The 60948-nt window shown below is 37.6% G+C and overlaps 3 protein-coding genes across 4 annotated transcripts; all 3 read left to right on the forward strand.

The window, feature by feature from the left end:
* The first annotated feature begins 22136 nt into the window (after positions 1 to 22136).
* LOC104240934 (protein CHUP1, chloroplastic-like) lies at positions 22137 to 26874 on the forward strand. Its single transcript, XM_009795838.2, has 7 exons — positions 22137 to 23379; positions 23646 to 24533; positions 24757 to 24888; positions 25216 to 25397; positions 25517 to 25628; positions 26095 to 26238; positions 26499 to 26874. The coding sequence occupies exons 1-7, from the start codon at positions 22636 to 22638 to the stop codon at positions 26577 to 26579; spliced, it is 2283 nt and encodes a 760-aa protein (XP_009794140.1). The 5' UTR covers positions 22137 to 22635; the 3' UTR covers positions 26580 to 26874.
* Positions 26875 to 34498: 7624 nt separating this feature from the next.
* Positions 34499 to 40951, forward strand: LOC104240935 (uncharacterized). Its single transcript, XM_009795839.2, has 7 exons — positions 34499 to 34706; positions 35346 to 36000; positions 37814 to 37998; positions 38291 to 38371; positions 38448 to 38489; positions 38604 to 38648; positions 39091 to 40951. The coding sequence occupies exons 1-7, from the start codon at positions 34689 to 34691 to the stop codon at positions 39235 to 39237; spliced, it is 1173 nt and encodes a 390-aa protein (XP_009794141.1). The 5' UTR covers positions 34499 to 34688; the 3' UTR covers positions 39238 to 40951.
* Positions 40952 to 41891: 940 nt separating this feature from the next.
* LOC104214476 (uncharacterized) lies at positions 41892 to 44886 on the forward strand. Of its 2 annotated transcripts, none has more exons than XM_009764146.2 (6): positions 41892 to 41970; positions 42072 to 42338; positions 42979 to 43104; positions 43705 to 43769; positions 44134 to 44239; positions 44567 to 44886. In XM_009764146.2, exons 1-6 carry the CDS (start codon positions 41910 to 41912, stop codon positions 44662 to 44664), a joined length of 723 nt encoding a protein of 240 aa, XP_009762448.1. In that variant the 5' UTR covers positions 41892 to 41909; the 3' UTR covers positions 44665 to 44886. The 2 variants fall into 2 exon arrangements, with proteins under 2 accessions (XP_009762448.1, XP_070023511.1); XM_070167410.1 differs by having other exon boundaries at positions 42159 to 42338.
* The last annotated feature ends 16062 nt before the right edge of the window (positions 44887 to 60948 follow it).

The following is a 60948-nucleotide window of genomic DNA, read 5'->3' on the forward strand; positions in this document are numbered from 1 at the left end:
TTTTTAGTAGTTAGTGGTTAAGGGTGCCTCAAGCAAAGCTTCACTTGGGCCTAGCACATTTGCCTTTGATCTTATGGTAAAAAACAAATTGTTGTATTTAGGATGGTGAAAGTCGTGACTTTGAGACTCTTGTGTTGACCGATAATCATCAAGTGATTTTTCGGGACCATTGTGTGCTCAAATCTTATCTAAGGTCATTGTGGGCCCCCGACTCTGTGTCTTTAGCAATCCCATAGCTTGTATGGCGAGAAATTGCATTTCAAGTCCAAGTCTCGAGCCATTGGTCTTGAACTTGCCCTAAATGTTTGTTGAAACGAAATCCTAAGTGAATTTTGACTTGAAACGTGATTATAGGCTCTTCTTGGTCCAAATGATAGCTTGAACACTTTTATAACCTACCAATGATAAGATCCCTAGTCAACCCTGTTGAGCCTTAGACCTTTTTCCTTCAAGAACCATGATACAAGACTATACCCGTTCTAAAAGAGACCCTATCTTGGCACTCGATCTTCTTTTAGCACATGACAAAAGTATAAGTTTGGGGGGGAGAGGAGTATTGCAACAAAGTGGTAAAAAGGCACAAAAATGAAGAAAAGGAAAGGCAATGAAAAAGAAAGAAAAGCAAAAAGACAAAAAGAATGTTCAATGTGAAAAAGAATAAAAAGGGATTCAAGAAAAGCAAAGAATGAAAGGTGTGGAAAGTTGAAAAAGGAGAAAAGGCTTACAATGTATAAGAAATAGTGACAATGTGTCTCTCTAACCCCTTAGAAAGAAGTGAAATGACTCAAAGAGTCAAGGAAATGTGTGCCAAATGAAACAAAAGAAGTGCTTAAGGGAAGATGGAACCTACCTAGACCAAACATTACCTACCCTAAACCAAAAGCCTTCACTATGTCTCCGCAAAAGCCCTATATGATCTTGAGTTGAATGAAACTTACATTAGTGGTGACTCACATAAGGGACAAACATATGGTACTTAGAGCCGGACTCATGACTTTTTCTTGAGAGAGATGAGTGATTTTCCATTAACCTTGTTCTGAGTGCCACTATTCTAAAGGTGAGGTTTGCTTATGGAGAGTTGAGGATGTATGAGTTTGGGTTCCACAATAACCAAAGTAATAGAAAGAGTTCTTTGATGTGTTGAGTCAACTTTTGATGCTCTTGTGTCGCACTTAATCCATGGTGTTTCAAGGAGTAAATGTTGTTAATGATTCATTTGTATTGAGGCAATTGCTATTCCCAATTTGATGCTAGATGAGGTTACTTTAGAACAGCTGAATTTTCTGGGATTTTCACTTGAGGGGTGGGTCTTATTTTGTTGCTTGAGGACAAGAAAAAGTTTAAGTTTGAGGGAGTTGATAACTAGGGATTTTGCTACATTTTATACTCCTTCTTGCTTAAGTTTTGATTAGAAATGTGTACAAAATAGTCCCAAAGGCTCACAAGTTGTACTTGATTGCAGGTTTGATCAACAAAGTGACAAGATGTCAAAGATCAGCTCAAAAATGAGTGAAACTTGCACAAATATCAAGGAAAGACAAATCTTAGGCAAAACAAGGCCAGTGCCGTACACCATTCTGTGTGGTCCGCACAATTGAGGTTCAGAAAGTATGCAACTCAGGCAAATCGGGCAATGCGGCCGCATGGGATTTAATCCAGTCCGCACTAAAGTTACTGCGGCCGCACTCGATTTAGTGCGGTCCGCACAACCAAGGATCAGAGAGTTGCTATTTTCGGAGATTGAAGCCAATGCGGTCCAGGCTCCATTTCATGCGGACCGCACTAGAGGCCATCGTGGTGGCAGTCCATCCTGTACGGTCCGCATTCCCCAGTTCAGAGAGTTCGATTTTCAAGTCTAGAGCCTTAGTGCGGCCGCGCGTGATTTTGTGCGGTCTGCACTAGCCCCACAGGGGTATTTTGTCCAGATTTTTCAGCTTAGTATAAATAGCTTCTTTTCCCATTTTTAGGTCATCAGATAGTTTTAGCTGAGAGTTGTGCTCGTGGGTTTTAGCTATTTTGGGCAATTTTATCTACATTTCAACATTGAATCTTCTTGTTTATCTTAGTAATTAATTAATATGAGTTTTTCTTTATCTATTTCTTGCTTTTCTTCTTTAATTATGAGTAGCTAAACCCATAATCTAGGATTGTGGCTCAACCCTAGTGTGGGTAATTGATGAGTCTTGTGTTTTAGGGCTAGATTGACTATGGGTGTTTGATATTTGGGCTAATTTCATGTTTAATTGCTGAATTAGTGGTTGCAAATACTAGTTGTGTTTAGTTGACTTGAGCTCTTCTTGAGAAAGAGAGCTTGAGTCTCTGAAATTGGTCCAACAAGGAATTGGGGCGTACTCAAGAAATTGATAGCCCCAATTAAAGGGTTAAACCTCGAGAGAGTAATACCCGACTTGAACTTTGATTGCTGGTGCAAATTTGCATACCCAATTGGTCTTGAGAAAGTCAATTCGGTCAAAATCACTTGAACCACCGAGAGGTGTAGAGTGGGTAAAATCATGCAACGGTTATATCATACTCCCCAAATATGTCAATCATGCCTTAGACTCAAGTATCCATCAATTGACCACCTAGGCGAAAGTCACTACCCTAGTGCCTTTTAAACCATTTGAACAACCCGCAACATTTTACTCTTAGCTTATTCTAGATTAATTTACCATTGTAGTGTGATAAAAGTAGAAGTAAAATAAAAACCCAAAAATATTTAGAAGTGTAATTTGGCACACATACCCAACTCTAAATTAGATAGATACCCGACTCCAACTTCTAGCTCTTTGTGAAAATCGATCCCGACCCTAAATCGGGTAAAAACTGCTTCAACCTTCTCTCGCTACTCAATAGTAGTGTAGGGTAGGCTTTGATCAAGCTCTGTCCCCAAAACTCTACGCACGGCTAAGCATTGCCTTGTTATTAACTTTGGTATCATGTCTCTGCATTTCATAGGCTGATATATAGCCGACTTGTCCAAAGGCGTCATAGTCGAAGGCATTATCCTCATAGCCTAAAGACATCATATCATGGCCTGAGGATCACTCAATAATTTCATATCATTATTCAAAGGCGTCATGGTTTGGAGGCACCCATTTCATGGCCCGAGAACATCATTTCATGGCCTGCGAATCCTTTACCGCACAATTCATGGCCCGGGACATCATGGTCTAAGGACATCATCCTCAACCGTCCAAAGACAATTCTCATTGTCCGAAGAGAATTTGCATCATGTTTAAATTAACGTGAAATATATGCGTGTAGTGCGTCTTTCATTGCAGGTAACCCGACGAGCAACCGTTATCCCAACAAGAGCAATCCCGCTCCCTCATACTATTTCAAACCTAACCGCTCACCGTAACTATTTCATCTATTCGAAACCTTATGTTCGTTCTTGTGATAACTTTATCGTTATATTTCGCCGGTGAATCCAGAACTACACACGGCCTGATTTTTGTAAAATCAGGGATATGTAGGCAGCTTGAAAACCAGAGTACGGCCTATGTCTCTCAAATCGCCTTACTCAGTCAAAATTGGCCATCATATCTTTACCCGATAACTCTTTTAGAGGGGCAGCTGTTGTTACCCAATTTTTCCCTATATTATTTGCAAAAATGCATATACATCTTTAAAACAATGCATGAGCATCAATTGATATCTTTCCATAGTTTCTGCATTTTTCTAAGGAATATATTAATTTATCCCAGTATTTTATTATATAAATAACTACTAATTGCATCACAAATGGTTTTATAATAATTTTACTGCTTAATTTTTATCATTTATATTTATACTAAGCTTTAATTATTTCATGAATAGTCACATCTACATTTTTAGGGTTATAATTGCAATAGCTTTGCAATAATAGCCCATGTGTGCATAATTACTTTATTTCACCAGAAAATAGCTTTTTATATTTTATAATATTGAGTAATTATTTAAAATTATTTTATGCACCAATAACATTTTTTAATCATTTATTATCTATTTTTATAAATTATTTTATCAATTAATTAGGTATTTAACAAATAGCCCCTTTAAATTTATTTTAATTTCGGACCTAGCCTAAAACATTACCCCCGGCCCAATTAAAATACCCACAACCTAAATACCCTGACCCATTTTATAAAACCCGTCCATTTTTAGGTATTTAACAAATAGCCCCTTTAAATTTATTTTAATTTCGGACCTAGCCCAAAACATTACCCCCAGCCCAATTAAAATACCCACAACCTAAATACCCTGACCCATTTCATAATACCTATCCAACCCCCTAATCAAATCCTGGTCGTTGATCTTAGAGATCAACGGTCCAGGAAAGAGTTACCATTTTTAATTAATCTCCCACCCCCAAACCCTACCCATTTTCCCCATTCCGCCGCCTCTGTTTCCCTGTTCTCCTCTCTTCTCTCTCAATCTCTCCCCTAACCCTAGCCGCCATCACCGGAAAACACCCCGTTCCATGGGATTTCTCTATTATTTCAGGTCCCTACCGATCTCTTACCTCTTCTGTTTGTTCGATTTCTTCGTGGTTTGAAGGAATCTCAAAAGACTCAACTCAGAGTCGACCTAAACTCTTCATTTTTTATGAACCTGCCTTGTGTTCCTCGCTATGTTTGTGAGTATTGATATCTTTATGATTATGGCTTGAAACTCCAGTTCTTAACTGGATTTTTCTCATATCGCTCCATTTTTCAAAACCCTAATCCCTTTCTACTTGAGTCTGTTCAGATCCTTGTAGATCTGAGATGATCTTAAGTTTATCTGGTATTTTTTTTTGAAAAAACCTTTTGTTTTTCTTTATTATTAATCGATTTCAATGTTTTCTAAGACTAGGGTTTCCTCTTAAGTTCTCTGCAAAAAGGTTCTAAAGTTTCTAAGTGTTTGAATCTGATTATATTTACTAGTTCTACTGATTTTTCATGCCTATGTTCTAATCCCTTGTTTGTTTAATTATTTCACTATTCGCTTCAATATTTGCTCGTTAATCTTTGTCCTATCAATTAACAGAGGATAATTAATTTTATCCGCCTAATTAGGGTTTGGAATAATATCTTTCGGTTGAAATTAGTACTTTTCTGTTATTTTTACCCATTTTCCGTATTTATGACTCCTAAATTGTACTACTTGCCTTAATTAGTTTATTAGCCTGATTTCTAGGTTTTGATTTACTCTAACCGACTTATAAATGGCCTATGACTTATTTCCTACCTTATTTGAATCCCAAACTGGGCTGGTAATTGATTCCCCTTATTTTAAGGTGTCTTTTCTGGATTCTGTTTGTACTAATTAGTTGGGTTTAGCCCCAGTTAATTGACTAATTTTTATTTGTATACCTTATTTATGAACTCTATAATTATTTGCCTTATTTCTTTTACCTTACTAAGTGCTATATAAACCTCATTATGACTTCTTTCCAACACACGATTACACTCAGAAAGTCACACCCACACACAAACTCTTTCTCTTATTCACACATACTCTCTATTGCAAATCTTTCTGTTACTTGTGTTTGCTACACTGTCCAGCCGGCTGAAAGCCAAGGCGTGACTATTGGATTCTCCATACTTTCACCTTCCTGTTTGCTATCTCTTTACTGGTAGGCCTCCACTTCTGGTATCATCCGACATGCTATGAAGTTAAACTTATGTGCTTCCTGTTTATTGATCTTAATCAGCATGACTACTTCTGTGTAGCTAGACTTATGTCTTTCCTGTTTATTGCTCTTAATCAGCATGACTACTTCTATTATCATTCAATATGATATGTAATTAGACCTATGTTCTTCCTGTTTATTGCTCTTAATCAGCATGTCTATCTCTATTACTATGTCTTATTCAGTATGTTATATAATCTGTTTGTTGTAGATATCAACCTGCCTCTGCCTGCTTTATGTTTCTGTTAACTAGCATGCCTTAACTCTTGTGAATTTGTCTTGTCCAATATGTCAATATGGTTCATACACTTTAGCATGTTCCTGTTTGATCCAGGGTACTTGTATACTTGTTTCTCAACTAGCATGCTTTCCTTCTTGTCCTGTTTTATGTGTTTACCTTAACAAGTTCCTGATTAATAATTTCTATGCTCTCAACCCCTGCTGCCTTTTCTGTGTAATTATCTGATTAGGACTCCGATCCCAGCATGCTATTCCCTGTTTAATACATGTCCATATGCTCACCTAGTAATATCTAATGAACTAAGTCAATCCCAGACAATGTGGAACCTTATTTGAATTGATTGTGACTCTGTTTTGTCTGTTGTTTGATTGCTGGAATACATGTTTGAACTCAATCTGCTGAATATGGTCTTGTTTGTAGTTTTATTCTTGTAACATGTTTCTAGTCACTTTTAAAATCCAAACTATTTTCAACTCCTACTCTTAGATATCTAGGGTCCTGCCCCTCCAGTGTGAGCACTGCTAGGAGTCCATGGAACTCCTCCGAACTCTGACACACTGGGGCTGGCCTTTCTAAACTTGTATACAAAAACTACTTCTTTGAAAAGGTTCTGGTGTGAGCATTGCCCGGGGTCCCTGAGGCCCTTGGGAACTTTGACACACCAGAAGCCCATTTGGTGTATTATGGACTGCCTGTTGGACTCCAAATTTGATTGAAGGCCTGGCTTCCAGGTTTACTTTTGGGCCTATCAAAGCTCCCTTTAGTATAGTAATTTCATTATGTGATTCATTTGTTTTGGTCTGTAATAATAATTCTTGTAAAAACAGATATTGGGTTATTAGTAAAGTTAGGAGGGATTTTTATATATCCTTGTTGGGATCAGGTAGAAATCATGCCTATAGGTTTGTTGTGATTATTTATATGCATTAGAGATCATGCCTATAGGCCTTATCTTTATATATGTCCTGAATTTCCACTTTACATCCTAGAAATCATGTTATAGGACGTTTATCAATTTTGTATCAAAATTCATGTTCATGCATATTCTCAAGTTTCAATGTGCATTAGAAACCATGCCTATAGGATCTTTTTTGGGAATTATCAACTCGTATAACATTCTTCTCACTTAGATATCATGTCCATAGGAAATCATATTTAAAATCAGTTTTGACAACTTACATATCATGCATATAGGGAACGTGTATAAAATCAGTTTCTATGCCGTGAAATAACGCTTGTGATCAGTTTCAGCACCTAGAAAGCATGCCTATAGGGTCTAAAAAATAAAAATCCACTTGTTTAAATTAATCACTGGTTTATAATTGTGTGCTGATTAACCTTTAGATACCATGTCTATAGGATTCTGCCCGGTTATCACCTAGGCAAGCCTGTAGGACAATTAAAAATCTATTTGTTTGACTGTTTATAAATGGGACCAGCTTCAGTAAGTGATAACAATCAGTAGGCAAACTGATAAGTACTCACTGGTTGCCTTAATAAAACTGCTGCATATTCTGTGCTCATTTAGATATCCTGCCTATAGGACCCTAATCGTTTTGAAACTGCTTGTTTGAATAGCGTGCATTTGTTTGTCTATTTGTGGAGATAAATATGAGCCCCCTTAATGATCTTTTATGTGACAGTCCTACTTATTTTGTTTGTCACTTAGTTTTATCCTTTTAAGCACCATAGGTGAGTCTAGAACCACCTTAAATAGAGGTCCTAAACACCTCCAGGGCCACAGGTAAGGGACGGGTAGTGCACACATAGGATACGTATTTGATGATGTTAGAACGCTTAGGTAATAATTAAGGGGAGGGCAATCGGGTAGTAAAGGATATGATGACATGTGCACTAATGCTACACGTAACACCTCTATTTGAGAAAGGTCACCGAGTATTGCACAGAAGTGATCCTATAGGCTAATAAACCTAGGACCCTTTTTATTCCTGTTTTAAAATAATCTCTATTTGTTTAAATTGCTTTATGAAAAATTCACTTAAATTGAGTTTGGTCGGGACCCACCGTTGTGGACCTCGAGGGGTCCCTAACACCTTCCCCTCAAGGTAATTTTGACCCATTATGCAATCTCTGGTAATGTAAACTAGTTCATGAGTTAATTGTTCTAGGTTCCCTAACGCACCTTAATCCGTTAGGTGGCGACTCTTTAAATCTCATACCTAATTCCCAAAAGGAAAGGAGTTATCCCGAAATGTCAAAACTCGAACTCCGTGAGGAAAAAGGGGGCGCGACATTTGGCCCCTTTGAATCCTATATCAATTTAATTATAATAGTTGATACATGAATGAAAAAGCGAGGATCGGGTAGGATTTATAGGTCTGCCTCCCCACATTTCATTTTGAGTTAAAATTTCGTTAAAATCACCGCACATAAGCCAAGGGACCGTATATGTATCAGCTATAGTACGAAGTTTATTCCACATATTTATGCTAGTACTAAGGGAGGCACTGGTGTAAATAATGATAAGAAAGGGAGTATGATTTGGAGTTACCTGAAGCATGGCATGAATTTTCTGGTGAGAATTACTGATTTGGTTGATAGTGACTGTCACACCTCCTTTTTCACACACCCCCGGAAGGGTATAAGGATTTTTCCAATTTAAGTGACAATCAAAACGGGATTTATTTAAAGAATTCAGAGTCGCCACTTGGGATAGTTTATGGTGTCCTAAGTCACCGGTTTTAAATCCCGAATCGAGGAAAGATTGACTCTGTTTTACAGTCCGTGAATACAGGAATCCGGGTAAGGAATTCTGTTAACCCGAAAGAAGGTGTTAGGCATTCCTGAGTTCCGTGGTTCTAGCACGGTCGCAAAACTATTATTATTGGCCTTCTTATCTGATTTTAAAATATTTTGAAGCTATGTGCATTTTTAACTTCAAACACTTTCAATTATTTTAAGGAAGATTTCAACGTCATCTAAAATACGTCTTTGGACTGTGCCACATGAAATGCACCTGCAGTCCGAGACATGTTCTATTTAACGTTGTTAAGATTTGGATTTGGGTCACATGAAATGCACACCTGAGTTTAGGAAGGTAATTTTAATTACGCGCCTAAAGCAACTACGCGTTTTAGATTTGCGAGGGCCATGGAAAATTCGCTAAATGGCGCGCCTCGAATTCTAAGGATTAAAATACTAATTAAGCGAGGGCCACACATTTTAAGGTTTTTCTTGGCATGGCACGCCTTGATTTATTCTAACCAAATGGTTTCTAAACTAACTTATGAGGGCCATAAATTATAACTTGTCTAATATGGCTTGCCTCAAGTCTAAACCAAAGTTCAATTAACTAGCTAAGACTTAATGTGATTTGAATTTAAACTAAACAGACGTATAAGCTAGCCTTGAGAACCAGAAAAATAAAATGAAGCCAGTATTTGGCTATGCGAGAAACTCGATTGACCAGCAGGCCCAATTAGCATTATGCTCGCATGCTCGCTGAGAACCCAAAAGGGAGATAGGCTCGAGTGAAGCCTGTACTTGAAAGTCAAGAGAGAACGTTGTGCCAATGCTATGGGGCCCAACTGCATGTTCCGACATGATTAATTAAGCAAAACCACCCATTATGTATAGAGCTTAGAATTAAACAATTAGGGGCAGGCTTTTGCAAATGTAGACAAATACAAAGCATGTTTTGATATTCAAATCCCTCCGAGATGGAAGTATTCTTTAAGGTCATGAGAACCCAAACACATTCATTTAGAATCTAGCAAACAAACACGACGTCTCCTTCCAATCACTAAACCTTATTCCAAATAGCCTTAAACAAATGATTAATTTCAAGTGCATACATTCCTCCACACCTAACAATATTCAACCTCTGAGATTACTCAATTTTGAAAGTGTTTACAAAATAATATGCAATCTCTCACACCATGCCCCCTAAACTCTTCCCTTACGATAAAACAGACTTCAAAACTACAAGATTCAAACTCTCATTTCACAGGACATTAAACACTGAATTGATTCCTGCCCAAAACTTTAAAACAAGACAAATGGGTAAATTAAACTACTCTTAACATGGGTCTATATATCACAAGTCAGACCTTATTCTCCAGCAACACTTAACAAGCAAACCTTAGATTACATCACAATTCCCTTCAAATAGAAAATTACACTTGTCATTTTGCAAATTCCGTATGAAATCGTCACACTGACTCTCAACAAAATAAAAAAACTAGTAGCATAACTAGAACAAACCATCTGTTGCACTATCTGTAACAGCCCCAAATCAAACATAGGCATACAAACTCGACTACTTAAATCAGAGATTAAGCAGAAAACATAGTGAATCAAACTATTAAGACATCATACAAATGAGGAACTCTTAAAGGGCACATATTCATTTCTACAGTACGACAATTAGGCTAGCATGTATAATATAAGGTCTATTACAGATCATTTAAAGAAGTAGAAGAAGTGAATGAAGGAAAATCCAGAAAAAACAAAACAACTTTTATTCAGTCAAGCCTCAACTCGAAGTACATGTTCTTAGTCACTCGTTGACAATGATTTGAGGTAATACCTGGTAATGAATAGGGAAAACAAAAGAGGTGAAGAATTAGCAACATACATCAGCAGAAATTAAGTTAACCCAGCAATGAAACAGTAACGGAATCATCAAGTCAAGCCTCAGATTTTCAAACCCAAATTCTGATGTTCAGAAATCCAAATACACCATTTCTGTTGAACACTTTCAAATCTGACTTTTCACAAGGGAATTAAAACTTGAAATCAAGCAGAAAACTTAACAATTTCAGTATTTTATTTTGGAAAAGAAAAAGGACTTCAGCCGTTTTTAATTTTGCAAAATTTTCTCTCTTAAAGTCTGCCTTGAGCTTGAAGAAATGGATACCTTTATAGTCAAGGAACTAGGGGAGCCTAGAGAAATCAGATTTTTCATTTTGACCCTTTTGGAATTTTGGTTTTTGCTTAGAAATCCTTAGGTTAAAATTCAGAAGTTCATTTGAGTCCCTACCCCCACCTTCTAGGCAACTTCCTATTCAGTTACAAATATATTCCCTAGCCTAAATTTCTAGACTACCCCTTCAAACCCTGCTATTTACCCTTAAAACCACACGGGGTCAATTGACCAAAGACCCAATCCCAAAATTGGGCCAACGGACAAGCTTCCAAATTTGGACCTTCATTTAATGGGCTGGTACTGACAAACCCCAAACCCAATCCAAACCAAACTTAGAGTGATTTGAATTAACAAATTAACACTAAATTAATGACCAACAAAACTGACTTAGGTTACAGAAAAAGAGGAGGAGTTTATGACTAACAATTGAACTTAAGGAGAGAAAGAAAAAGGAACAAGAAAATACCAATAAAGCCCAATTAAACTTCAAAATCTTCAAGAACAAAGATGACTCGAACTCGAATGACGGCGAATCCAAAACTCGACCAAACGGTGAGAATTGTAACACGAATATTAGCCGAACTTTAGTTCATAGCTAATAATTTATGCAACAATCCTCACCATGTGCCAAGAAAGGAACGAGGCAGAAGCTTGAAGAAATTGGATCGTTCAAGGATAAGTGTCCGAAATCTGTCCAAAACCAAAGGATAGAGCATTCTTGACATCAAACAAACTCTTTTTGATGAAACACTGAGGACTTCAGGCAGGTTTTAACACGAATTGAGGATTTAATCCGAAAAATTTGGGCAAAAAGAAGAAAGTTTGAATTTTTATTTTTGGATCTACAATTCGGAGAAATTGAGTGACCTTTTGGGGAAATTAACGGTGTGATATGAACGAGGGAATGATGAGGACTGACTGGTTAAAGTTTGGAGGGGTTTGGAGGTGCTCCGCCGCCGTGAGGCAATTTCCGGGCGGCGGAGTTATGGCGGAGGTGGGCTGTGATTTCAGAGAAGAAGGGGATTTAGGTTTGATTTAATTTCAGATGAATTAAGTGAGAGACCAGGGGCGAGTTTGGTCATTTAATGATGGGGGAAGAGTGAAACGACGTAGTTTAGAATTGTAACTACGTCGTTTTGGCTAAGGCAAACCGAACCGGGTATGGGATGGGTTTGGGCTGGAATTGGGGCGGGTTTGACCGGATCTTAGGGGAAAACAACTTGGGCCTGAATGAATTACTTTCCTTTTCAAAATTAAAACAACTAAAATCTAAATTAATCCCCAAATCAAATTATCCTACCAATTTAAGCTAATTAACTCTAAATAATAATTAACACAACCAATCAAATACCAAATTGAAAGTAAACTACCAAAATTCGAAGCTAAAATAAAAAATAAAAAAATAAACTATTTTTGTGATTTTTCCATTTTTGCAAAGCAACTAAATTACTAATTAATTTTTTAAAAATGCAAAGTTAAATCATAAATGCAAATGCAACCCATTTTTGTATTTTTCATTAATTTAAACAAAATTAACATGCGCAGACAAATGCAAACAATTAACAAAAATGCTACAAAAATCTACGAATTTGCAAATAATGGGAAAATTTTATTTTCTTGAATTTATGGGAGTAATGCATATAGGGCAAAAATCACGTGCTCAGAGTGACTAGATTGTCAAACCAAAGAATTGCGATTCCGTCTGCATAGCCTGTGGCTGATACTTGAAATATATCAGAGAAATGAAATTCATCTCGGAGAGACGTATGGTCCGTCATCTTTGTTTCGAGGAGAGCAACCATACAAGGATTGTGAGTGTTGATGAGGTCTCTGAAATTTCTTTTGAATTCCTCATTATTTGCACCATGAATGTTCCACACAACTAAGTTTATTGGTCTATTCATTGGGAGATGATTGTTGTTGGGTGGTGTGATCTGTATCCCCGCCTGTGAAAATGGAGGAAATTTCCTCAAGGATGGATTGAGTACCACTGCAAAATTTCCCGTTACCTCGAGTATTGGAGGGCGAATGTCAATAGAGAATTTGAAGAGAGCTACTGGACATTTGAGGATGTACTTCTTGTCCTCCATCTCCTGGAATAATATATGAGATGCTTCTCTGATGCTTGAAATTTTGGTGAACGATCCCCTGGCTTGTGGGATTATGACCTCCTCTACCATCTCTTCTGTTATCTCGTGTTCCTCTTGTTATTGACATTGCGAGAGTGTTGATGGTGGATGTTCAGTGCTATTGGGTGATGTTGGGGAATTATTTGTCATGGGTAGAAAATGGGTTGGTTCGTAATTAGGTCCACTGGGGTGAAGAATGGTAGTTGATAGAGTAGATCCATGTTATTGAGAGGTTTGAAGTATTGGTGCAAGTTCCAGTATGCTTGCATGTTGTGGAAAAGTGTCGGAGCTAAGGTCGGGGCTAGTGGGTCTAAGATATTTGCTAACCACATGTGGTTGATGTAGTTCCCCATGGCTAGTGTCATCCTCTCCGATATGAATTGCGCCAGAAAACGTAGGTATTGAAGGACAATCTAAACCTTATATTCGTTGATGATCATTGGGAAAAAAGATGCATGACCTTGTAGCCCTCGTTCTATCCAAGTTAGAGGATCCTGGTTGGGAGGAAAGGAAGCAGATACAAAAGTAGGCAAGTGGAAGGGATTTGCGGGGGGAAGGGGTGCAAAATTTTCCATTAGAGTATTTTGGAGAGGTACTAATTCTTCGTGATTTTGGGTTTTTGATGAATCAATGTTGGGAATGGGGGAAGATATATGCATATTTGTTGAGTGTTCATTTGTATCAAATAGTTGCAAACCTTTGCAAGACGATTTTTCATGCATGAGGGTAAGAGAGCCTTGGAGAGGTTGATTTGCTGTGATTGGGTTATCGGGCAATATTGACACATGGCCAATAGGATTTTCCATTTGTTTGGCAGAATTACGGGCAGCAGAAGATTTAGTAATTTTTTAGGGTAGGTATTAGACTCATGCTTAGCTGTTATTGAGTGGTATAGTGTTTTAGGATTTATATTAGTGCATGTTAAAGGGTTGCCACGTGTTATGGTTGTAGTGGCTAGTTTTGTTGAGGAGCGGAACATCTTTGGAGTTATCGAAGGGGTTTGAGAGAGGGAATGTTTGTCTCTAGCATTAGCTGTTTGGGTGTCAGAGTTGTGAGAGCTGGACTCATAGTCCATTAGATTAGAGAATTTATTGTGTGTGGGGATAGAGGTATTTTCTTCCATCTTTTTAGGGGGTTGAGTATTATTTAAGGAAGTAATAATTGGATTGTGTTAGAATTTGTGTTTCTGGGGGATTGAGGGGATCATGAATTTTTTCTTTGTAGTAAAGATTTTGAGTATTAAAGTATTTACCTAAGGCTGCTTCATAAATCTTTACTACAATATTGTTACCTGGCTTTTGGCAGGATGATTTGTTTGATTTTTCGTTGATTTTATCCTACCTTGATTTCTTTTTTTATGGAAGTTCACTATTTGCCACTGACATTCTGATGGCGGTTGAGGTCGACATAAGTCCTCGATGTGTTCTTGCGTATATGTGAAGTGATCTAGTCCTGGTGGCAAGATTGATCTATATGTCCCAAGTGACCACACTTTTTACAGAGAAAATTGCTTCTTTAATATGTTAATAGCTGTAGATGTGAGCCTATTAATATGCATGGTAGAATCGGTTTGTCCATAGGAAGTTCGATGCATAATCTCGCATATCTGCCACGCAGGATAGCGCTAGTGCATGCATCGATATTGAGCAGTTTTCCTATGAAATTTCCAATCTTTAGTATTATACCATCATAGAATTCCGTAGGAAGTTGGGGTAGGCACACCCATACTGCTGTGTGCACTTGCTTTGCCTTCTCCGCCACAAAGTTTAGCTCTTATTGACGAATAGATAAGAAATAATTGTTGATGAACCATGGTCCGTTTTGCAGAGCTTTCATCATATTTTCTTCTTTAGTGAATTTTATGATGAAATAGTCATGTATCAAATCAATTAGTGGAAAAGATTTTGTGGGCTCCATAGTTGGGAGATTTTGTCTTTTTAAGTAGTGGTACACGATTCTTTTTCCTATCAATCCATATAAAATATAAAGCTGGGCAATAAAAATATGATGTGGTACCTCTCACAATCTTGGATTCTCATTTTTTTTTTTTCTCAATTTTCTGATTTTTCTCTATATTTTTGGTTGTGAATATGTTTAAAAAAAATCCAAAAGTCCCATCATTTAAGGAAATTGAAACTGCAAGTTTATTGCATTTATATCATGCCAACCGTTACTGTTGAACGCCCTTGTCATTCCAAATGTTACTTTTTCTTTTCATGCCTTTATGCATTCCATGTGTGAAAGCTTTTTTAAATACAGTTGCTCATAAGTGAAAAATGTTCAGTATATTCTTGTACACTTCCTACATTGATTGAAAAATATTGTTGCCTATGAAGTATATATGAACTATGAAATGAGAAATCCAGTCACTTATTCCCTTCAACAAAGCATATTCCGAGACGTTTGCAGAATTGGAGAGACCGGTAAATTCTACGTAAGGCAAAGAGATATGGATCTTACTGAAATAGGGTAAAGATGGATGTGAAAATAGTGCACACATATTTTAAAGATGGCCTTCGGTGCCAGTCAGCCAAATGCACTTCATCAACTGGTGAGAATATTTCATACAAGTGTAATTTTTAAGAGTAATGTATCAAAGGAAGTGCTGAAAGATAAGGCCAAGATCGAAGTAATAACCGTGTTCCAAAATGTTTAACGGTCTTTGATTTTGTCATTGTTGGATTATGCCTTATATAAGTTGAAGCATTGAGTTGTAATTTTCTTCTAAAAGTATCGAGTTAAGATAGATTTATGCAATGGTTTTTTTATCTTCACTTTTTATTGTCGATAACATAATAAGTTTAATCCTCTCACTCAGCAAATCTCAAGGTAATTAAGCAAATATATTCCTTTTGTTTGTATTTTTTTATTTCAAGTTTGTAACATCTTTGTTTTCATAAAACCTTGAATTTATAATTCAGTTTTCTCTTTGACATTATGATTAAATTATTTAATGATCTAATGTAAAGGAAAAAAGAGAATTTTACTCGAAGATTTGAAGATGTGGTTATTGAACAAGTGATTTAATATTTTGATGATAATTTATAGAATATACGAGTATAATAGAGTAAAAATTGAATAAATTGATTAATTTATGTGGGTCAATTCAATTCATAGTAGAATATCTTATTTTTGGAACTTGATTTTGGAGTGGGAAAATATTTGTTTCATTTTTTTATTTTAAAATATACAAGTTTGTCGTTTGTATGGGATATGGAAGATGCTAACTTCTTTTATTGGATACTTTTCATCTCAATTCTACCGCAAAAGATCAGTACATAAGAATGTAGAAGATACAATTCAAATTGCTTTATATACTACCTGGGTGGTTTAATGCTTAGCCTAAGCTGAATGCATAATTTTTCTCCTTTGCTCCTACTTCATCTTTAGTTAACAAATTCTTAACCAATATTCTCTTCGTTTTTGCTTATTAGCTTTGTTGTTATGGCAAATGAAAAATCTTGCTTTATTGTACACATGAGTACTAAAATGCTACTCTTTGCAAGTTACTTAGTTGGAAGCTAACGAAGCGTCTATCTTACATTTCCTAAGGAATAGATTTATTATGCATTTATGTTTAACACTTTTCAGTTTTTATATTTCTTATTTCTTTGTCTAAATTCTACTTTCTTCTAACGTTCATTACTCATAAGTTCCTTCAAATGAGTGACATAAATACGTGTCTTTCCAACACTCTAATTTCTTTTCTCAAAATTCTCATTTTTTAAATTTTCATTCATAATAAATCTTACAGAGATCATAAAAAGACTGGCAGTGATCTTGCTAGAAAAATAGAATGAAAGCTCTATCATCGTATCTTAATGTTTGACATGAATTGTAAAGTTTGTTCCAAGAAATTCAGACAGTATATTTAATTAGTCAATTGGGAAGAAACTAAAAAGACATTAATCTAGGCACAATAGCCAAAGTGTAGCATTTTTTAAAAATGAAAGTGTAGCTTTGAAATGAGAAATATTAGAAGCAATAAGTCATTTTTGTAATATTTTCTACTACCATTTTTATTCATATTCTTATCCGTTTGGCATAAAGTAGATATATTGTTCTACTTTGATTGTTTATTCCATCTTGTGATTATAAATTTATAAGTGTTTCTTTCTCATTGTAAAGTGAGAATAATATCTAATTCGTTATTAATAGTTCTATTTGTAAATTTGTTCATCTTTTTTAAGACTTTGTAAATTCATTGATAAGAGAGTATTTTCATAGGGTGTACATTTGATTTCGATCCTCTTCAGTGAGATTGATTTCTTTGATATGTTTGATGATGTATTTGGTTGGGTCTATGATGCCCATAGTGTCCATTGCCGGAGGTAGGATTTCGTGCTGCAAGTGGGATATGGGAGTATCAAGTTGCATTTGATTGGGGTCTGCCATTGATTCATGGGCTAGAAGTTTTTCTTTGAATGAGGGTGTTTTGTATATTTCTCCCTCCGAGTTAGCTAGAGTGGTGATGTCTGGTGACTTTGGAGGGATGTGTAGATCCAAATCTGTATCTGGGATTTGGGACATATTGGTCGTGGTCATTGTCTTATTGAAATAGCCTTTTTAGTTAATCTCCTTAAATATTTACAAATTCTAGCTCTTAAATTTATGGCAAATTGTGGGGTGGGGGTGGGGGATTGTTTAATCATCAACTTCAGGAAAATGTCATTAAACCTTATCAACTGCATCAACAATAATTGTATTTGGCACTATGGATAGATAAAAAAAAATACTCGGCAAACACTACATCTTAGAAAAAATGTATCAAGCACCCAAAATATACCAAATTTAATAGAAACTACAAAGATTGGACCAGTTAATTTTTTCTCTCGCAAATAAATTTAACAACTACAATTTGTTAACTATTTGACGAAAACTAGAAGTGCTTGCTTTTGACAAACTTAGACGATTAAGATTGCCAAAAGTATACTTAAGGGACTATTTTAGACCCAACCCAAAAATAAGAGAATATTTTTGTCATTTCCTCAACAAAGAGTTTTGACTCTTAAGTATAAGTGATTTAAGACATTTATAACTATGACCTTTTTTATTTAATGATAGCTAGCGCTCCTTTATCCAAAAGGTATTCTGAATATGGAACTTGATGCATATACTATGTAATGTGTATTCGAAAATTAATTATTGATTTTTTTAATAAACTTTTGGATAAAGTATGCTAAATATTCCACATTATGACTCAATTTTAAACACATCTACTATAATAAAAAAAAAAAATAGAGTGAATAGTGATTTGTGAGTGATAGAAGGTGGAGGACAACACTCATAGCATGGAGAAAATAGATTTATGTTTTTGAAATTGTGATTTTTTCAATTTTATTAAGTAAAGTATCTAATTAAGTGCTCAATCTTCTGATGATTGGTTTCCATTATTATTTTTTTTGGCAGGCTTGTGTTTAAAATTTTCAGTAGCGGTATACAAGAATATAATCATCATATTTGGAACTACGGAAAAGGGCCAAAAATTCCCCTAACCTATTAGAAATGGCTCAAAAATGCCCCTAATCCACCTTTTGGTCCAAAAATGTCACTAACATTTTCTTTAGTATCAAAATTGCCCCTTGAACTAACGTTTGACTTATTGGATGTGTGGGCCCTTTTTTAAATCCACGTGGCACTGCCCAATTGGTTAACATTGAGGATTAAAATTAATAAAAGTGTCAGTAAGAGTTCTTCCCATGGAAATCAGTAACAGCTGCTATTCGGCAATTAACTTGAAATTCCAGGGATAGAGACAACAAATTAAGGTTAAAAGATAGCTTTCTGATGGCCATTCTATATTCAGATTAGATACCTTATGGGTCATCTCATCTTTGGTGATGAAGCAACTCAATTTCTTGTATAGGATCAAATAATGCTTCTACTTCGCTGACATTGACAGCACAAGTAAAGCATTTCAGATTATTATACTAGCTAATTAATTAAAGAAGCAAAGAAAACGAAGAAACAGATAGTGCACTTGTTTTGTAAGAGATGATAATTAGTGAGGCCGATCTAATTTTTTCTATTTTTGAGGACCTACTGCTTGTTTTATTCATATAAGGTTTGCTTGGATAGGATTCTTGCTAATCTGGGCTCAATTCGTATCAGACATAGTGATGTCTTTTATGGTAAAAAAGAAAGGAAGATGAAGATGAAGATGAAGATGAAGATGAAGGATATTGGGTCTAATAAAAATATGGGTACCAGAATATGTAGGTCGAGTTTATGGGTTGGGTCTTATTAATTTTATTCCTCAATGTTAACCAACTTGACAGTGCCACATGGATTTTAAAAAGGGCCTACACATCCAATAAGTCAAACGTTAGTTCAAGGGGCAATTTTGATACTAAAGAAAACGTTAGTAGCATTTTTGGACCAAAAGGTAGATAAGGGGCATTTTTGAGCCATTTTCAATATATTAAGGGCATTTTTGGCCCTTTTCCATTGGAACTATTATTTACTTTCACCGTTCCACTTCCCTATTTAATTTTTTATAAATAAAACTTATGCTTGTCATGTTTGATTCTTCTAGTGCACGGGTGATTCACAATACAATGAAAGATAGAGGGAGAGAGAGGGAAAGAGGTGTTGGAAGCTCTTTTAGTCACCGCTTCCTCTATGGATAAATATAAAAAATAATATAAGAGGAACATAGTTGACTAATTTTGTAAAGTTTATAGGTAAATTTAAACTTTTTTTTTCTTTATATGTAACATTAAGTTGCAATTTAAAATGATCAATATATCACTTGAAGTTCTTACATTAGGGTGGGTAAGACTTGGGTTAAGACTATGGAAGGTGACTCGGAGCACTTTTCGGTTGTTGTAAGGTTGCACCAAGGGTTTGCATTCAACCCATTCTTTTTTGCCCTGGCGATGGATGCACTATACCATATTCAAGGGGATGTGTCATGGTGTATATTGTTCGCTGATTATATAGTTCTGATTGATGAGATGCGATGCGACATTAACGAGAGACTAGAGATTTGGAGATAGACCCTTGTGTCTAAAGGTTTCAAGTTGAGTAGGACTAAGAAAGAATATTTGGAGTGCAAGTTCAACGATGTGTCGGGGGAAGTTTCAAGTACTTTGGGTCAATTACCTCAGGGGGATTGGGAGATAGACGAGGATGTCACGCGACATATAGGAGTGGATGGGTGAAATGAAGGTTGGCATCCGGAGTCCTGTATGACAAAAAAGTGCCACCGAAACTTAAGGGCAAGTTTTATAGAGCGGTGGTTAGACCGACCATGTTGTAGCTAAGTGTTGGGCAGCCAATAATTCTCATATCCAAAAGATGAAAGTAGCAGAAATGAGGGTGTTGAGATGGATGTGTGAGCACACTAGGCTGGATAAGATTAGGAATGAAGATATTCAGGAGAAGGTAGACGTGGCTCCCACGGACGACAACTGTAGGAAGCGAGGGTTAGATGGTCACATATGGAGGAGAAGCTTAGATGCACCGGTTAGGAGGTGTGAGCAATTGTCATTGGCAGGTATGAGGAGAGGTAGAGCGCGACCTAAGAAGTATTGGGGTGAGGTGATGAGGCAAAACATGGCGCGACTTCAGATTTCCAAAGACATCGCTCTTGATAGGAAGGCGTGGAGGTCGAGCATTAGGATTATAGGTTATTAGGAGTAGGGTGTCAATGGTTCGGTTCGGCCAGTTATTTTATAAAATTTGTACCATACCAATTTTTCGGTTATTCTATTATGTATAACTAAAATTAGACTTTTCGAAACCATCCCAATCATGTCAGTTTCTCTTCGGTATCGGTACGGTTCAGTTAATTTTCGGTATTTTTTTAATATCATGTAAAATTTACCAGTAGAAGTAGAATTACAATAACATACGTTCTTTTATAGGACTTAGCAAAACTCTCTAGACATTTTTACTGTTTAAAGGGTGATGAATTAAAAAAAAAGTATGGCTAGAGTATAGATCCATCAACTATTCTACAACAGCGTAAAAGAAATCAAACAAAGGCAAAGAAAATATTAATTACACGAGTTGATAGATATACCAAGTTGGGACTCAAGAATAAAGTCTATAGAAGATTAAATATTTAAAAAGACAAATCTAAATTATATGACAGGAAACATATTCAATACATTGTAGTTTGCTACTCATAATCGCTAGAATACTTTGTGTCTTGCTAATAAAGATACTTGAAATAACTTAGTTTAAGTAGAAGTAGCATAATAGGTTTTAGGAATTAGTATTTTGAGTTTAATTACTTGTTGGCTTGTAATAGTTTTCATAATTCCAAGGCTCAAAGAAAATTTAATGCATTATTATTTTTAAACTTACTAAATAAATATATTTTCTACATGTAAAATTTATTCGGTACGGTTCAGTATTTTTTCGGTTTATTTTTATAAAATAAAAAAATTACCCTAATTATTGGTGCGGTTATATATTTATATAAAAACCTACGATTTCTTAAAAAGAAACCTAAAAATCGGTTCGGTGCGGTACGGTTCGGTCGGTTTAGTCGGTTTTCGAATATCCATTGACACCCCTAATTAGGAGGGAGTCGAGCAATTCTCTACTTTGTATCGGATGCGGGGCTACACTTATAGTGTTTCGCTTGGGATGTTAGTGGTTTATGTAGTTTCCACACTATTTTCGTTTTTTTAATTTTTCCCCCATAGTTCTATGGCATTATAACTGGTTATTGGTATTATTTTTCCATCTATTTTCTGTCTTTTACGATGTTGATATTATTTTTCTGGCTCTTGTTGTTGTCACTAATCTATTTTTTATTTTCGTCTTCTTGAGCCGAGGGTCTTTCGGAAACAACATTTCTACCCATGAGAGATAAGGTTTACGTATATTCTGCCCTCTCCATACTGGGTTGTTTTAATATATCACTTGAAGTTATGCTAAAAATGAATGACATACGTGATATGTTGCTAAAGTGAGATTCTTTTGAAGCTAAATTTGACCTTTGCATTTAATAGTTTGAACTGGCTTACGTATAAGGTCAAGCGCGGGAGTCGACCGTTGCAGAACCTTTTTCTATGTTGGAAATCTCAACCGTTCCCAACGCAAGCCGGTGGGACCAACTAAAATCGACGGCTAAGATCAATTATATTTACTATCAATACATGCAAATCTCTGGGGGAAATAAAAGAAAAAAGGAAAAAAACAAATTCAAATTTCAAAATTCAAACGGCCATTAAAGCTGCGACAATCCTCCCTTTTTTTCTCTCCCAAGCATAGTGTAGTGAATCCTCAAAGTGTGAGCCTTTTCTTCCACCATTTTCAGCTCTCTTTAACTAATGATTTGTCTCTTCAAAAGTCATCAAAGAGGAGCGTCTTCTTTGGACGATCAAAAGACAATAAATACTCATAGTGAAAAGATTTAATTTTTGTAGGTTTTTAGAGTAGTCAAAATTGAATTTTTAGTGAAACCCATTTAATTCTTCAGCTTATCCAAAAGCTTTATATAATGGGAAACTCTTGAACTTTTTGAGGTTTTACACATATCGAATTGAGTTTCTAGAGCTGAATATATGGTGGAAAAGTTTTAATTTTGAGCTCCACATTATGGTCTAGTTACTTTTCTGAGAAAACCCATATAAATCCTTCATTTTCCAAAGTTAATATGCAGTGGAAAAGTTTTAGTTTTGAGCTTCAAACTAAAGAAACCCATAATTAAGTTATTCAGGGTTTTGAGTATAAGGGGGTGGAATCTTTATAGTTATTCAGAATGGGGGAGGAAAAATCATCTGAGAATAGAGTGAAAGCTTCAAAATTTGGTGATCAAAATAAGGCACCGAAGGGTAGTAGTAATAATAGCAATGCAAAAGGGAATAGTAGTAATCTATCAAAGGTGAGATCTTCATGGGGTTCTCATATTGTGAGAGGTTTCTCAGGGGATAAAAAATCTAAGTTACATACCACAATTCATGCAAGGAAAGAGCCACTTTCTGTCAACGAAAACTCGAACCAAAAGAACTCTTCTGGGCTTTCTCAGTCAAGGGTGAAGAGGTCTTTAATGGGAGACTTGTCATGTTCAGCCACTTCCACTCAAGTTCATCCTCAAACAGTTAATATCCAAAGGGCTAAATCTTCTGGTTCGCGTGATCTATTCAATGAAATTGATCATTTGAGGAGCTTGTTACAAGAATCAAAGGGAAGGGAATTGAAGTTGCAGGCAGAGTTATCAGAATTCAAGAGGAGTCCAAAAGTTGTCGAGCTCGGGAGGGAACTGGAGTTGAAGAAGAGTGAGATTGATAGCTTTGTGAAGAAAGTTGAATTGCTGGAATGTGAAAAGGCAAGGCTTACTGATCAACTAGTTTCTTTGAGTGCTGCTCTAGAGAGGCAAGATGAGATATCCAATAGGGAAGAATTCAAAAGTGTGACTAGTTTGGAAATGGAGGTTGTGGAGTTGAGGCGCTTGAATAAGGAGCTCCAGCTTCAGAAAAGAGATATTGCTTGTAGGCTTTCTGAGGTACTTTGACTGCTTTGTCTATAAAATTATTCAGTTTTCATTTCAGTTTTGAAATCTTGAACTTGCAAAACCTTGATAAAGTGGCCATAGATGTCTTTCATGCATAGTTTTCTCTAGTAGTTTGTTAGTGAAATACTGAAAAATGTGGTTCAAACTTTATCTTGTATTTTCATGCATAGTGCAGGAAAAAATGAATTTGTACAACAATTGAAATTGGTTGGCTTGATTATATCTTGTTTCTCTTTGTTTCATTTTATTCTTATTAGGGGGAAACAATTGAGAATATTAAAGCAGAGGCTTCTTTGTTGAGACACACAAATGAAAACCTTTGCAAACAAGTTGAGGGTCTTCAAATGAATAGATTGAATGAGGTTGAGGAGCTTGCCTACTTAAGGTGGGTGAACTCATGTTTGCGTGAAGAATTGCGCAATTGCTCGTCCACGACTTGTGATAAGACTTGTAGTCCTCAAGGCAGTGAGAAAAGTAGGGAATCACTTTGCTTGTCTTATGATCATAGTGATGAGGACTCAAAATATAGTAGCAGCGCTAGGAGGTTAAGCCTTGTTAAGAAGCTAAAGAAATGGCCTATTACCGATGAAGATATGCAACTAGTTGATAGCCCAGATAATACCATTAATCATAGTTGGGAGGATACACAAAGTTCTACTCGCAGGCACTCGATAAGTGGATCAAAATTTTATCTAGAGGACTTGATATATAGTAATAAGAGAAGACAATCTGATGGTTTTATGTGTTCCAAGGAAGTGGAGAAGGAGATTGAGCCTCTTGTTTCCCAACATAAATTAACCACCAACCCTTTGGAGGTGGTTGAGAAACGTGTCTTGCGAATTCCTAATCCTCCTCCAAGGCCTTCATCTGTTGCTTTAAGTGCAACAGAAGGAGAAAATTGTGTTCAAGTTCCTGTTCCTCCACCACCTCCCCCTCCTCCGCCACCTCCTCCAAAACTCGTGGCAAAAACTACAACGGGCACGGTGCAGAGAGCTCCTCAAGTAGTAGAGTTTTATCATTCATTAATGAAGAGAGATTCTAGGAAGGATTCATTAAATGGAGGAGCATGTGATCCCTCAAGTGTTGCAGACGTTCGTAGTAGCATGATCGGCGAAATTGAGAACAGATCATCTTATTTGCTGGCTGTGAGTTCTTTCTGCCTGCTCTTATCATACTATTATTGTCAATATCAATGATCACTAAATTGCACTATAATGACTCAAGATGTCCCAGAACACTTTCCTTGTCCTCCTTAACCATTTATATGATCCATATATGAGGAACTATTTGGATTTTTCCCAAATATTTTCCATTTCAGTCTCTGGACTTTATTTTTCTCCTGATTGCATGTTATTGTTCCACTTGTAGATAAAGGAAGACGTGGAGACCCAAGCAGAATTTGTGAATTCCCTGATAGCAGAGGTCAACCATGCAGTTTTTGCGGATATTGAAGACATAGTTGCTTTTGTGAAATGGCTAGATGATGAACTTTGCTTTCTGGTGAGAATACATTTTGAAATCTTTATTGACTCTAACAATGAAGATACGGTTTCTATTGTCTCATTTTGGAAAAAACTTAGGATCATTCAATTGAAAATGAAGAAAAGAATCTTAGAAGAGTCCCGTTTCGGTCCTAGTTTATTTCACTTTAGTGACATCCAATTCAGTAATCATTTACGAACTGAATCCAGTGTACTTAAATGGCAGTTCCAAGAAAATTCGGCCAATATTGAGGTGCTTTATCTGATACATGTCATATATTAAGTTGGAGGTGCAGCTTATAATTTACTGCTAAATTTTGATCATTACGCTTGCGCTGTTTTGAAGGTGGACGAAAGGGCAGTGCTAAAGCACTTCGACTGGCCCGAGAGAAAAGCAGATACACTAAGGGAGGCAGCTTTTGGATATAAAGATCTTAAGAAGTTGGAGAACGAAGTTTCAAGTTACAAGGACGATCCTCAATTGCCATGTGATATTGCACTAAAGAAGATGGTTTCTTTGTCAGAGAAGTAAGACCTCAAGCTTTGTTTGTAATGTCAGATATGTTATGTTTTGCTCCTTGTCTTTCTGCCTGGAAAGTTTAATACTGATTTTTTTATCTGGTTCAAATTTTATCTTCAAATCACAGGATGGAGCGTAGTGTCTATAACCTTCATCGAACAAGAGACTCATTGATGCGTCATTGCAAAGAGTTCAAAATCCCCGCAGACTGGATGCTTGATAATGGGATACTAAGCAAGGTTCGGCTATTTCATTGTTCGTTTCTTGCTGTTTCCAAATACACAGTCTTGGGTAGATTTAGGTATTCAAATGGTGATAGAGCTTGATTTGAGTAGCCGATAAGATATAACCATTATCAATTAGGTTGCTGAACTGTTTAAGGCATTGTATATGGTTCACCATAGAAGGGAATCCAAACTTTAGGGGAATATGACAAGTGATTTTCTGCCTCCTAGATCTTGTAAGTGTCTTATATGATGATATGGGACAGATGACAAGTTTCAAGATTGCAGATTATCTTATACTACATTCTTTTGCGCCATTTTGAACGTCCAACATTTCAATATTGTAGTTGCTCATATTTGTGCAGTGACCTTTCTTGCATATGTGCATGTCCTCCTTTATAGAATGTTCAATACTTTTTTTCTTGTCAATATGTGTAGTTGTCATTTTGCTGTAGACTTAGTTTTAAAAGAAATTATGCAGATTAAGTTTGGCTCAGTGAAGTTGGCCAAGATGTACATGAAGAGGGTAGCTGCGGAGCTTCAGTCAAAGGGACCATTAGATAAAGACACTTCTATGGACTACATGCTACTCCAAGGAGTGAGATTTGCCTTCCGAATTCATCAGGTTTGTGTTGTAATCGTAGTAAATACTGGCTTTACATTTTCTCCTACCATGATCTTTCACTTTCTCCCTTCCGAATTCATCAGAAGATTGCTAATTCTGCAACAAAGAGAAATAGGAGTACTTAAAAGGGATGAACTCTATGTATAGCAATTGATAACCAAGATTACTACTGATGAAGAATGGATTGGTGGACTGCACTGGTCTTTTTACAAGTTGTTCAAAATGTCATATCTTAGTTTATCTTGTCTTCATTGGTACAGTTTGCGGGAGGATTTGATGCAGAAACTATGCAAGCCTTTGAGGAGCTCAGGGACTTAGCACTTGCTTTGAACAAGAAGTAGAAGATAGACTTAGTGAATAAGTATAATTTTGCCAGAGGGCTTACCATCTCAGTAACCATCAATTTAAGTAATCATATATGTAGGAAACACCAATGATATTCCTTATCATTGGTTACTGGTTTTTTTTTTGTTTTTAATTTTTGATTTGGGTGGGATTCACTCTTGACTAGTGAGCTAAGTTTCGCTTGGAAGCAGGAAGATCTCAAGTTATTGGTATAGTATGTGTTCAAAGCTTGGTGAAAAAGCAGTATGCAAGTTTCTATCAATACTTGACAAGTTTTAAAATGTTTCTATCCTTTGAGTTCTCTAAACATTGACGCAAACACATGATCCTTTGTAGACTAAAAGAGTTGGTCTTAGACTTGGCCAAGACTCAACTAGGAGGTTGTTACTCAAATTAAGGATGGAGGAAGAGATACATTTTATTTGAAACTTGAAAGTGACAAACATAAATATTATTAACATCGTAGTAACTTTTTAAATCATTTACGTATATTAGAGGTAAAAGTGTGATTTCTGAAAACCAATGTTCTAAGTGAGATACATACATTAATGGTATCTCTACACGCATAGCCGGCCAAATTCGCCAATTACTTTTTCTAGCCGATTTACATAAGTTATTCACTAATTATATAATTAAACATATATTATACATGAGTTATACGTATATTATATATTCGTCGTCTATATTTAGTTTAATCACTCAAGTAAATGGCTATTTAGGTTAATTCTTCATCTATTATTGTTGAGTTTTTAAGATAAAATAGGCTTAAAAGAGGGTCAAGTAAATTTCATTTGAGATTCCCTCATTGACAAATGGACATTGTCTCATATTGGAAGAGGAAAATATTTTTGATGGATATATATACAACTGCTTTTCTTCTAGCTCTTAAAGAGTTAAAAAGAAGGCAAACCTCAGGCCGTCGTCGTCGCTTGCTTCGGCTTCGGTCAAATGATCGATTGATTGATTAATTTTTTGGACTATTTTTTTTAATAGTAAATATTAACGTAATATTATTAAATCCGGACGTCCGTTTTCCGTTTTTTATAACGGAAAATTAAGTTCCCCTCCCGTCCGTTGAAATGGAAGAATAAGGTTTGAATTCCCGTTTTATTGTGGTCATGATAGCCCTTCCGAAGAGTCTCAACATATTGGCTATATATATCAGATCATTCTCTCAGATTTTCTATACGAATTTCTGAGTTCTTCTCCTTTCTTCTGTATTGTTTTAATTACTAAGCAACAGTAAGTGTGATTTGATACTGATCTTTGTGTTCGCTGAAACACTGGGGTTTGAAGTACCGCTACACAAGTGTGTAATTCGTTCTATCCTAGGAGGAAATAATACACAACCTTGGGTACTAGGAGGGGATTAAATTCCTAAAGGAAACATTGTGAACTCAGTGGGCTCGGATTAAATTTTATTTCTGTTTTTCATTTATGTTTATACGTTATTTTTATATTCTTCAGAATTATTTTACAAATACAGTATACTAACAAGCTTAAGAAATTTTAATTATTTTTGTATTTGTGTTATATTCACTATTCTGGAGACTAAAATGTTTGTGATTTTCTACTATGTTGGACATTAAAATTTACGTGATTTTAACGTTTGTTTGTGTCATTCTTTTACAGAAATGACGAATGACAACGGGAACCAGACTGTTCCTATGGTGACTGCCATTGCATCGACAAGCCGAACAACACCGGCATTGGCACCGACAGAAAAAACCGAAAAATTTTCGGGATTGAATTTAAGCGGTGGCAGCAGAAGATGTTCTTCTACTTGACTACTTTAAGTCTACAGAAGTTCATTAAGGAAGATGTTCCTGTTATGGCCGATGAAACTCCAGAGCATGAACGCTTTCTCGTGATTGAGGCGTGGAAGCATTCTAATTTTATGTGAAAGAATTATATTCTTAGAGGACTAGATGACGATCTGTATAATGTCTATAATAGTGTGGAGACGTCAAAAGAACTGTGGATTACGCTTGAAAGGAAATACAAAACTGAAGATGTCGGGTTGAATAAATTCGTTGCCGCTAAATTTTTGGACTACAAAATGGTAGATAGCAAGTCTGTTATTACCCAAGTCCAGGAATTGCAAGTGATTATTCACGATCTCCTTGTTGAAGGTATAAGTAGAATTAATACTAATGTTGATAGTATTAATTTTATTATGTTTACCAACAGAATTTTCATTGAAGGTCTTGTCATTAATGAAGCTTTCCAAGTAGCAGCGATAATTGAGAAGTTGCGTCATTTGTGGAAGGACTTCTAAAACTACTTGAAACACAAACGCAAGGAGATGTCGCTTGAAGATCTCATTGTTCGGTTGAGAATCGAAGAGGACAGCAAAGCTGCTGAAAAGAGAGGTTATGGAAACTCAACAATAATGGGAGCAAACATTGTTGAGAATACTCCTCAAAATAAGAGAAAGAGGAAGCAGGCTTCTTGACCGAAAAGCAACCCAAGCAAGAAGAGGTTCAATGGAAATTTCTACAACTGTGGAAATTTGGACACAAATCTACATATTATCGTGCTCCGAAGAAAGACAAGAAGAAGGGTCAAGCAAACATGGTTGAAAAGAACGAAGATGTTGATGACTTGTGTGCTATGCTTTCTGAATGCAACCTGGTGGGAAATCCTAAGAAGTGGTGAATTGATTCTAGAGCCACTCGCCATGTTTGTACCATTAGAGAAGCATTTGCTACATATGCTCCCGTTGGACCCAAAGAGACGCTTTCTATGGGAAATTCTGCAACTGTCAAAATTGAAGGATGTGGAAAGGTATTTCTGAAAATGACTTTTGGTAAGGTGGTGACTCTAAACAACGTCCTTCATGTTCCCGAGATTAGAAAGAACTTAGTCTCTGCTAGACTTCTTGTTAAGAACGAGTTTAAATGTGTCTTTGTATCTGATAAGATTGTAATAAGTAAGAATGATATGTTTGTAGGAAAAGGTTACCTCACTGAGGGCCTTTTCAAGCTAAACGTAATGGTTGTTGAGAATAATAATAAAATTTCAGCTTCTTCTGACTTACTTGAGTCAAATGATTTATGGCATATACGTTTGGGTCATGTCAATTATAAAACCTTGTGGAAAATGATTAACTTGGAAGTATTGCCTAAGTTTGAATGCGAAAAATCAAAATGACAAATATGTGTGGAATCTAAGTATGTTAAACATCCTTATAAGTCAGTTGAAAGGAATTCAAATCCTTTAGACTTAATTCACACAGATATTTGCGACATGAAGTCAATATCATCTCGTGGTGGAAAGAAGTATTTCATAACTTTTATTGACAACAATACTCGATATTGCTATATTTACTTACTTAATACTCCCTCCGTTCCAATTTATGTGAACCTGTTTGACTGGGCACGGAGTTTAAGTAAAAAATGAAGACTTTTGGAATTTGTGGTCCTAAACAAGTCTAAATGGGGCCCAGAGTATTTGTATGGTTATAAAAGCTTCTCATTAAGGGTAAAGTTGTAACTTTAAGCTAAATTGTTACCAAATTTAGAAAAGGTTCATTCTTTTTGGAACGGACCAAAAAGGAAATAGGTTCACATAAACTGGAACAGAGGGAGTAGTAAAGATGAAGCAATAGACACATTCAAGCAATACAAAAATGAAGTTGAAATACAACTTAACAGGAAAATCAAAATGATAAGAAGTGACATGGGTGGTGAATATGAATCTCCTTTTGAAGAAATATGTTTAGAATATGAAATTATTCATCAAACAACGGCCCCTTACACACCTCAATCCAATGGAATTGCAAAAAGAAAGAATCGTTCATTAAAGAAGATAATGAACGCATTGTTGATAAGTTCTGGTTTACCAGAGAACTTGTGGGGGGAAGCTGTTCTTACGGCTAACCGGATACTAAATCGAGTACCCCATAGCAAAACACAATCCATTCCATATGAAAAATGGAAAGGAAGGAAGTCCAACTTGAATTATTTTAAAGTGTGTGGGTGTTTGGCAAAAGTGCAAGTTCCTAAACCGAAAAGGGTAAAAGTAGGACCGAAAACCGTTGATTGTGTTTTCATAGGATATGCGACCAATAGTAAGTCATACTGATTTCCGGTTCATAAATCAAAAAATCCCAATATTCATAATAATACGATTATATAGTCAGATAATGCTGAGTTCTTTGAAAATATATGTCCGTATAAAAAGGAATGTGAGTCGATTGGTGAAGAATCTAAACGACCTCAGGAAGAAACAAAAGAAAGTACATTTAATCAGGAGGATCCAAGACATAGTAAATGTTAAAGAACGTCTACTTTATTTGGACAAGATTTTGTGACTTTCTTATTGGATAATGAGCCTCGAACATTTAAAGAAGCTATGTCTTCTTCGGAATTATTGTTTTGGAAAGAGGCAGTCAATAGTGAAATAGAATCCATATTAACCAACCATGCATGGGAATTGATTGATCTTCCTCCTGGAAATAAACATTTGGGTTCTAAATGGATTTTTAAGAGGAAAATTAAATATGATGGCACTATTGGTAAATTTAAGGCAAGACTTGTAGTCAAAGGGTATAGACAACGAGAAGGTCTTGACTACTTTGATACATACTCTCCAGTTATAAAAATTACACCATACAGATGTTAGTAGCATTAGTTGCAGTGTATGATCTTGAAATTCATCAAATGGAACAACCTGAAGGGTTTGTGGTTCCAAGTAAAGAAAAGAAGGTATGTAGACTTGTTAAGTCCCTTTACGGACTAAAATAATCACCCAAACAATGGTATGCAAAATTTGACCAAACAATATTGTCAAATAATTTTATGATAAATAAATAGGATAAATGTGTATACATTAAAAATGTTCCAAATCACATAGTCATTGTTTGCTTATATATGGATGATATGCTGATAATGAGTAATGATATTGTCAACATAAATACGACTAAGCGTATGCTAACTAGCAAGTTTGATATGAAGGACTTGGGAGTTGTTGATTTAATTCTGGAGATTAAGATCCATAAGACTCCTAAAGGTCTGGCATTGTCACAAGCTCATTATATTAAGACAATACTTGAAAAATTCAAGCACTTAGGGTTTAAAGTTGCAAAGACTCCAATTGGCGTGAATTTTGCATTGGCAAAGAACAAAGGCCAAAGCATATCACAATTGGATTATGCTCGTATGTTTGAATGCTTAATGTATATCATGAATTGTACACGATCAGATATAGCTTGTACTATAAGTAAATTGAGTCGATACACGAGCAATCCAGGTCAGTCTCATTGGATGGCAACGAAACAAGTTTTGGGATATTTACAACATATTCAGGACTTTGCTTTGCACTACAGTAAATATCCTGCGGTGATTGAGGGATACTGTGATGCAAATTAGTGACCGGTTCAACTGATTCTAAGCCACGACTGGATATCTATTCACTATTGGTGGAGGAGCGGTATCTTGGAAGTCGTCCAAACAAACTTGTATTGCCCGCTCTACAATGGAGCCTGAGTTCATAATCTTAGATAAAGCCGGTGAAGAAACTGAATGGCTCAAGGAATTTCTTGGAAGACATTCCATTTTGGCCCAAACCATTGGCACCAATATGCATACATTGCGATAGTCAAGCGACAATTGGAAGAGCGTTATGTATAACGGTAAATCTCGTCATATACGAGGAAGACATAAAACTGTTAGACAACTACTCTCTAGAGTAATTATCACGATTAACTACGTGGAGTCAAGTGATAATGTGTCGAATCCACTAACAAAAGGCCTAACTAGAGAGGTAGTTGAGAAATCATTGAGGGGAATGAGACTATGACCGAGAACAAGTCATTGTGGCGGTAACTCTACCTAAAAGACTGGAGATCCCAAGCTCTAGGTTCAAGGAGATCAAACAAAGCCATTAATGATGGTTCAACATTGTCACCTAAAATTTTGGTCCATTCTCGTGATGAGACAATGTTAATTACCAAGGATAAAGCATTAAAGCTTTTTAATAATTTCTAAATTTGATACGGGGTACATCAAATAGTGTATCTATGGGATGTCACGTTTAGGAATCACCTATGTAAGTGTGAATTGTTAGCCGTTTCAAGAAGAATTTTGTAAGGCGAGTTCTCTACGCACTTATGAAACCAGGTTGTGTTCATGGCTGAAACGAACACAACAATGAGAACCAAAAATGGTTAAGGGTTGGTTGTGTGACATATGATTGTCTAGGTATACACCAAAGTTCAATGGTTCAAAGATATCAAATCTACCGATTGACCGAGTATATTCGACATAAGTTCACTACGGAAAGTTCAAAGGGAAACCTACTTATGCAGATGCAATTAATCCTTGCTTGTGAATCACACAATTTTTCATGCATATTTCCGTAATATAGCCATCTCCCATTCATGTGGGGATCGTTGAGTTTTAAAGCTAAAATATGCTTAAAAGAGGGTGAATGGAAAATGGAGGAAAAATAAAATATTTGAGTTTCATTTGAGATTCCCTCCTTGACAAAGGGACACCGTCGTCGTCGTCGCTCGACTCGACTTTGGCTTCGGATTCGGCTTCGAATTCGGCTTCGGTCAAATAATTAATCGATTAATTTTTTGGACCAAATTTATTTTTCAATAGTAAATATTAACGTAATATTATTAATTATCCGGTTTTTGTAAACGGAAAATTAATATTAAATCCAAATTATTCGTTTCCTCAACGCCCGTTTTCCGTTTTTTGTAACGAAAAATTAAGTTCCCTTCCCCTCCGTTTTCTGTTTTTGTAACGGAAGAATAAGGTTTGAATTCCCGTTTTATTGATACGTAAATAACCATTTACGTTATGGCCGTTTTGCTTAAACTGTCATGATAGCCCTTCTGAAGAGTCTCAACATATTGGCTATATATATTAGATCATTTTCTCAGATTTTCCATACGAATTTCTAAGTTCTCCCTCTTTCTTCTATATTGTTTTATCTACTAAGCAACAATAAGTGTGATTTGCTACTGATATTTGTGTTCGCTGAAACACTGGGGTTTGAAGTACCGCTACACCAGTGTGTAATTCGTTCTATCCTGGGAGGAAATAATCCACAACCTTGGGTACTAGGAGGGGATTAAATTCCTTAAGAAAACACTGTGAATTCAGTGGGCTCAGATTAAATTTTGTTTCTGTTTTTCATTTCTATTTATACGTTATTTTTATATTCTCCAAAATTATTTTACAAATACAATATACTAACAATTACTCCCTACTCCAACAATGTTAAGCGTCCTTTTATATTTCCAGCAATTTTAGCAAAATGAATTTTTTTTGGATCTGTTTGACTATTCCTCCTACGTAACTAAAGTATCATCAAGAATTATGTCTACGAACTCAGAGTTAACCATAATCTAAAAAATATTAAGAAGTTGTGAGATATAAAAAGGTATGTTCATAAAACATTCTTGAAGAATCAAGTAAACGAAAAATGACCCCTTTAAATTTGGTATAATCATTAGTTGGTCAATTTGACAAAAAAGATCAAAAGAATAAGAAAATGATCAATTCATTTGCTTTTAAGAAAATTATTACTATTATAAAAATAAGAAATACTGATTAACTGCATGTAGGTAATATGCCCTTAAATGGCTATAAAGCTACGGAAAGAAATGCAAAGTACAAAATTAATTGATACTGTAAAAAATGGAAAAAATCAAAAGGTAAAATTAAAATGAACAAAAGAATATATTTTGCTTATTCCAAAACAATTACGTAATTTCCTTTTAAATACTTTTAACATTTCTCCCGGTAATTATGATCATAATTTGTTGTATGAGGGTGTAAAGTGTCCAACACAAACTTCAGGGGTCACCGAGTAACAAAAGTTTATTATGGGGGGAGTTATAAAAGGCTGAAAATATGTTTCCTTGCTCAACTGTTTTGTATGCTTATACAAACAGCTGCAATAGCGGAATCCACAATGCCTACGAAGACACTGCGATGTCGCTACTTTGGCATCCTTTTCTGTATTTCGTACTATTTACCGTCCAATTCTCTTTGTCCAAATCTATCGGCAATTTCCTTTCGCTCTATTATGTATTTTCTATTTGACAGACTTCTGCAGTACTTTCTCAATACATCATCCTTTCTCCAATGGCACAACTTCGAAAGGTGAGAAATATTCCTTTCCATCTACTTCTTTAACTCAAAGTTCAATTATTATTTGGAATATTTTTCACGAGAATAACTTCAGCTTCATCTCTTTGACTCTTCATTTTATTGCTTGATCATAGCTAAAGTAACTTGATATTATACCATCTGATTGCCACTTTTTGTACCGCTAACCAACAGCTTCCAATATCTTCAGATTCATTGCAATACTTCTGCTTTTACTTGGATTAACTTCTTCTTTTTAATGGTTCACTCTTTGGCTGGTCTAGAAAATTAATTATTTTGACCTTGCGATCCTTAAGGATCGGAATATTGCTGGCGCTCATGCTTTAGATGCTCTTTCCATAAACCACATCGCTGTCCCAATACGTTATAGTCAAATTAAGGCATAATTGTTAAAATTCCTGGAATTACTTCTAATATAAATGAAAATAGAGTTTAGTGCTCCGTTGATTTTTGTATTATCATATTCAGTTATCCAAACAGTGATGTAGAAAAGGCCTGTAATGTGTGATTTTGCAGTGTAACTCCAATCGACATACCTGATCAAGCGTGTATCTGTGGTCTTGCTGGACCTGACGAAAAACATGCTTATAGCTGCATTAGTACTTTTATTACATCTTTCTGGTCTACTTTCAGGAAAAATATACACGTGCCAGAGATGACCCTTTTTTCGATGGCATGCGAAGAGGTGAGGCAGCAGTCATCAGCAAAGGAAGTGGTCTAGACATTCATAGAAAAGCCACAAAGAATGACATAACGAGGTCGGCCTCGGATGTTGGTAAACGAGGACAGAAAAAGATTCATGTGGAATTATCTGGAAATGATGCTTATTATGATAGAAATTTTACTAATTCAGATTCAGAAAGTATTCATGAACCTCTTGGTCGGTCATTCTCTGCGAGGTCATCAGCAGCTTCCACGATGAGTTCCTCCCCTTTGGGAAGTCCTCGGTCTGGCTTGAAGTTTGATTTGCATGATATAGATGAGTCTACCATGCAGTCTAGTCAAAGATCATTTGAAGCAAATGGAGAGTACTATTTTCCTAGTGGCTTACATTTGCCTGCCTATGAAAGATCTTATAGCGTGACCAAGAGATGTACATCTATCTCCGACATTCCACTTCCTCAATCGGCAGCATTGTTCTACTGTGGATATTCACCGCAGCTGGAAGTTGTTGGATCATGTCAAGGAATTCACAGGCTGAATATTTTTCTGAAGGCAAGAAGAGATGATGTTAGTGCAGGAGTTCCATCAAGATTCTTGCATGCAGTGATTGGCCCAGACTGCTGCGGTAACCTCCATGAACCATTCATTCTCTAACTTAGAATTGCCTCCTTAGTAACCAGCTTCTGTAATTTCATTTAAGTTTAGCATGTTGCAATGTCTCGAAATAGTCCATGGATAAATAAACGATTCTCAAGTTTGTAGTTTATCAGCATCCAACATATTCCTAAAGTATACACCGAGTTAAATTGGTCTTAATTTCATATCCAAAACTGTCCTCATTAGGGCTTAGAAGATCATCTCGAGAGGAGTGTTCATGATAGATATGTACTGTATGTCCTTTGAAGTTTGATTTGAAAGTTAAGAATTTTGAGAGTACATTTAAGCTGTGGTTTGAAAGTGAAAAAAATATAAAGTTCAAGGTCTCAGGAAAGTGGTAAGAGTGCTGGAGATGAGGGGAAGTAAACAGAGAAGGCCAGAATGGATGGTGGACCATAGATATATGGCTATCATGGCAGCATCTTTAACTTGTCTTGTGGTAGAGAGATTGAAACTACAAATGGCATGGTAAATCATCAGATAATCATGAAATTTTTTCCTTCATTTTGTTTTATATTTGATACTAGATAGAGCCCCATAAATGTTGGTCACCCAATTGAAATATGCTAGTTTTAAGAATACTTGTGCATAAAGAGTTGTATTCATGAATAAAGTAAATCAACAAAGGAGAATCAGTTGTTATTTGATTTGAAAAGCTAAGTAGCAAGCAGAGTACAATAGTCTGAAAGTGTTAAGCCTTAGATGATTCTACATTTTCTTTTTCAAGGATAGTTAACTAGTTACTCGTGAACTGGATTTGTACAACATGATCCAATTTATGTTTTGACTCATGAGCAGTATCCTAACATTTCTTGCTATCAGTCCCCAAAATTTGAAGAGTTACTGACATGATATATCTTCTATTTAAAGTTAAAGATTGTTTTCTCCAGTTACCGACTTGGTTTAAGAATCTCAGAGAGAGGTTGAGGATCCTCACGTTACTGATGATGCATGAATTCTATTGGAACAAATATCTTGATGTTTGATACTTTGATTCTACTTAAACAGGGCCAAACTATACAAATACTAAAGCAACGGATACTTGTAGGAGTAGATAAAGTATCATAATGAATGATAATTTCCATACAATTATGGAGCCATGATGTCTCCAATTGAAAACATGAGCTACATAAAATGAGTGGATAATCCAATAGAGTAGAAGCTTCTGGAAAAGGTTGCGAATGGCCTAAGCCTACAGTTAAAGAACGTAGATCCTAGTAAATCACTTTTGATTTTACAATTTGTTTTTTTAGTATATATATTGCTCAGAAATTGTAATCGCATAAGTATTTCTGGTTGTTTATGTTTAAGGAGAAATGCACCATCTCCTTTGCCACGTGTAAAGATTTTGCAAATTGTTCAAGGTCACGGGTTCAAGCCGTGGAAGCAGCCAATAATGCTTGCATTAGGTAGGCTGTCTATATCACACCCCTAGGGTGCGGCCATTCCCGCACCCTGCATAAATACGGGATGCTTTGTGCACCGGGCTGCCCCTTTTTCAAGTTTAAGCTTCCTCTTTCATTGAATAGCACCTTATAGGACCAGAAGTATATAGGTTGTATACTCAGACAAAAGAGGTGCTCACCTTATATAGTCCTTTGGCAATTATTGAGAAATACTTGCTTCGTTTAATTTATCAATTGCAGCACAGAAGGAAAAGTCCTTATTTAGAGAACAATCAGTAGCTTGAACATTCAATGCGCGTCTGTGATCATTTGTAACAACCTGCATCTTACATTGGTCGACTTTAATCGTATGTTTTTTTTGCCATCTGGATGCAGATATTGCATCTGTTGCTTCAACCATAATGTATGCTTTTTACTTGAATGAAACATTAAATGACAACCAGTTATGCATTGTGCCTGTCATAAACACGAAGAGGTCGGACATTCATTCTCATGCTGAGCTCAGATGGCTACTTGATTCTTGCTTTCTTGATAAATCTTCCTTGATTTTTATTGATGAGGTATGTTCCATTCTATATGCAAAGTTAATGAAAGGAAATGAGACTGTAGTCTAAATTCTCTAGACTTAGGTCCACATAGTAAATGAAATTCCAGGAACGTCATCCAAACAACTGATCTGCTTTCCTTGGAAAGTTTGAAGATCTTGTCTTTTACTCAAACAAAAAAAAAAGTCTCTACTTTCTGCTATACTCTAAATATGGACATACTACTTGGTTCTTATTCAATTGATAGCTTGATAATTTTTATGTCTCAAAAGTTTTAATTATGTTCTCTTCGTTAAACTTTCAACAGATTGATCTTTCCTACTACGATTTATATGGGAGTCTTAAACTTGTTTTAGTCAACCAAAGCAAGCTTCCAGCTAATCAGGAGGTAAGTGCTTTGTTTCAAGTGTGCTGATTTGCTATTAATCAGTTGAATAATGATTAGTTGCTGCTTACTGGAACAGGCATTAAAGGATGCAGTGGTTGAAATTTTTAATTGCAGAGAGGTTCTTTTTATTTCGGTTTCTTTTTTCTATTTCTCCATTATATTTTGACTATGTCAAGTAGTAAAGTCTGTTAAATAGAGTGAGGCTATGCTCTGACCTTTTCTGTTTAAGCAGGAAAATACACCTTATTCTTCAGTTGGTTCTATCACCCTTGGGAAGGTATTTTCCTCATTTCCATAAGAAATATAGGGGAAAATCGACATACCAATAAATGTTATTTTCCTTGATTTGTCTTCTATGTTCTAAAAACACTATTTTCATACGTTTAACAGCTCTTGATCTTAAATTGGTTAACGGAGACTAGTCACTAAATTCGACTTCGTAAATATTTATGCAAATGCTTTATTTGGTGGAAGTTTGACTTAGTCCAGTGTAGCTTGTGCTCCAAAAAATTTAAGAACAACTAGAGAAATATTACAGCAAGATTTTACGGATGTTGGAGAAAGTTAGGCCTTGGCAACCCTCACCTCATGAGCTAGCTTTCGATGTTGAGTTAGGCCTAAGGGTCATTTTATTTACACAATCAAACTTGCTGCCGGGAGCCAAATGATTGTTCTTACTTCTACTTGACGTATTTTATGTACTAATTTATTTATTGTAGGAGGCATCATGCTGCACACTTATTGCTGACAAGTTTGCATGCACTTCACCAGAGATACTGGCAGGTCAAGGGTTCAGTCGACTTCTGGTACTAGCTCTAATATCTGGATTTTCAAACGTGTATGCAAGTTATATTTGTCTAAACTGAAGTCCTCTATTATGTTTTAAAACCATTCCTTTTCTTCATCTCCCTAACTACCAGAACTGCCGTTGTTTGGACTTGTAAAAAAGAAAAAAGATACTGTTATTTGGTACCGATGCCTGAAGTCTCAGAGCCTGTTTTCAACCAATATATTATGATAGATATCTGAAAGAATTGCAAATTTTTTTGACTCCCAGTTGAATTCAAGTATTTGAGACGGCCTTAGGACCAAGTAATTCCAAAGATATGAAGGTGAAAAATATGATGAGAATTTTAAACTGCAAAAAAATTCCCAGTGGTAAATGAAAAGCTTACCCTTTCCAAATGAATGTTTTGCCCAGAGGTGGAGATTGGATTTTTAGTTTATGGGTTCTGAACCACAATCCTTTTTTCTTATTGGGGTCTGGATAAATTATTTATACATATCAAATGAATTTTTAATACAAACACAGGGTTTGAGCCTAAGCTATTGGGTTCTGCGCTGAACCCGTAACTGTAAAGGTGGCTCTGCCCCTGGTTTTTCCTGGTTCTTGTGATTAGTATCGATAAATTATATTGTTCATAGTTGTAACGAAACTGGACCCTTCATTTATATTCATGTTGTTTTCTGTTAGGAAGTGTGAAAGAGGGTCCTATTGTATTTTTAATGGTGAAAAGATTTGTAAGAGTAATAGCAACTCCAATGTGGAAATGAAGACACTATTTTGAGACAGATCATAGTAGAATCAATCATTTAGTATGAGATGAACTTTGTAGGCATTTGATTTTTGATTTTTTTATAAAAAAACTTTATTTGCATTTAATCCTGGAAACAAATTTCAAAAAACTTCTAATATTCTCAGTTTTCTCGGTGAATATTTGTAATACATTGTAGTCAATGGAGGTATCTAGCAACTTTTAAGAGAATTAGTTTGTACTTTTGTTATCTGGTTCTAGTGTACCTGACCAAATACAATTTGCTGAGGGATTTATTAAATTCTCATCTGTTTCCTATCCCCCATCTCCCACCTGGGAAAACCTTATGGTAGGCATTAACATAAAGTGCAAGATTCTATTAAATCATTTAATTTCCGAGGCTGTAAAAGTGGTCCCTGCATTCAAATCCTTGTTGATGCACAATCCTTCCCCACTTCTATCGATTCTTTTGATAACAATGAACAATACACAAGCTCCTACTAAAACATGTTCATGTATCTTTCTAAATGTTCAACACAATTTACTTGTCAGCTCTGCCGTGAAAATTGAATACGAGCACTATATTTGGCAATTCAATTTGTGAAAGATATCCTCTTCTTCTTATCCCTACCTATAGCATAGGTCCAGCTGTTTGCTTTGCTTACACTTTGGGTTTCTCTGGATGGCATAAGGACTTCTACTATCTTAACTAATGCCCTTATTGTGTCAAGGGTGTTGCGGAAGCCAAATGTATAGAGTGTGAATAAGTCACAACTACTATACCAAAAATTATGACAGCCACCAAATAATAAATAAGACAATAAAGCAATAATAAAGGGAACACCAGAATTTACGAGGTTCGGCTAATTCTGCCTACTCCTCGGACACAACCAAATATTTTATTCCACTCCAAAATACAAGTGAAATAATACTAAAGAGAGAAGATACAAATGCCTTAAACAGATGAGAAGGCAAATGAGAGATGTGTTTCAATCCTAAACATTAGGCCTTCTTTTATAGGGGAAAAATCCCCCCAAACTTAACTCCCAACCAATGTGGGACAAGGTAGGATCGAATAGTACCGCAAGCAACACGGTTGATAATTCTCCAATCTTCTTCTCCAATAACATCTGGTTTCTTTTCTTCAATGGCCAGATCTAGCCCTTGTTGAAAAAGGACATCTAGAACCTCGCCTTGCCACATCCCAAAATGTCCGGACCCGTCAAATATTTCGACCGCAAATTTCGCATTTGACACAATTCTTGTCATAAGCGAAGATGCCAATGATGACGTATTGTTGACACTTGATGTAGATTCTTCTTGTTTATTGTCTCCCATCTTTGACACAAATATTATTTAATAGCTGACGACACAAATCAAGATTATTTCCTTTCTGGTGTGGAAGATCAGACTAAGCTGCAACCACAGAGCATACTCAGACAGAACCTTGACTCAGTTACCAAGATAAATCTTTTCTGATGTGGAAGATCAGACTATGCTGCAACCACAGAGCATACTTAGACAGTACCTTGGCTCTGATACCAATTGTTGCGGAAGCCAAATGTATAGAGTGTGAATAAGTCACAACTACTATACCAAAAATTATGACAGCCACCAAATAATAAATAAGACAATAAAGCAATAATAAAGGGAACACCAGAATTTACGAGGTTCGGCTAATTCTGCCTACTCCTCGGACACAACCAAATATTTTATTCCACTCCAAAATACAAGTGAAATAATACTAAAGAGAGAAGATACAAATGCCTTAAACAGATGAGAAGGCAAATGAGAGGTGTGTTTCAATCCTAAACATTAGGCCTTCTTTTATAGGGGAAAAATCCCCCCAAACTTAACTCCCAACCAATGTGGGACTTTGGCATTTTGCCAAACTTCAACAAATCTCCACCTTGGCAAAATTCCACATTTTCAATTCTCTCTCAATAACAAATTTTGGTTGTGTCTTCATCTTCAATCTTCAGTGTTCAACAACGGATAAGTACATGACCACTTTGTTGATAAATGGAGCAGGTCGATTTGGATGTAACGGTCTTTATGAAATTTGTAGGTTATGCAGCTTTGATAGCCGTTATTCTTCACTATTCTAGGTTTCTAATTCCAGAGTGATCAGACTCAGCTCCCAATTACAACTTTGTCATTTTCAGTTAGATACAAATTGCATGATGCAACTGACCCCAAAGCAGGAGAAGTTTTACAAAAAGATATTAAAAGATTGTCAAAACCGGATGCAGCTGACCCCAGAGCAGAAGTTTTGCAAAAAGATATTAAAAAGTTGTCAAAGTCAGATGCAGCTGAGCCCAGAGCCGGAGAAGTTTTACAGAAAGATAATATAAATTTGTCAAAATCGGATGAAGCTGACCCCAGAGCAGGAGAAGTTTTACGGAAAGATATTAGAAGATGGTCAAAATCGGGTACTCATCTGCTTATCTTTGTCCTAATCACAGACCTTTCTATTTCAAATCCATGATTTATTAGCTTTCGTAGATGCTTTGTTCAAGTACGCCACTTTAAACTAGATGATTCATTTCTGTAGTAGGATATGAGCACAGATATATCGAACTGTAGTTCGTATTGGTATTCAAACTTATTTAAAGACCAAGGGCTAACAGGTGCTGAAATGTAACCCTGAAATTAGTTAATTAAAGTACACCTAGCTACAAATATGGATTACTAGATTTTCCATGCTCACACGTATCACTTCATCTTTTATGAGTGTTCCTAGAATGTGTAATTAGATTCTCAAACCTTTGGCTAGCCACAAAGTAATTTTATCTAAGCCAGATTCTGTTTTTTCTTTTTTCTTGACAAGTATTTGGCTAGCAATAACTCTTAGGAAGAAACTATAAGATGGTCTACAGGGTTCTGTCGAGTAAATTGATGCAATCATATTACGGTTAGAATTTACACACAGCTTGGATATTTGAGAAACTTCCTTGGAGTTTACATTCTTATTGGGCTCATTTCACACATTTTGAGGTCATGGACATGATATGCCTCATGCAATGTTTTTAGTGTATTATTTATGTGACTGACCTTCAGTGCTTGGGGCAGGGAAACCTGATGGTACAGGATCAAGAATGGGGACTTCAAATATTGGAATGAGTTCAGTCGGAATACCTATAGGGGAGCTCTTATCACATCACTCTACTTCAGCAGAAAACATAAGAAGTTTCCAGAGTAAGTAATTGATACTGCTCCTTTTCCAATTTGGAAGCATAAATATTTGAGTCAGTGACTAATCACAAGATAATTTTGATCATATCTCCAACTGTAGCTCTTTTTCATGTGATCCACTCAATCTGGCTCATCTTATTGACCACTGAGAGAAAATCCTCTAGCTAGCTGGCCAGTGTTCTTTACTTTGTTAGTTAAATAGATTACCCCCCCCCCCTCCCCCACCTTTTTTTTCCCTCTCTTTCTCTCAGTGACATTCTTTAATCAAGTTCATGTAGTCTCAAATATGACAACCCTTTTGGTCCTTATCTGCAGTTACTATGGCAGTGGTAGAACTTTTTTCGATCTCTCCATCATCTTATCGATCCATCTTTATCAAGGAATATATATATATATATCATGCTGCAAGAATTCTTTTACTGTTGTGTGCTAGGATGAGGGGACAAGGTTCTGGTCTGGTAGAGAGTTAAAACTTTTTTACCTTCTGTTCTGCCAAATGACATTATACTTTCACTCATCGTGAATATGCTTTAGCAAATATAACTTTGACAGCAGGGAGATACGACACCTTGTCTTGACAATTATTTTCTTTTCGATATGCAGAACTAGAGAAACTTCGCATCCTCTTGATTGTTTCAGGGTATTATGATGCAGAGAAGAGCTTCAAGGTTTAGTGGTCTCCTCTTTGAATGCTTGCTCTAATTTTGATGGATCAAGTTGCTCGATGTTGTGTCTGACAGATTATTCTACTTTTGTGTTATACTGTTGCCTGGTGGCTTATTATTAAATTTGTATCTTGGAACAATATAAATCTTTATTTCTAAATTCTCATTGCGACTTATTTTTAGCGGCTTCCTGGGTGAAGTTTTCCTTTTGTCTCATTCGTAAAAGAAAATTTCCAATTTGTTTATGCGAACAGAAGGATGGCTCTGTGTTGTGTGTACTTCTATGAACTGGATGTATGTGATATGGGATATAACCATTTTGCTGATATTCAAGCAATCTAACCATGTTCCTGGCTTTCAATTTTAGAGGGAGATTCTAGTCTCAGCTGAATCTTCTGAGCTTATGAAAAGCCTGCTCCAGTTTATCTACTCCTACGCAAATGTGCTTCCACTCAAAGCTTTGCGTCAATCAGGTCAGTAAGCTATATTTCTCCATATATAACTTTATCAGTCTCAAGATTATGTTTCTGTCTTGAAGCCATATTTCACCAGCTTTTTTGGGTATCAAGAATGCATAGAAATGAAAGTCGTTTATTACATGGAAGTAGGGATTTTTTAAGAGGAAAAGAAAACTAATAGCTGGCTCTTATATATACCCATTACTGTCTTTTTCTTCTGCTCTTTTTCTTTTTTCTTCTTTCCCTTACTGACCCTAGATGCAATTTCATGAACTACCATTTGAGTGTCTAGACATACCCTTTCCCATATGCTGGGTGTGAACTCTTGATGTAATTTTACAGGTCTAGCTACTGAGATGAGGGTGTTCGAGATTGAAAAAATTGTATCAAGGAAGACGATTGAGAAACTTCTGGAAGAATTCAATGAGATAGCAAAATAATATAAAATTTACAGGCCATTCCACATTTGTTGTTGTGTTAAGAATATGCATATATCTCATGTTCCAATAAGAGTCAAGAGTATACATTTGTTACTTTAGTAGTTACAAAGAACCTCTATATCTACTAGTTACTACAGGATGTTTATTTCTCTTCCAAACATAGTCTGTATGTATTGTGATAATACAGCCACATATCAGCGGCGAAGCCAGAATTTTCGCTAAGAGGTGTCAAAATATATAAAAGTAAATATACCAGAAAATTAAGAGGAGTCAATACATAGTATATATACATATAATTTATTTTTTTACCTACTGACACAGTGTAATTTTTCCCCTGAAGGGGTGTCATTTCACACCCCTTCCTGTAAAGTGGCTCCGCCACTTCCACATATATGGCGATAATCATTTTATATTTTTGAGTGCTCGCACCAAATATGTGGTGCTTATGCTTTCCTGAGCCGAGGGTTTATTGGAAACAACCTTTCTATCTTCACAAGGTAGGGGTAAGGTCTGCATACACACTACCCTCCCCAGATCCCACGGTGTGAGATAATACTGGGTATGTTGTTGTTGTTGTAGTGCTCGCACCAAATATGTCGAAAGGGGTTCTAATTTTTTCTTGTGGAAGTTACTGCTGGCGATGTTGTTGTCACTATAAGTGGTGATTATCTTTTCTTTCTTGTAAATGCAAGTATATAATGCTCTACCAGCATAGAGTTTCTTTGGGTACTACATGTTTTATTGCAAGACAACCGTATATAATCTTGGTTATCAACCGCCTACTTCTCAATCTATTCAAAGGAAATTGTTACTATGATTGCAGAAACAAGTGAAAGGATATCACCAGGGCTTTTCATTTTCACTTGGGGAAAAATTGCATGCTTGCTGTTACGCAATGCCTTCCTGATGTTCTTTGGAAGGACAACGTAAGGCTAAGCAACCGATGTCAGTGCGGTTGCTGTCCGCCAATGAGGTTTCCTCGGCACGCTAGACTAGATTGTCAGTACCGTGCGGGAAAACCAATGTCATGAGCAATTGCGGAAGCTGAGAGAGAATTGGGTTTTGAATGATGATGATGATTTTATTGATGAATGAAAATGCTGATTACAAAGATGCAGTGTCGAGGGGGAGAGACACCAGAAATGCTTGCTTGAAAATGTTTGATTGTTTGGTCCCCCTTAATAATGCTTAAAAAAAATAAACCAACATTACATGACTAGTCCTAATAAAGCTGTAGAAGCACACTGAAATGGAAATGATGTAAACTAGCTTATGATTACAATGAAAAGGACTTAGATTATTACAAGGTAGAACTAAGTCCGATGGCAGCAACTTTGTCTTGCGGGTTAGGGTCTGCGCGCGCGTTGCTGTGGACGCGCGCGACACTTGATGTGCTGGTCTGAGGCTAGGCGCTGGTGCTTGGCATCAGGGTCTGTGCGCGAGGCGCTGCTGGAATGGGCTTGCAGCTTGGCGCTGGCGAGGCATCAGGATCTGCGCGCGCGACATTGTCAGGGCGCGCGGCGCTGTTGTCATTGGCCAGCCCTTGGGCGCTGGCGAGAGGCATCGGTGGGGCGACAGAGGCGCCTGCGCGCTTGTCACTTGGCGCAGCCAAGACCACGGGGCCGACCATGGCGCTAGGCATTGTGAGTCTTGCTAGGCCGCCATGGGGCGCGGCCAAGGGGTCACGGAGCGTGTCTGGAAAGCAGCCCATGACATTCTCCCCCACCTGAGTTGGCGCCGTCCTCGGAGCCTTATGATGATGATGATGATGATGGTTGTTGGATGGGAGGTCTGCGCCCCTCTGTTCTGTGAGCTTGCTGTTGTAGCGACACAATGATTCCATGCGGCTGACATGGAAGACTGGATGGATCTTCCACCAATAGTTTTTACCTGGTATGTGGACTTCCCAATGCGTTTTTCAATGGGCAGGGGCCCGATGTATTTTTGTTGCAGGCGAGGGTCATGGGTCCTTTCTGCAAACAAGTACCGCTTTGGGATGCATAGCATTACTTTGTCCCCTGGTTGATGTTGGGCAAAGCAAAGCTTTTGTTCGGTGAACCTTTTTGCCCGCTCTTGGGCTTTGACGAGATAGCTCCGCACTATCCCCATGTTGCGCTCCCATTCGCTCGAGAAGTTGGCAGCTCGAGGAGATTTCGGCATGGTTGATGCATTCACCGTTTGCGGGAGAAGCGGTTGCTGTCCGATAACAATTTCAAAAGGGTTCTTGTTTGTATGAAGGCTCTTTGGAGAATTGAAACACAGTTGAGCAGCATCCAGAAGCTTCACCCAATGCTTCTGTGATCCGGTTGCAAAGTTCCGGAGATATTCCTCCAGCATGTCATCGAACCGGTCTGTCTGGCCATCCGATGGTGGATGGATGTCTGAGTTGTGACTCAATGTTGACCCAAAGCACCTGAAGAGATGGGTCCAAAAGTTGCTAGTGAAGCGTGAGTCGCGCCTACTAACAATGTCTTTGGGCAGGCCCCAATGTTTGACAATGTGCGAGAAGAAGAGTCGAGCTGTATCTTCTGCTGATGCATTTTGCGAGGCTGCTATGTGTCACACCTCCTTTTTCACTTACACCCGCAAAGGGCATAAAGGAGTTTTTTCAATTAAAGGACAATCGGAACGGAATTTAATTATTAATATTCAGAGTCGCCACTTGGGAGATTAATGGTGTCCCAAGTCACCGCTTGAATCCCGAACCGAGGAAAAATATGACTCTGTTACAGTCTGCGAACCAGAAATCCGAGTAAGGAATTCTGTTAACCCGGAAGAAGGTGTTAGGCACTCCCTGGTTCCGTGGTTCTAGCACGGTCGCTTAACTGTTGCATTTGATTTTATCTAATTTTAATACCTGCTAGCTTATGTGCCTTTTATTCGTAAACCGCTTTTTATCATTATTTATTTTACAAGAATTGCGACGTCATGAAAACGCGTTTCGAACCACGTCGCAATCAATGCACCCGTGGTTGTCAACACATTTCGACTTCGTCGAGATTTGGATTTGGGTCGCATCAATGCGCACCCGAGTTTAAGAAGGTAATTTAATTAAAATCGCGCCTAAAGATTCTAACGTAATATTATTTTGGGGAAGGCCATGAAATTCACTAAACGGCCCTCCCGAATTCTAAGTATTTTAATAACTATTTATCGCAGGCCCCACAATCTATTTATCTATCTAGAGAGGCTCGTCTCATTTTGTTTTAAAGGCCGATCCTAGAGTGGCTATGATTTTCTACTATTTTTTTTGTCTCGGAAAATAATAATTGATTAATACGTCGGTAACTTTCTTTATAAGAAAGACTGTCCCCAACATATGGGCTTACATGGACACTAACAGTCCCAATTCCAAAGAAGGCCCAATTCTCACGCAAACACATACCAATGAGCCCAGGTTCGAACCTGGACAGAAACAACACGACGTTCACCCCAATCGATCCAAAACACCAACTCACTATTTTTAGCATTACCTCACTTCGGATCTCGGTTTTAACCAATCAAAACACAAGTGAACAATTATTTTTATTTAGCTTACTACCATATGAATTGTAAAATAACACGAACATAACGAAAGTGCAGTATCAAATTTGAACAACAAACTTGCCAAACAAAAGGCTGTTTTCGACTCTAGCACCAGAAACGTTAATATTAAACTGAAATTCGTGTATTGACTCAAACTTATCATTTTTATGCATTTCAAAATTTAAATCTAACCACCAGCTTCACACTTCAATTACTTCCTGACTTTTAAGAAACAAACTGTTGCTATTTTTATTATCAACTATTTGCACAAATCACAGTTGTTATACAAATACGTTCATAAGCTAACAATAATCAATCCAAATGGACCTATCTGCTTCACTGATTGACTGGGTCAACAACACCATATTAATTCGAATATGAGCTTAAACCAACATTTAATAACATGATCTAACAAGAGATAGGGATTATCAATGACCAGTTCCAACTGCCCATTGCCTAAACCAATTAACAGCCCACAAATTAACCACAACATCAGTCCTATTATTACATATCCGGTACAGATTTAATCACTCCAAATGAACACCAAGGAAACAGTGTATGACTTAAAGTAATAACACAATACTTGCACTTCAATCTCTTTTTCAATTCAGTTTTATTCAGCTTGTAAACACATACACCACTCAATGCTAGAGATAAGTACCTGGAAGTAACGAAACAAATGGGGAATAAGAAGGATCAGCAACAGGCAACAGAAATAATTGAACCGCAGTAATAGTTTCAACCCAGCAAGCAGATCAACAACCCAAGTACCAAACAGGAAGGAGAAATTGACCAAAACAGCATTAATGCCAAACAAACGAACTCAAATGGCATCCATAGACATCAGCAACCGTCAAACTCCAATAAATCCCAGTTTAATTCAATCCAAAATGCTTAATAACAAACCAGCATGGTCCAGAGCACTCTAACAATCAAAGGAGAAGAAAATCGATCAAAACTAAGTCCCAAAACCAATGTAACAATGATTTGTATATTTGTTGGGCTTTTATCTACTTTCTTTTGGTTTTTTTTTCTCGAATGTACCGGGAGTTTCAGATCCAGTATTTCTAATCTGAGATTCAAAACTAACCTGGGAAGCTTAGACTAATTTTTTTTTTGAGGGGATTTTGGGGCTCTCAGCTGAAGGAAGAAGACCCCCTCCCTAAGGCATTTCATGCCCTTTTATAGGCAACAAGAGAGAGTAGATCAGATTTTAGGCCTTCTTTTTTAGTCCCTCCCTTATTTTCAGTTTAGTCCCTCTATTCTTGACTTGCTAAACAAGTAAATGCATCACAATTATTGAAATCTACACTTGTACCCCATTCTAGAAGCCTCTAGGATGCTCTTTTAGCTAGGCAATTCCTATACTACCCTTACTCCTGCTTTGAAATTACTAGTCCTTAAAGAAACTACCCCTTTCATCTAACTAGAATTACTATCTTGTTTTCAGCTATAACCATACTGCTCAAACAGCCGAGATTTAAACAAAACTTCAAACATTTACCCCAAATCAAACAAAATTCCGAACAATCCAATTATTAAAACAAACTACTTAGCATGAAGCCACCAACCAAAGAAGCCCCGATTGATTCAGAGTTTGAACTAATCGACTAACAAGCCCACGCCCAATATTGATAGAAATATATGAAGAATAAACAAATATACAAACTATTCTAATCGAATTCACTAGCTAAACCCACAGATAACAGAAAGCGTGAGGCCATGACTTCTAATCCTAACTGATTGTTCAACAAACAAGGTTATGAATTAAACTAATTGACATTCAACTAAACTAATCAACACAAAACAAAAATGAAAAAAGCGATGAACAAAGAAACTCACCGATGGAGGGAATACTCCAGCCAACCACTGCCGTCCGAATCTTTCCAGATTTTTGACACGTAGCATCCCTAACCATGTGTTTTCACAAGAAAACACATGGCTAAGGATATTACGGTCCAAAGTCACAAAGATTTTGCGTTAGGGTTTTTGGCCGGAAAATTTAAAATTGATATTTGAACAAATCTAGGAAGATTCGAGACCAACGGGTATGGGGATTGGGTAGAGTAGGTTCCTGCGGTCACAAGGTATAAATTTGATGGTAATTGGTTACTTTGAGTTTTGGCTGGAATCCTTTGATCAAAGATTCGATGAGCTAGGGATAGATTTGAAGGAAACGGATGGTGGATTCATGACGAGGGGGAAGAGGAGGTCTCGTGATGTTATTTTGGTGGTCGATGGCATAAATGGCGTTTCCCGCCGGCGAGGATTCCGGCGAGCTCAAGGCTGTACGAGGAAGGAGGCATCTGTCTCTAGGGTTTGTGAGTGTCCTTCAGACACTTTTATTCAAAAGTTATATGGACTCTGAACCGTTGATACAAGGCAGATGAACGGTCAGGATTGTATCGCTTACAAAACGACGTCGTTTGGGTTAGGATAGGGGTAGGCCGGGTATTGCAGCATTGGGCCTGGATCTGGTTGGAATGGTCTAAGGGCGTTTGGGCCTGAAAATTATCAATGAATTGGCCCAAATTTGGGTCTTTATTAAGACCACTTTCCTACTCTTATTTTCTTTTCTCTTTTATTTCCTTTTTCTCATTTTTCTCATTTTTATAATTTTTTCTAATTTTTATAAAGATGTAATACCAATATGAAATTATTTCAAAATAAAGACTAATTAATTCCTAAAATTGTTTTAAAAACTATTTCATGACAAATTCACAATAAAAGTCATTAGAATGCAAAAGTGAACTAATTTTGTGATTTTTCATGTTTTGTTCTAAACAAATTAACCCTTAATTGATATTAAAATATAAAACTAAACCTAAATGCAAAAATGCATATTTTTGTATTTTATAAAAATTAACATGCGCAAATAAAATGCAACAATTATCAGAAAATGACACCAAAATGCACAAAAATTGTAAAAATAAAGAAAAACCATTTTGTTTGAATTTTTGGGAATAATTGGCTTAGGCAAAAATCATGTGCTCACAGCTGCCCCTCTTTGCTCGGAAACACGAAAGGTTTTCGGGCAAAGATAAGTGAGCAAATATGAGCGATTTTTGCCCGTTCAAATATTCCGTTGTGAAGCATTTTGAAAAGTTTGATCGCATCCTGCTTCAGAGGTTGCCTACATATCCTGGGCTAAACAGGAATCAGGTCAGTGTAGTTCGGGAATGTCTGGTAGCTGGGACTACCAGGAACTATGATTTCACTGCGCTTGCTGCTGTTTCTGCTTGCTGACCTCCCTTTTTACACCACGTCAAAGATAAAAGAAGGTAACCTAACTATGCTCTATGAATTACAAGAATCCTATCTAAATTATTCAAACTTGCTCTTGTACTTCCTTGCTGCCTTGTTGTCTTGTGTTTCCTTGTTGCCTCATTGTCTTGTGCTTTCTCGATAAAATTCCCTGTTGCTATTCCCCTGGTGAATTGAGATGTTATTCCCTCTCTCCAAACTGCTGAACTTGAATAAACTCGAACTCGAATGTATTCCTCTGTTATCCAGGCGGGCTCCTGACTGCTGAACTTAAAATTGAAACTACTCCTCTATTATCCAGGCGGGCTCCTGACTTCAACTGCTTAAAAATATTTAACACCTCCATTCTCCAGGCGGGCTCCTGACTTCGACTGCTTAAAATATTTAACACCTCCATTCTCCAGGCGGGCTCCTGACTGCTGAACTTAAAATTGAAACTGCTCCTCTATTATCCAGGCGGGCTCATGACTTCAACTGCTTAAAATATTTAACACCTCCATTCTCCAGGCGGGCTCCTGACTGCTGAACTTAAAATTGAAACTGCTCCTCTATTATCCAGGTGGACTCTTGATTTCTGAATTTTGAACTCTGTAACTTTGTTCTTCAGGCGGGTTCCTGACTTCAAAATAAACAAAGAGATTGATGGGAAACTAAAAACTTGAATTGTACTACCTCCGTTCTTCAGGCGGGCTCCTGATTGCTAAAATTAAATCGTATGTCTCTATTCTCCAGGCGGACTCCTGATTGCTAAAATTAAATTGTATGTCTCTATTCTCCAGGCGGACTCCTGATTTTTGAATTTGAATGTATTCCTCTGTTATCCAGGCGGGCTCCTGACTGCTCCAAACAATTATGAACCCAAGGTGTTACTTCTCACTGTACCAAGGTATCTTACCCGGGTATATGAATTACGTTCTATTATCCAGGAAGGTCCTGACAACTTGCATTTATTCTAATCATGCAACCTTTGCAACCAAATTATATTCCCCTATGTTATTCAGGATTATCTTGTATTTAATCAAACCGCACTTTGCGATCAAACCTGATTATTGCTTGTTTTTCCTTCTTGGGGAATTCCTCCTCAACGGCTAACTTTCTGCCCCTGTTTCAATCAAAGAAAATTTCGTCAGTTTAAAACGGTGGTTAGTTGATGGAATTCTTGCTGAAAAATCCTTCCACTGCCTTGCTTTGTGTTGACTGCCTTCCATGCACTGACCCTGAACCGCTTGACTTTCTGGCCAACTTTCAAATTTCCCACATTTGGCGACCTAAATGTTTTACACCCATGCTGTTATTTCACTTTTCTGACCTTTTGTTTAAGCTTTTGCCTTTCCCACGACATTCCCCAATCATTTCACCGATGAAACTTCCGTTAATTCCCTGTATTCCACTTGACGTCAAGTTGTTTTTGACATGCTCTGACCACGCTGAGCTTTACAATTCTGGAAGCTGGTAGTGAGCTTTGAAGTCCTTTCTGCTTGTGTTGACCAAAACTAGTACTGAAATATCTCAGCTAGATAAAACCCTCAAAAGAAAATGAAATGCGATGATTCTGAGTTAAGGATAAGAAGAATCCAAAACCAGATGACTGTTTAAAAATAGAAGGAAAAGAAACTTATCTGAGCGAGACAGCTAGTACCAATGGTCATGACATGCATTTTGGATTAATCAGCCCAATCTGTCCAACCAAACAACTCTCAATTGTTGTACCTCATTGCCCAGAACTTCCATCACTTGTTTGTTTTATCCAGACCTTAAGCTTGTTCCCCTGCGGTACCGCGAAACGGTTTCTATCAACAGACCTTTCTCAGTTCACCATTTCTTACCTCACCTTCGCCTTGAGGTGCCCGTAAAGGTTCTCACCAACAAGACTTTCTCATTTATTTTTCTTTCAGCTCCCGTCGCCTTACGGTGTCCGTGAGGGTTTTCACCCATAAGACTCTCTCATTTTTATCTTTTGTTCTTCTTGCTTGAACCAGAGTGTTGCCATTGCCACGAATTACCGCTACCTGCTCGAGTTGACATTTTATCAAAAATTGATCAGAAGGTCTTCCTTTGGACCGTAATGTAGGCTTTTGGATTGGGTTAAAAAGAAAGGTATGAAAGGCTCAAAACAATTCAAATGGGTTCAAATTACAACTTTCGGAATCCAACTTTCACAACAATCACAACTTCTGCCCCAGTTTCTTGCTTGGGAATTTTTGGATTTCTATTTTGGTATGACTGAACCTCGGAGTAAGGCTGCCTACGTACCCTTTCGGGATCAAGTCAAACGTAGTTCACTGTATCATAATTAACTTTTGTTGTTGTGTTTTTTTTTCTTCCTCTTTGTTTTCTTTTTCCTTTTCTTTCTTTTTCTTTTCTTTTGTTTTTCTCTTCTTTCTTTTCTTTTCTTTTCTTTCTTTTCTTTTCTTCTTCTTCTTCTTTTTTTTTCCTTTTTCCTTTGTTTTTCTCTTCTTTCTTTTATGTTTGGCACCTGTGTTCCCTGATAGTGCCGTTGATTTCGAAAGAGGGGTATGAAAAATAAGTAAGGCTCAAAGAGGATAACAAGGGATAAGAGTGTTTGGATAGCAGGACAAAACGCCTTCATCATTTCAATCTTTAAGATATGCTAAATACAAACAGATACATTCAGAACTAAAGAAATCATACATAATATCTCTTGACCACATCGGAATTGATGGCCATTTCTATACATTTTCCTTCCACATCTATCAAATACAATGCTCCGTTAGACAACACTCTGGTTACCACAAATGGTCCCTGCCAGTTTGGGGCAAACTTTCCTTTTGCTTCAGCCCAATAAGGCAAAATCCGCCTCAGTACTAACTGTCCGACTTCGAATTTCCTTGGACGCACTTTCTTTTTGTATGCTCTTGTCATTCTTCGTTGGTACAGTTGGCCATGACACACTGATGCCAATCTCTTCTCGTCAATCAAACTCAATTGCTCAAGACGGCTTTTCACCCATTCATCATCATCGATCTCAGCCTCTGCAACAATTCGCAGAGACGGGATTTCCACCTCTGCGGGTATTACTGCCTTGGTGGCATACACCAATGAATAAGGAGTCGCCCCCACCGAGGTACGAACGGTGATGCGATATCTAACAATGCAAAAGGTAATTTCTCATGCCACTGTCTAGATCCTTCAACCATCTTCCGGCGTATTTTCTTTATATTCTTATTGGCTGCTTCAACCGCACCATTTGCCTTGGGACGGTATGGAGTGGAATGCCTATGGGTAATCTTAAACTGCTCACATGTCTCCTTCATCAAATGACTATTAATATTAGCCCCATTATCCGTGATGATTACCTTTGGAATCCCAAACCGACAGATGATATTTGAATGCACGAAGTCGACTACACTTTCTTAGTCACAGACTTGAACGTCTTAGCTTCCACCCATTTGGTAAAATAATCTATAGCTACCAAAATAAACCTGTGCCCATTTGATGTTGCTGGATCAATTGGACCAATAACATCCATGCCCCACGCAACAAAAGGCCATGGTGCGGACATCGTATGTAGTTCTGATGGTGGAGAGTGAATCAAATCTCCATGCACTTGGCACTGATGACACTTACGCACGAAACTGATACAGTCCCGCTCCATGGTGAGCCAATAATAACCTGCTCAGATCTTTTTTGCTAGAACGTACCCACTCATATGCGGTCCACAAACTCCAGAATGTACCTCAGTCATGATAGATGTAGCATGTCTCGCGTCAATGCATCTTAACAACCCGAGATCCAGAGTTCGTTTGTACAACACTCCTCCACTAAAGAAAAACCCGCTTGCCAATCGCCGAATTGTTCTTTTCTGATCACCGGTGGCCTGTATCGGATATACTCCCTTCCTAATGTACTCTTTGATATCATGGAACCACGGCTCGCCGTCAATTTCCTCTTCTATCACATTACAGTAAGCATGCTGATCACAGACCTGAATCCGCAATGGATCAACATAAGCCTTATCCGGATGATGCAACATCAACGCCAAAGTAGCCAAAGCGTCGGCAACCTCATTATGAATCCTTGGAATGTGCCTGAATTCTATGGCCTGGAAACGTTGACAAAGCTCATGCAGACACTGCCGATACGGTATAAGCTTCAAATCCCGTGTTTCCCATTCTCCTTGAATCTGGTATACCAGTAGGTCCGAGTCACCCATGACCAAGACTTCCCGTACACCCATATCCACAGCTAATCTCAATCCCAATATACACGCCTCATATTCTGCCATGTTGTTCGTACAGTAGAAACGAAGCCGAGCTGTAACAGGATAATGCTGACCTATTTCAGAAATAAGTACCGCTCCTATTCCCACGCCTTTCATATTTGCAGCCCCATCAAAGAAAAGTTTCCATCCTGGCTTCTCAGCTTGTTCCAATTCATCAATGTGCATTACCTCTTCATCAGGGAAATAAGTTTTCAAAGGTTCATAATCTTCATCGACGGGGTTCTCAACCAAATGATCGGCTATTGCCTGTGCTTTCATTGCAGTCCGTGTTACATAGATAATGTCGAACTCTGTAAGCAGGATCTGCCACTTTGCAAGCCTCCCTGTGGGCATGGGTCTCTGAAAAATATACTTCAACGGGTCCAAGCGAGATATAAGGTAAGTAGTGTAAGATGACAAATAATGTTTCAACTTCTGTGCCACCCAAGTTAGGGCGCAACATGTCCTTTCCAGATGAGTATACTTAACCTCGTAAGATGTGAACTTCTTGCTAAGATAGTATATAGCCTGCTCCTTTCTGCCCGTAACATCGTGCTTCCCCAGTACACAACCGAATAAATTATCCAAAACTGTCAGATATAGAATCAAAGGCCTCCCTGGTTCTGGCGGGACCAACATGGGTGGATTCGACAAATACCCCTTTATCTTATCAAAATTCTCCTGACATTCATCAGTCCATCTAACCGCAGCGTCTTTCTTTAACAATTTGAAAATTGGCTCACAAGTTGTCGTGAGCTGAGCAATGAACCTGATAATATAGTTCAATCTTCCCAACAAACTCATCACCTCGGTTTTGTTTCTTGGAGGTGGCAGTTCCTGAATGGCTTTGATCTTTGACGGGTCTAATTCAATACCCCGTCGGCTGACTATAAACCCCAACAACTTCCCAGATGGCACCCCAAAAGCACACTTTGCAGGATTGAGCTTAAGATTGTACATGCGAAACCTTTGAAAGAACTTTCTCAAATCTCTGACATGGTCGGATTGCTGTCTAGATTTCACGATCACATCATCCACGTATACCTCGATTTCCTTATGTATCATATCATGGAATATGGTCGTCATGGCCCTCATATAAGTTGCCCCAGCATTTTTCAAACCAAACGGCATGACCCGATAACAATACGTTCCCCACGGCATAATGAATGTCGTCTTTTCTGCATCTTCCTCGTCCATTAGAATCTGATGATAACCCGCGTAACAATCCACAAAAGAGCCTATATCATGTTTGGCACAATTGTCAATCAGTATATGGATGTTGGGCTGTGGGAAATTATCTTTTGGACTTGCCTTGTTAAGATCTCGATAATCGACACATACCCTGGTTTTGCCATCTTTCTTCGGCACAGGCACGACATTAGCTAACCAAGTGGGGTACCGTGTAACTTGAATGACCTTTGCCTCAAACTGCTTGGTAATCTCTTCTTTGATTTTTACACTTATGTCCGTTTTGAACTTTCTCAACTTCTGCTTGACAGGGAGGAGTGCCGGATCAGTGGGTAATTTATGAACCACCAAATCGGTGCTTAGACCTGGCATATCATCATATGACCATGCAAAAACATCTTTGTACTCATGCAATACTTTAATTATCTCCTCCTTGAGTTGTGGCTCCAGATGAACACTTACTTTAGTTTCCCGCACATTGTCTTGGTCCCCTAGATTAACTGCTTCTGTGTCATTTAGGTTAGGTTTGGGTTTTTCTTCAAAATGACTTAATTCTTTACTAATTTCCTCATAAGCTTCATCGTTGTTACAATCCACCCCATCATCACACTCGATTTCTTGTATTATTACTTCCGAGCTAGATTGGCTTTTAAAACTGGGCCGAAGATTCCTCATGCATGTCATATCATTGATATCAGCATAAAAAGAACTGTACAAAAGAAAAGAAAAATGGAAACAAAATTAGGAACGAAGAAAATTGCATTTCATTGAATGTAAAGATAACAAGGTTTTAACTCATCCAAACGGACGGAACATAGCAACTGGATTACAAACCCTGGAATAATCCAGGTGACAAAAGGAAAACAAAACCCACTACCACGACTCCCTCCGAATTGGAAGAGGAGTAGCTTCCTAATTGTTGATGTTAGCACGTGGTCCGATGTACTGTATATCTGCTCCGCTTGACCCTTCCCCGGCCTCAACCATGTTCACTTCAGCAAATACCCTCTCGAACACCTTATCCAAATTCCCCTCTGCCCCAATTAGTGAACCTGACACCTTTGCCAATGACTGTTTCTTGCTACCCGATCTGACGAAGGACCTGGACAAGCGTGGAATTGGTTTGGGAAGAACCCAAGCTTTCTTTTTCAATTTACGGGCCTTTCTAACATCTGCCGCTGTTGGTTTGAACCCCAATCCGAAGGTGTCTAGATTTTTGGGCAGGGAAACAGGTTGAATAATGCCCTGAAGTTCAGCTCCCAGACCTTTCCCTAGAACGAACCCGTTACTTAACATTTCTGATACTACCATGACGGTCGCAGCTGCCACCCTGGGACACAGAATGTTTTTACCCTCGGGCACTCTGCTCACCGGGACCGTGTCGAAGACCTGATAAACCCATGGTCCCTTATCATCTTCAGTTTCTATAAAGGGCACAATGACATCATTTATGGCGCATGTGGGATCTTCCCCATATAACACAATTTCTTGTTTGTCCCACTCGAACTTGACCATTTGGTGCAGCGTGGAAGGCACGGCTTTGGCCGCGTGGATCCATGGTCGACCCAACAAAAGTTTGTAGGATACTGCAGCATCCAACACCTGAAATTCCATAGTGAACTCGACTGGACCAATAGTCAATTCGAGTACAATGTCCCCTACTATGTTTGTTCCCCCTCCGTCGAACCCTCGAACACAAATGCTATTTTTGCGGATTCTATCATCATCGATCTTCAACTTGTTCAATGTGGACAACGTGCAAATATTAGCACTCGACCCGTTATCAATCAGTGCCCGAGTAACCATTGCGCCTTCACACTTGACCGTCAAATAGAGAGCTTTATTGTGCTCTGTGCCTTCCACAGGCAATTCATCATCAGAAAATGCTACCCTGTTCACTTCAAAGATTTTGTTGGCAATTGTCTCTAGATGGTTCACTGAAATTTTGTCGGGCACATGAGCCTCATTCAATATCTTCATCAAAGCTCGGCAATGCTCGTCAGAATGAATCAATAAAGACAACAATGAGATTTGGGCCGGTGTTTTTCTCAGTTGTTCAACAATGGAATAATCTTGCACTTTCATCTTTTTCAGAAACTCTTCCGCCTCTTCTTCCGTCACCGCCTTTTTGACTGGCACTGGATTGTCTTTAGCGCCCTTAGCCTTTCTCAACTCTTCGGGAGAAAAACAACGTCCCGACCGAGTTAGTCCTTGTACTTCACAACTGTCTTCCTCAATTTCCTTTCCTTTGTATGTCACCACTACCTTGTCATATTTCCACGGTATGGCTTTGCTATCAACCATGGGTAACTGGACTACTGGTTTTATGACAATTAGTTCTACGTAGGCCCTTTTCACAACCACCACGGGTGCAGATGATGACCCTGGTACCACTAACTTGACTAGCTCTGGCTTTTTTGCAGCAACAAATAGTCCATTTCCCATTACCAACACTGGTTTATCTTTTATTGCTTTTAATTGAACCACTGGCCTTGCGCTCACTGTCTTTTCTTTGGCTTCCGTAGAACGAATCACCATAACCACCTGCGAAGGTTTTTAGGCTCTGTCCCCTTATGTATCAGTTCGATCATATTGGCCTCATAATGCGCTGGTAACAGATTTTGATTGATGTTTGGGGCCTCTGGAGCCTGTACTTCAATACGGCGATTATCAATGAGCTCTTGTATCGCGTTTTTCAACTTCCAACATTTTTCAGTATCATGCCCCAGCATCCCTGAGCAATACTCGCAGCTAATAGAATGGTCCAGGTTTCAGGGAAGGGGGTTTGGTGCTTTGGACTCAATTGGGGTTAACATTCCCAACTGTTTCAATCTATGGAAGAGAGCAGTATAAGATTCTCCCAGCAGAGTAAATGTTTTCCTGCTTGGGGCCTTCTCACTTCTAAAAGCTTGGTTTGGGCGGAAGCTGGTTCCTGGTCTGTTTGCCCTAGGAGGTGGATATGTGTTTTGTGGGAATGGATGTGTGTTTTGGGGATTCGGTGCACGCCATTGCGAGTGCACCGGAGGCTGAGTGTAGGTCTGGGCGTGGTGGATAGAAAAGTGTGGTTCTGGTGGTGGATAGTAGTGTTGCAATGGGCCATATGGGGTATATTGGTAGTTTGGGTTGTGGGGTCTGGGTTGGTTGTAGTAGAGTGGAGGGTTATTGGGCCTGGACCAAGCACTAGCTTCAACCGTAGCAACTTCTTCCTTCTTCTTCTTTCCAAGCACACCACCAGTACCGCTTTGGATGGCCTGGGTGGTTGCTTTCAATGCCGAGTAGCTCAAGATCTTGTTAGATTTCAATCCTTCTTCAATCATGGCTCCCATCTTTACCACTTCATTAAACGACTTTCCGACAGATGTCACTAGATGACCAAAATAGGTAGGTTCCAATGTTTGCAAGAAGTAATTTACCATCTCACTCTCCCTCATTGGAGGATCAACCCTTGCAGCTTGTTCCCTCCAGCGGAAACCAAACTCTCTAAAACTTTCCCCAGGCTTCTTTTCCATTTTCAACAATGATAAACGGTCGGGGACTATCTCAAGGTTATATTGAAAATGGCCAATGAATGCCTGTGCCAAATCATCCCATGTATACCATCGGTCGGGGTCCTGTCTCGTGTACCATTCCAGCGCGGACCCGCTCAGGCTTTGACCGAAATATGCTATCAACAATTCATCCTTTCCCCCAGCACCTCTCATTTTGCTACAAAAGCCACGCAGATGGGCTACTGGGTCACCGTGCCCCTCATACAAGTCAAACTTCAGCATTTTAAACCCCGCAGGCAACTGAACATCAGGGAAAGGGCACAAATCTTTGTATGCGATGCTGATTTGGTTACCTAGACCATGCATGTTCCTGAAGGATTGCTCCAGGCTTTTGACTTTACGAATCACTTCCTCCTGTTATGTATTCTTAACCGGTTTCTCAACCTCTCCCGGGATTTCAAAATGGGGAGAATAGGTATATGGCTCAGGCTCTTTGAAAGTGGGTTTGGGAGGGTAATATTGGGTGTCATGAGCTTGGAATAGCGGCTCACTGGACGATCTATGTAGTGGGGCTGGGGGAGGTGCCACAAAGACTGG

This window comes from Nicotiana sylvestris, chromosome 2 (genome assembly GCF_000393655.2).
Source record: "Nicotiana sylvestris chromosome 2, ASM39365v2, whole genome shotgun sequence".
Classification (NCBI taxonomy): domain Eukaryota; kingdom Viridiplantae; phylum Streptophyta; class Magnoliopsida; order Solanales; family Solanaceae; genus Nicotiana; species Nicotiana sylvestris.

Coding starts and splice junctions, on each gene's coding strand:
- LOC104214476 (XM_009764146.2), top strand. CDS start 41,910: ATGACCACTTTGTTGATAAATGGAGCAGGTCGATTTGGATGTAACGGT. Junction 41,971..42,071: donor TAACGGTCTTTATGAAATTT/GTAGGTTATGCA, acceptor TGTCATTTTCAG/TTAGATACAAATTGCATGAT. Junction 44,240..44,566: donor CAAAGCTTTGCGTCAATCAG/GTCAGTAAGCTA, acceptor GTAATTTTACAG/GTCTAGCTACTGAGATGAGG.
- LOC104240935 (XM_009795839.2), top strand. Junction 36,001..37,813: donor GATTGGCCCAGACTGCTGCG/GTAACCTCCATG, acceptor ATCTGGATGCAG/ATATTGCATCTGTTGCTTCA. Junction 38,372..38,447: donor AGCTTCCAGCTAATCAGGAG/GTAAGTGCTTTG, acceptor TTACTGGAACAG/GCATTAAAGGATGCAGTGGT.
- LOC104240934 (XM_009795838.2), top strand. CDS start 22,636: ATGGGGGAGGAAAAATCATCTGAGAATAGAGTGAAAGCTTCAAAATTT. Junction 24,534..24,756: donor GATCATCTTATTTGCTGGCT/GTGAGTTCTTTC, acceptor TTCCACTTGTAG/ATAAAGGAAGACGTGGAGAC. Junction 25,629..26,094: donor ATAATGGGATACTAAGCAAG/GTTCGGCTATTT, acceptor GAAATTATGCAG/ATTAAGTTTGGCTCAGTGAA.